The sequence below is a fragment of the Ricinus communis genome, chromosome 1 (genome assembly GCF_019578655.1).
Source record: "Ricinus communis isolate WT05 ecotype wild-type chromosome 1, ASM1957865v1, whole genome shotgun sequence".
NCBI lineage: Eukaryota > Viridiplantae > Streptophyta > Magnoliopsida > Malpighiales > Euphorbiaceae > Ricinus > Ricinus communis.
The window spans coordinates 17197384-17269472 of record NC_063256.1 but is presented as its reverse complement, the minus strand read 5'-3'; the positions used below and the strand labels follow the sequence as shown (position 1 = coordinate 17269472).

General features: G+C 35.2%; 1 non-coding gene and 2 pseudogenes across 1 annotated transcript; all 3 read left to right on the top strand.

Moving 5' to 3' along the window:
* The first annotated feature begins 38558 nt into the window (after positions 1-38558).
* LOC112536719 lies at positions 38559-38665 on the top strand. The gene has a single exon (XR_003080684.2). It is a non-coding gene; the product is annotated as a small nucleolar RNA R71 (small nucleolar RNA).
* Positions 38666-45668: 7003 nt separating this feature from the next.
* LOC112536180 lies at positions 45669-45768 on the top strand (annotated as a pseudogene).
* Positions 45769-45911: 143 nt separating this feature from the next.
* Positions 45912-46018, top strand: LOC112536179 (annotated as a pseudogene).
* The last annotated feature ends 26071 nt before the right edge of the window (positions 46019-72089 follow it).

Below are 72089 nucleotides of genomic sequence, written 5' to 3'. Positions count from 1 at the left end.
GTAAAAGTAGTGTAATTGAGAGTATGAGAAAACAACCTTGTAGAAGGAGTAAATTTTTTAATATGAGAAAATAACCATATAATACGAGAATATTTATCAATCGGAGAAAATCACCTGTAATTTTGGTATATTTGTGAGTATGAGAAAACAATCCTTGAAATGGGTTAATTTTATAATATAAGAAAACAGCCCCGTAAAAGGGGTATATTTGTCGATATAAAAAACCTCGTAACACGTGTATATTTATGAATTTGACAAAACAACCCCATAATAGTGCTAATAATTTAATATGAAAAAACAACCCTGTAAAAGTAGTATATTTATCAATATAAGAAAACAACTCCGTAAAACGTGTATATTTATGAATTTAAAAGAACAACCCGTAAAAGTAGTGTAATTGCGAGTTTGAGAAAATAGCCTTGTAGAAGGGGTAAATTTTTTAATATGAGAAAACAACCCCGTAATACGTTGATATTTATCGATTGGAGAAAATAACCCCATAATTTTGGTATATTTGTGAGTTTGAGAAAACAACCCCTTAAATGGGTTAATTTTAGAATTTGAGAAAACAACCCCGTAAAAGAGGTATATTTGTTGATATAAGAAAATAACCCCGTAAAACGTGTATATTTATGAATTTGACAAAACAACCCCATTATAGTGCTAATAATTTAATATGAGAAAACGACCCCGTAAATGTGGTATATTTATCAATATAAGAAAATAACCCCGTAAAACGTGTATATTTATGAATATGAGAAAATAACCCCGTAAAAGAAGTGTAATTGCGAGTTTGAAAAAACAGCCTCATAAAAGGGGTAAATTCTTTAATATGAGAAAACAACCCCGTAATACAGGTATATTTATCAATCAGAGAAAACAACCCCGTAATACAGGAATATTTATCGATCGGAGAAAATAACCCCATAATTTTGGTATATTTGTGAGTATGAGAAAACAACCCCCTTAAATGGGTTAATTTTATAATACAAGAAAACAACCCCGTAAAAGGGGTATATTTGTTAATAAAAGAAGATAACCCCGTAAAACATGTATATTTATGAATTTGACAAAACAACCCCATAATAGTGCTAATAATTTAATATGAGAAAGCGTCCCCGTAAAAGTGGTATATTTATCAATATCAGAAAGTAACTCCGTAAAACGTGTATATTTATGAATCTGAGAAAACAACCTCGTAAAAGTAGTGTAATTGCGAGTTTGGAAAAACAGCCTCATAGAAGGGGTGAATTTTTTAATATAAGAGAACATCTTCGTAATATCGGGATATTTATCAATCGGGAAAAATCACCCTGTAATACGGGAATATTTATCAATCAGAGAAAATAACCCCGTAATTTTTGTATATTAGTGAGTATGGGAGAACAACACCTTAAATGGGTTAATTTTAGAGTTTGAGAAAACAACCCTGTAAAAGGGTACATTTGTCGATATAAGAAAGTAGCTCCGTAAAACATGTAAATTTATGAATTTGACAAAACAACTCTATAATAGTGCTAATAATTTAATATGAGAAAATGACCCTGTAAAAATAGTATATTTATCAATATAAGAGAATAACCCCGTAAAACTTGTATATTTATAATCTGAGGAAACAACCCTGTAAAAGTAGTGTAATTACGAGTCTGAAAAGACAGCCTCGTAGAAGGGGTAAATTTTTTAATATGAGAAAATGACCTTGTAATACGGGAATATTTATTAATCGAAGAAAATAATCCCGTAATTTTTGTTTATTTTTAAGTTTGAGAAAACAACCCGTTAAATGGGTTAAGTTTAGAGTATGAGAAAACAACCTCGTAAAAGGGGTATATTTGTCCATATAAGAAAATAATCCCGTAAAACGTGTAAATTTATTTATTTGACAAAACAACCATAATAGTGCTAATAATTTAATATGAGAAAACGACCCCGTAAAAGTGGTATATTTATCAATATAAGAAAATAACTCTATAAAATGTATATATTTATGAATCTAAAAAAACAACCCCGTAAAAGTAGTATAATTGTGAGTTTCAGAAAATAGCCTCGTAGAAGGGGTAAATTTTTTAATATGAGAAAAGAATCTCGTAAGAGTGGTATATTTATAAATATTGGAAAACAATCCTGTAATACGGGAATATTTCTCAATCGAAGAAAACAAAACTGTAATTTTGGTATATTTTTGAGTATGGGAAAACAACCCTTTAAATGGGTTAATTTTAGAGTATGAGAAAACAACCCCGTAAAAAGGTATATTTGTCGATTTAAAAAAAATCCCGTAAGACGTGTATATTTATGTGACAAAATAATCCCATAATAGTGCTAATAATTTAATATGAAAAAATGACCCCGTAAAAGTGGTATATTTATCGACATAAGAAAATAACCTTGTAAAACATGAATATTTTTGAATATGAGAAAACAACCTTGTAAAAGTACTGTAATTGCGAGTCTGAGAAAACAGCCTCGTAGAAGGGGTGAATTTTTTAATATGAGAAAACAACCCCGTATTACGGGGATATTTATCAATCGGGGAAAATACTTATAATATGGGGATATTTATCAATTAGAAAAAATTACCCCGTAATTTTGGTATATTGGTGAGTATGGGAAAATAACCCCTTAAATGGGCTAATTTTAGAGTATGAGAAAACAACCCCGTAAAAGGGGTATATTTGTCGACATAAGAAAATAACCCCGTAGTACGTGTAAATTTATGAATTTGACAAAATACCCCATAATAGTACTAATAATTTAATATGAGAAAACGACCCCGTAAAAGTAGTATATTAAAGAACTTGCAATTTCTTTCCTTAACAGACAAAAAATCCTACCTAGGTATTATGGCTTGGTTTTATTTGGTGAGCCTAAATATGAGTGTTGAGTTAAAGCGCGTTGAAGTGGCAATCGTTGGCTGCATCTAATGCTTGGACAAATGCGAAGAAAGGAAATTAGTTGATCGAGTATTGATATCATTCTCCAAATAATCGCGGGCGAATTTTTTAGAGGAAAGAGGGAACGCCAAGAATCGAGGCACGCCCAAATATCTCAATCAAGGATTTGCACCATTGAGATCTTTATCATTTCTTGTTCCTCTAGGAATGATGACTCTTACTGACATAAGGATTAGCATAAGGAATTATGGGAATGCAATTGACAAGCTTGATCGGTGGCATTGAGGCTTAGCTTGATGATCAAGCAGAATGAGACGTAAATTGACATGCGTAAGGGGGAAATCATGTTGTCTTCAATTAAGCCAAGCACAATACAAGTGGGAATACGAGCATTTTGATGTTTGGGATGCATATAATGAAGTAATTTGGATTGAATTATTATTAAGTGGGCTCACATGAATTTCCCTTTATTTTCAATAAGATGGCTCATAAAATTTGGGACTACGAGAGTTGTTAACCAGTAGACTCCTCTCTAGTTCATGATTTTACTTTATTTATCACTCTTTATTTATTTATTCATATTTAGATTTTAGCTTCTTTTTCTTATGGAATGATGGCTTTCCCATTATAGAAACCGCATGGAACCGAAAACTTGAGGCTAGTGAGCATATTATTTTAGTTTTCTACATTGCAGGAAATCAAGTTATAGGTTCTTTCAAGAACTTTGTGGACTTATCTAGAGTTGCGCTACCAAACATAGACTTATGCTCACGTCCTTCCTTTCTTTTGGGTTCTTTTCTACCCTTGTGTTTAAAATAATTCAATTTGATCCTTACGGTTAGTCATATATAAGAGAATAAAGAACTTGTGATTTCTTTCCTTATCGGATATGAAATCCTACATATGTTCTCATTCTGTCTGTTTGTTTTGTGCCTCTCTTTTTAATCTTTGTCTATATGATGGTTAGTTTCATTTTGGGAGTATAAACACTAGTGTTGAGTTAAAGCGCATGGAAGTGGCAATTATAGGCACTGATCCAATGCTTGGAAAAATGCAAAGAAAGAAAATTAGTTGATCGAGTATTTATATCGTTCTCTAAATGATCACAGATGAATCTTCTAGAGGAACGAGGGAATAATGAGAATTGCGGCACGCCCTAATACTCCGATTCAGGATTTACACCATTAGAATCTCCATCATTCCTTGTTCCTTTAAGCATAAGGACTCCTGATGACATAAGTTTTAACATAAGGAATCATGGTAACACAATTCACAAGCTTGATCGGTGGTATTGGGGCTTAGCTTGATGATCAAGCAAGACAAGACATAAATCCATGCTGGAAGGGTGAAATCATGTTGCTTTCAATTAACACGAGGGGGAATGCATGCGTTTTGAAGTTTAGGAGTCATATAACAAAGTATATTGGGTCAGAGTGTTATTAGGTACACCTGTACGAATTTCCCCTTGTTTTCATTAAGGAACCATGGAAACATAATTGACAAAGTTCACTAGTGGCATTAGATCATGACTTGATGATCAAGCAAGACGAGACACAAATCCATGCGCATGATGGAGAAATCATGTAGCTCTCGATCAATCCAAGCAGGAATGTGCACATTTTTATGTTTGGGACGCATAAAATGAAGTAACTTGGGCCGGAATGTTATTAGGTAGGCCACATGAATTTCCCCTTATTGGATTCATTCAAGCCCAATAAACTTAATTAGATTAATGAAATTCTTCAAGCCTTGATGTGTCCTTAGCCCAAATATCTTGGATAAGCTTATTGACTTGTAATTTGAATCGGACTAGGACTCCTAGTTAAATTAGGATTCTTTTTGTTGCTTGAACTCCTAATATCATCAGGACTCCATGCTAGATTAGGATTCCTAGTTGAGTCAGGATTCCTTGTTGGATTAAGATTCCTTGAGCTAATAGGATTTGCATCATTAAGACTCCTTGTTGGAGTAGGATTCATTGTTCTAGTTTGGTTCGTATCATTCCCCCTTTGATTGAAAAGATTCATTCTTGAATCTTGCCCGAATATTGTGAAAGAAGCAAACATATAATCTCCAAGAACAATATTAACTCATTATCAACCTGGAAATCTTTCATAACAGTTGTTAGAGGAACTTTAGAACAAAGAATACTTTCAATGCCAATAAACTTAACATGTTCAACCCCCTAAATGGCATCAAGTAAAATATCTTCATTCTTCACTAGCTCAACTTTTGTTTCATCTTTAACAATGATCTTTTCACCTTGGGTTTCATCCAAAAGTTTCAAATCATTGTCTTTTTCACCATCTTCATTAATCATGTCTTCAGAATCTTCATTAACTTCGATACAGTGCTATAACTTCTCTACATCATCAATCTTCTTGTTTTTACTCTCCACAACATTCTTTTTATCTTCATTCTCTAAAGTACTTTTTTATTTTTCCATCTCTTTCTTTTTGGCCTCTACTCTCATTCTTTCCATTTTGCATTGGTCTTCATACACTTCTATTGCTGAAAGTGATGCAAGTATACTCTTTCTTCCGTCCTTAGTGAATGAATACCTATTGAGGTACCCATCATGCATCGCCCTCCTATCAAATTGCCATGGTCTCCCAAGCAAAATATCACTAGCATGCATAAGTACTACATTGCACAACATCACATCATGATATTTACCAATAGAGAAGGAATTAATTGCTTGCTAGTTTACCTTAACCTCACCACAATTATTAAGCTATTTAAGCTTATATGGACATTGGTGTGGTATGGTAGGCAGCCCCAATCTACTAATTAAGAGAGTACTTACAACATTAGTGCAACTCCCACTATCAATAATCACATTACACGCCTTACCTTGTACATGACATCTTATGTAAAACAATTTGTCTATTTGTTGCTCATAGCAGTCCTCCTTTTGATAATACTTCTCACACACACAACTCACATCTTTAACACTCAAAATAAATCAGAATTAAAACGACACGAAAAGCAGAAGACAAAACTAGACTTAATAAACAAGATTAAGCCTAAGCATAGTAAAACACGTAAGAATAATATGTAATGGAGAATATCTAATCTTAATGAATGAATAACAAAAAGTACAGAATTAGAATACCAAACCAATTTTTTTATTTAATTTTAGAAGTCTAACAATTGAATTAGACAAATAACCAATAACAAGAACCGAATTAAAAGAGAGAAAAAGGAAATAAGAAATTAGAATTTAATAATGAAAATATGAAAGGATAAAACCTAATCTAAAGCCAAAGCTCTGATACTGAATGATATAGAACCTCCATGAATAAGCTTGAGAACCCCTTTTGAATTGTGGACCCCTAACACATTAACATAAAAACTCCAATAACCAATTTGGTTCAACCCCTAAGAAAGGTTAGAGAACAGATTACTTAGAAAGATTATCAATAATTAGAATTTAGAGAATTTGTTCCTACATTCCAATTTCGGAACACTCCATAAGAAGATGATTAATCTACTTAAATGTTTCTTAAGCATGCATTCTACACAAGAACATAAAGACAAAGCAAACAGCTTTAAGGTAAAAATACCAATTATCATTCAACTTTTAACTTCAACTTTTTAATTTATTACATCAAAATCCGTACTAGCCTTATATAGGCCCTAGAAAACCCTAAATCTTAACTTATAAGGATTTACATATGATCTAGGACAAAGATAACCTTCATAACTAAAAGAGATAACTTAAACAAAGTCCTAATTAGGTTAAGCTACATGTGTGGCCGCCCAAAATAAGCTATAAAACCCTAATTTACATAAGTCATATAGATGGGCCTCACAACATAGGCCAAGTTAAGCTCAAATTCTTCATATGCTCTAGTTCAGTTTCTTTGATTTTTTCTAAGTCTAATTAGATTCATTAAAGCCTAATAAATTGAATTAGATTAATGAAATTCTCCAAGCCTTTATGTGTCTTTAGCCCAAATGTCTTGGATAAGCTTATTGACTTGTAATTTGAATCAGACTAGGACTCCTATTTAAATTAGGATTCCTTTCGTTGCTTGAACTCCTAATATCATCAAGACTCCTTGCTGAATTAGGATTCCTAATTGAGTCAGGACTCCTTATTGGATTAAGATTCCTTGATCTAGTAGGATTTGCATCATTAAGACTCTTTGTCGGAGTAGGATCCGTTGTGCTAGTTTGGTTCGTATAGGCCTACCTAATAACTCTCCAGTCAAAGTACCTCATTATATACATTCCAAACATCAAAACTCATGAATCCCTGCTTGGATTAATCAAATAGGATTTCAGAATGGTTACATAAATAGGATTTCAGATTTGATAAGGAATAAAATCAAATTGATTTAAATGCAACGGTAAATAAAGAATACAAAAGAAAGGAAGGACATGAGTGATAAGTTTGTGCTCGTTAGCACAAGTGCTTATTAGTTCGTAAAGTTCTTGAAAGAACCCATAATTTGATTTCCCGCAAGATAGAAAACTGAAATAATATACTCATTAGCCTTAAGTATTCGGTTGCATGCAGTTTTTATTATGCGAATCCCTCATTCCATAAGAAGAAGAAACTAGAAGCTAAATATTAATAGATAAATAAAGAAAGATGAATAAACTAAAGTCAAATCAAGAACTAGAAAGGAGTTGACTAGTCAACAACTATCGTAGTCCTAAATTTTAAGAACCAGCTCAACGAATCCAAAGGGAAATTCGCGTGGGCCTACCTAATAACACTCCAAACCAAATGACTTCATTATATGCATTCCAAACATCAAAATGCTCATATTCCCAATCGTAACTAAAGTGAAATCATAAATGAGAGAGGAGTTAACTGGTCAACAAGTCTCATAATCCCAAATTTTATGTGTCAGCTTAATGAAAATAAGGAGAATTTGTGTGAGCCTACCTAATAACATTCTGACCTAAATTACTTCATTATATGTGTCCCAAAAATCAAAATGCTCACGTTGCTGCTTGTATTATGCTTGGAGTAATTGAAAACAACATGATTTCTCCCTCACGCTCGTGGATTTATGTCTCATCCCACTTAATCATCAAGCTAAGCCCCAATGCCACTAGTCAGGCTTGTCAATTGCATTGCCATGATTCCTTATGCCATCAGGAGTCCTCGTGCCTAGAGGAACAAAGAATGATGGAGAACCCAACGGTGCAAATCCTGAATTGAAATATTTGGGCATGCCTCGATGCTCATTATTCCCTCTTTATTCCAAAAGATTCATCTGTGATCTTTCGGAGAATGATGTCAATACTCAATCAACTAATTTTCTTTCTTCACATTTTTCCAAGCATTGGATAAGTGCCTATCATTACCACTTCCACGGGCTTTATCTCAATGCCAAACAAAACTAAACTATCATACTAGACATAGATTAGAAAGAGAAAATTAAAAGAAATGAATGAATGAGAACATAGGTAGGATTTCATATCTGATAAGGAAAGAAACCGTTAGTTCTTTATTCTCTTCCATGGCTAAGTATAAGGATAAAATCGAATTGATTTAAATACAAGGGTAGACAAAGAACACAAATAAAAGGAAGGACGTGAGCAATAAGTCTAGGTTTGCTAGTGCGAGTCTTTATAAGTACGCAAAGTTCTTGAAAGAACCCCATAACTTAATTCTCCATAAGTTAGAAAACTGAAATAATATACTCACTAGGCTCAAATATTCGATTGCATGCGGTTTTCATAGTGCGAAAGCCCTCATTCCATAATAAGAAGAAACTAGAAGCTAAATATGAATAAATAAATAAAGAAAGAAAGATGAACAAACTAAAGTCAAATCAAGAACTAGAGAGGAGTTGACTGGCCAACAACTCTCACAGTCCTAACTTTTATGAGCCAGCTTAACGAAAAAAATGAGAAATTCACATGGGCCTACCTAATAATACTGCAAACAAATTACTTCATTATATGCATCCCAAACATAAAAAAATGTATGCATTCCCACTTGGATGAATCGAAAGCAACATGATTTCTCTATCACACTGGTGGATTTGCCCCTCACCTACTTGATTATCAAGTCATGCTTTAATGCCACGATTAAAACAAGGGACAATTTACAAGCCTTGATTCTCATCGTCCGTCTTTCCTCTAAAAGATTCATCCGCGATCATATGGAGAATGATATCAATACTCAATCAAATAACTTTGCTTTCTTGCATTTGTCTAAGCATTAGATTGGTGCCTATGATTGCCACTTCCATGAGCTTTCACTCAACACTCATGCTTATGCTCCCTAATTAAAACCAAACCATCATACTAGATAGAGATTAGAAAGAGAGGCACAAAAGAAATGAATAAAATGAGAACATAAATATGATTCCAGATCTGATAAGGAAAGAAATTACAAGTTCTTTGTTCTCTTGCATACGGCTAAGCATAAGGATCAAATCGAATTGATTTAAACACAAGGGTATACGGAGAACACTAATGAAAGGAAGGACGTGAGCGATAAGTCTTTGTACACTAGCACGAGTGTTGATAAGCCCGCAAAGTTCTTCAACGAACCCATAGCTTGATTTCCCGCAAGGTAGAAGACTGTAATAATTTTATACGAACGTGGCTAACTTATGCCAAACCCATATTCAATGTTGATTTCTTCACCAAGGATCGCTCACCTAATCAAGCAAAAAAATTCTAACTCCCAAAAAGGCCCTTAAATAACTTGCACTTAAGAACCTTAATTATATGAATTAAAGGCTGTTTAACATAAACAAAAGCTTAGATTTAAACTAAGTTTTAAAATGCCAAGCCTTCACTTGATAAATTCACTGAGTTCATAAAAAACAAAAGAACATAATTAACTCCAAAATAATCAATATTCAACAACCTTTACATAGACATTCGTACTAGCTTATATAGGAATTAAAATACCTAATTCTATAATGATAAGGAAACAAATAATAATTAGACTAGGAATAGAACTTCTAAACTAAAAGGATAACTTAAAACAAAACTCATAACTATTAAAAGACTTCTTTAAGAACAAATACTCCTAAAATTTGTCCAACCCAAGCCCATATAATAAACATGACAATTGGGCTTAAGTAACATGTAATAAGCGGCCCATTCTTAAGTGTTGTACTCAAAATAGCTTAACTTGTATATTTTGGCTTATCTTGACTTGTTCATGCCTCCATATGTTGGATTAAGTTGATAAGAGTATCTTGAGGCCTATTGTTTTGATTAAGCCCAATCTCATTTGGACTTTGAATCTGACTAGGACTCCTAGTTGGATTAGGATTCCTAGTGGAAATAGGATTCCTTTCATCGCTTGAACTCCTCATGTCATAAGGACTCTTTACTGGATTAGAATTCCTTGTTGAAGTAGGATTCCTTGAGCAAGTCGGATTTCCATCATTAGGATTCCTTGTGCTACATGGGTTCTCATTATAATTAATTGAAAGCAACATGATTTCTCCCTTATGCGCATGGATTTGCATCTCGTGCTGCTTGATCATCAAGTCATGCCCCAATGCTAGTCGTCAAGCTTATCAATTACATTCTCATGATTCCTTAATAGAAATAAGGGAAAATTCGCTTCAGCATACCTAATAATACTCCAACCTGATTTACTTCATTATACGCTTGGCAAACATCAAAACGCGGTCATTCCTGCTTGGATCAATCAAAAGCAACATGATTTCTCCCTTATGGGCATGGATTTACGTCTCGTCCTGCTTAATCATCAAGGAAAGCTGCAATGCAATCGGTCAAGGTTATCAATTGTGTTCCTATGATTCCTTAACCAATCCTTATGTCACCAAGAGTCCTCGTGCCTAGAGGAACAAGGAATAATGGAGAATCTAATGGTGCAAATTCTTAATCAAAATATTAGGGCGTGTCACAATTCTCATCGTTTCTTCTTTTGTCCAAAAGATTCATCTGTGATCATTCGGAGAATGATATCAATACTTGATTAACTAATTTTTTTTCTTTGCATTTGTCCAAGCATTGGATCGGTGCCTATTACTGATGCTTCCACGTGCTTTAACTTAACACTCGTGTTTATGATCTCCAAATAAAACCAAACCATAATACTAGACAGAGATTAGAAAAAGAGGCACAAAAGAAATGAACAAAATGAGAACATAGGTAGGATTTTAGATTCGATACAGAAAGAAATCACAAGTTCTTTATTCTCTTTCATACAACTAAGCGTAAGGATCAAATCAAGTTGATTTAAATATAAGGGTAGACAAAGAACACAAAAGAAAGGAAGGACGTGAGCGATAAGTTATTCACTTGCATGAGTCTAGATAAGTCCACAAAGTTCTTAAAAGAGCCAATAACTTGATTTTCCATAAGGTAGAAATGATGTGAATGCTATTGGTACTATGAGTCCTACTCCAACAAGGAATCCTACTTTAACTAGGATTCAGGATCCACTTCACATCCATGGAGGCCTGATTACAAGGTCTAAGACTAAGAAGATAAAAGAAGCTCTCAATAGGCTTATTCAAGATGTTTGAGCTAAGGACACATCAAGGCTTGAAGAGTTGGATTCAAATTCAAGGCTCATTAATTTAATTTAGTTTATTAGATTTGAATAAATATAATATGGGCTTAATGAGCATAAAGGAGCACATAAGGGAGTATGGGCCTAATTAGCTCCACCAAAGATAGCCCATACGTGTGGCTTAAAGAAACTAGGGTTTCTTACTCCTAATAGGCAGCTACATAGTATTTTAGGAGTATTAGGACTTTGTTTTTAGTTATCTCTTTAGTTAGGATATTTATCTATATCCTATTTGAGTTATAATTCCTTAATAGCTTAGAATTAGGATTTTCTAAAGGCTATAAACGCCTAGTACGAATTTTCAAGTTCATTGATTGATGATTAATATATTTTATGAGTTTATACCCTATTCTTAGTTCTTATTTAAAGCTAATTCAAACTTATCAAGCAATTCATTATTTGTGGCATTCAAATCCGACTTATCAATTTAGAATTCATACTAAATTATGACGTCTTCTACCTCTAATACCTTAGGTTTGATATTTAATATACTTGAGGGTCTAAGGTTTTCATTAATATGACTCTAGATAGATCTTCAGCAATCAAACCAAACTTGCATACAAATTTAATCCTTTGATATAGGTTAGGTTTGTATCATTTGGTATTAGAGCTTTGACTTCTAAATCAGGTTACATATCTTTAATTTTCGCATATTCTTTTTGTTATCTTCTTTTGTCATTCTTCTCTATCCAAATTTTGTTCAAATTAAAAAGAAATCAGTTTCGTTCTTGTGGTCTTATATAAATCATTTTTATGATTATTGGTGATGAATTGTTCTAATCATATCTTGACTTGTTCCAAATTCTTTAGTCAAGTGCCTTAAAAAAAAGAAGAAGAAAAGGAAAAGGAGCTAAGAAAAAATTGAAAAGAAAAAGAAAAAGAAAGTTGATGTTGTCAACCAGCTTTATGATCGATTCTCAAAAAAAAAATTTGTGCCTTTTGTTTTCTTCACTTGTTAAGCTTAGTTAGTTTTTTATTTCCTCTATTCTTGTTTCCTTATTGTGTATAGGCTTAATCTTGTTCATTAAGTCTAGTTTAGTCTTCTTATTTTAGTGTTCTTGTGTGTGTTTTAAATATAATTTATTGGTTATTGAATAGTTAAAATTTTGGTTGTTTGATAATTGATTGATGGTTAACATATTTTATGAGTTTATACTCTACTCTTAGTTCTTGTTTTGAGATAATTCAAACTTATCAAGCAATTCATTATTTGTGGCGTTCAAATATGACTTATCAATTTAGAGTCCATACTAAATTGTGGCATCTTTTACCTCTAATACCTTAGGTTTGATAGTTTAATATACTTGAAGGGTCTAAGATTTTCCATTGATCTGGTTCTAGATAGATCTCGAGCGATGAAATCAAACATGCGTACAGGTTTAATCCTTTGATATAGGTTAGGTTCATATCATTTGGTATCAGAGCATGAGTCACAAGCATTATTGATTGTTCTAGCCTTTGCAAGAACCAAAGAGTAGAGATTAAGTGGTAAAAGGTGAATGGTGAGTTCACTAGAGGGTAAAAGCCTATTTAAGTAAAACAGGAGCGTGAGTCATATCCTTTGAGTGTAACACGTGAGGGAGTGTTATTTATGAGATTTCTTTGTTCCTTTTTATGTTATTATAGTTTGACATGGCTGATCCGCCAGAGCCAACCATGGCATAAGTTATGGAGCATTTGGAGCGTATAGGGAGGCAACTTCGAGATTTTGGCGATCGAGTGTAGAGGGTGGAAATAAATCAAAATGGCCCCTACAATAACGCCAACTATAAACCAACACGCACTTAGACAAGTTCATAGATGGAGATGGCATGATGATGATGATGATGAGCCCGTTGATGTTAATGAATAAGGGCGTAGAAGGCAAGATAACACTTTAGAAATACAAAGATGAAGATTCCTAAGTTCCAAGGCAAAGCCGATCCTGAAGCATACTTGGAATGGGAAAAGAAAGTAGATTTCATCTTTGATTGTCACAACTACTCCGAAGAGAAAAAGGTAAAATTTGCAGTTTTTAAATTCACAGATTATGCTATAATTTAGTTGGATCAATTTTTATTGAGTATTAGGAGAAATAGAGAAGCGTGTATTACTAGTTGGCAAGAGATGAAAACTGTCATGAAGAAGAGATTTTTACCCCAACATTACTATAAAGACGTATGCAATCAACTATAGAGATTGGTACGAGGATCTAAAAGTGTGGAGGAGTACTATCAAGAGATGGAAATTGCAATGATAAGAGGCGACGTAGAGGAGCAGAGAGGCAACTATGGCATAGTTCTTGAGTGGATTGGACAAGAACATTGGTTATGTGTTAAAGTTGCAAGAATATGTTGAGATGGAGGACATGCTACATAAAGCCATCAAGATTGAAAAGTAATTGAAAAGTAAAATGACTAGGTACAATTCGAGAAATATAGCTTCCATATGGAAGCTGAATTGAAAAGATAGTGACAAAACCTTTTCCAAGTCCGAAGTAGATGTTAGCAAGAATGGGAAAGATTTAGGCAACACTAAAATGCAAGGTAAACTTAAATCTTCTAGCACTAGTTCTCGAGATATTAAGTGTTTTAAATGTTTGGGGCAGGGACATATTACATCACAATGTCTAAATAAGCATGTAATGGTGGCTACACAAAATGGTGATATTGAGAGTGATATTGATGATGATGAAGAACGCATGCCCGACCTTGAGGATGCAAGTAATATAGATGAGCAAATTGGGCCTAACAGTGAGTTGTTTGTCACAAGACGTGCTCTTAATATGCAAGAAAAGGAAGAGAATGAAGTCCAAAGAGATAACGTCTTTCATGCTAGATGCCAAGTCTAATACAAGGTATGTAGTTTGATTATAGATGGGGGGAGTTGTACCAATGTTGTTAGTGCTAGTTTAGTTGATAGGTTGCATTTACCCACCACTAAACATCCAAAACCCTATAGATTGTTATAGTTGAATGATTATAGGGAAATAAGGGTTAATAGGCAAGCATTAATATCATTCTCTATTAGATGTTATCATGATGAAATGTTATGTGATGTTATTCTTATGCATTCTAGTCATATATTATTAGGACATCCATGGCAATATGATAGGCGAGTCTTGCATAATGGATATTCAAATCGATATTCTTCTATGATGAACAACAAACCTACTACACTTGTAGCATTATCTCCTAACAAGTTTATGAGGACCAAAAAGTTCTAAAAGGGAGAGAGAAAGCGCTTGAGAGGGAAAAAGAGTTAAAAGCGCAACATAAGGAGAGTTGTGTGAAAAGCCATGAGAGATGTGAGCATAGAGAGGAAAAGGATAGAAAGAGAGTGATGCGCAAAGAAGAAAAGAGAGAGAGTCGCATGCAAAAGGAGAGGGTGTGATTGTGAGTTATGAAAGAAAAATGACAATTTCTATGCAAGAGAGGGTGAGGTGAAGAGAGCTTTTCTTTCAAGGTAACCCATGATTGTATTTTTGTACAAGGGCGCCTATTTAAGCACTAACCAAAAAAAACTAGTTTGCCTAGTGTATTTCAATCTCTTTTGCAGGAATTCAAAGACTTGTACCCTGAAGAGATGCCTAAAGGACTACCACCAACAAGGGGAATCGAGCATCAAATTGATTTTATACTCGACGCTTCAATTCTAAATAGACTAGCTTATCGAAGTAATCTTGAGGAAACGAAGGAGTCGCAATGACAAGTGGAAGATTTGATGGTCAAAGTGTTGATTAGAAAAAGTATGAGCCTATGTGGTGCCCGTCTTACTTGTACCAAAAAGGATGGAACATGGCATATGTGTGTTGATTGTCGTACTACCAACAAGATTACAGTAAAGTATCGCCATCCTATCCCTCGTTTGGATGATATGTTAGATGAACTCTATGGGTCGACTATCTTATCTATAATTTATTTGAAATCTCATTATCATCAAATTAGGATGAGGTGGGTGATGAATGAAAAACCACATTTAAAATAAAGTATAGTTTATATGAATGGTTAGTCATGCCTTTTGGCTTGACTAATGCACCTAGCACTTTTATGAGATTGATGAACCATTTTTTGCGTGCTTTTATTGGAAACTTTATGGTTGTCTATTTTGATGATATCTTGATTTATAGCAAGTCTTTAGATGATCATGTTGAACATGTGCGCATGGTACTTGATGTTTGGCGTAAAGAGAAGTCGTATATTAACTTTGCTAAATGTTCTTTTTGCACTAATGAACTTGTGGTTTTAGGATTTGCTATGAGTGTTAAGGGAATAGAAGTTGATAGTGAAAAGGTTAAGGCAATAGAGTCTTGGCCGAAACCTAAGAGTGTTGGGGATGTAAGGCCGTTCCATGGCTTAGCTAGTTTTTATAAGAGGTTTGTTAAGGATTTTTCTAGCATAGCCACACCTTTAATAGAAGTAATTAAAAAGAATGTGGGATTTAAATGAGGTGAGGAACAAGAAAAGGCTTTTATCTTGCTTAAATCTAAGTTAGTTAATGCATCTTACTTGCTTTACCTAATTTTGACATGACTTTTGAGATTGAATGTGATGCTTCCGAAATTGGTATTAGAGCTGTTCTTATGTAGGATGGACGGTCTATAGCTTGTTTTAGTGAAAAGCTCAATAGGATAGCCTTAAACTACCCAACTTATGATAAGGAGATGTACGCATTGGTGAGATCTTTAGAGACATGGCAACACTATTTTTGGCCCAAAGAGCTTGTGATTCACAAGGATCATGAGTCATTAAAGAATTTGAAGGGGCAAAATAAGCTTAACAAACGCCATGCTAAATGGAGTGAGTTCATTGAATCCTTTCCATATAAGATCAAATACAAGTAAGGTAAAGATAATGTTGTTGCGGATCCGTTATCTCGAAGGTATGCACTTCTTTCTACTTTGAATGCCAAATTCCTTAGTTTTGAGCATATTAAAGGAATTTATGAGCACGACTATGATTTTGGCAATGTGTTTAATGCTTGTGAAATAGGTGCTTTTGATAAGTTTTATAGACATGATGGTTTTCTGTTTAAAGAAAAATGTTTGTGTATTCCCATATGTTCTATACGTGAGGTATTAGTTAGGGAAGCTCATAAGGGTGGTTTAATAGGACACATTAGAATTGTTAAGATCTTAGATGTTTTGCATGATATTCCTTATTAGCCTAATATGAAGTGAGATGTCGCTAGATTTTGTGATAGATGAATTGTTTGTAAATAAGCAAACTCTAAATCTAAACCCCATGGCTTGTATACACCATTGCCCGTGCCTAGTTCACCTTGGATTGATATTTCTATGGATTTTGTGCTTGGTTTACCTAGGTCTAGGCGTGGTAATGATTCCATATATGTTATTGTTGATAGGTTCTCTAAGATGGCTCATTTTATTCTATGTAATAAAACTGATGATGCAACATATATTTCTAATTTGTTCTTCAAAGAAATTGTGCATTTGCGTAGTATGCCTAGAACTATTATTAGCGATAAGGATGCAAAGTTCTTAAGCTACTTTTGGAAGACTTTATGGGGAAAAGTTGGGAACTAAGTTATTGTTTTCTACTACATGTCATCCATAAACCAATGGTCAAACTGAAGTAGTTAATAGGACTTTAGGTATTTTGTTGCGTACTATGGTTAAAAAGAACCCAAAATCTTAGGAAGAATATTTGCCGCATATAGAGTTTGCATATAATCGTAGTGTGCATTCATCTACTCAATTCTGTCCTTCTGAAGTTGTTTATGTTTTTATTCCTTTATCTCCATTAGATATGATTCCTTTACCTTTGAGTGAACGTGTTAATCTAGATAGAAAGAGAAAGGCAGATTTTGTGAGGAGTTTGCATGAGAAGGTGCATGCAAATATAGAAAGAAAGAATAAAGTTTATGCTTAACAAGCCAACAAAGGGCGTGTGAAGGTTTTTTTGAACCTGATGATTGAGTTTGGGTGCACATGCGCAAGGAAAGGTTTCCTTTATAAGATGTTTGGGCTAAGGACACATCAAGGATTGAAAAGTTGGATTTTATTCAAGGCTCATTAATCTAATTCAATTTATTTGGGCTTGAATAAATCTAATTAGGCTTAAAATGACCAAAGAAGCCGAATTGGAGCATATCAAGACTTTGGGCCTAACTTGGCTTATGTTTTGAGTCCCATCTATATGACTTATGTAAATTAGGGTTTTATGGCTTATTTTGGGTGGCCACACATGAATTTTTATCTTCGCTAGGACTTTGTTTAAGTTATTTTTTTTAGTTAGGAAGGTTATCTTTATCCTAAATCATATGTAAATCCTTATTAGTTAAGATTTAGGGTTTTCTATGATCTATATAAGGCTAGTATGAATTTTGATGTAATTAATTAAGTTGAATTTGAGTAATAATTGGTTATTAAACTTAAAATTTCTTTTGCTTTTGTCTTTGTGTTCTTGTGTAGAATGCATGCTTAAGAAACATTCAAGTAGATTGATAATTTTCTTGTGGAGTGTTTCGAAATTGGGATTTAGGAAGAAATTTTCTAAATTCTAATTCTTGATCATCTTTCTAAGAAATTTGTTTTCTAACCTTTCTTAGGGGTTGAACTGAATTGGTTCTTAAAGTTTTCATGTTAATGTATTGGGGGTCAACAAATCAAAAGGGATTCTCAAGCTTATTCATGGAGGTTTGATGTGTGCTATTTGTGTTAGCTACAACCTAAGGCAGTGTACCTATCGATGCAGTCTAGCACTAATGGCGAGTATCAAGGTCGTATTCCTCGTGAAAGTGAAAGCCCAGAGTTACTTCTTTGTTCTTTGTTATATTAACCTAAGATGAATGATGAATAATTTCTAAACTAACTAATAGCTACAAGCTAAGTTCTAAGGGAAATGCAGGAATGAATGGATAAATGAAATAACCAAGACAAGAAAGCAAACCCAAAGGGAACCTAAACTATTTGGTGATCAAACAAAAGATAAAGGATTGATAAATCCAATTATGCTACCCGTGGACAGATTCTTAACTGAATTCGATTTCTCTCTCGAGATAACCGAATTCCTAAACCTAATAACCTAAAGTTGGAATCTCTTCCTAACGATTGATTCTTAAATTAGCATTAAGCTTTAATCCGCCTCTATTAAGCTTTGTTAATTCTTAATCCGGCTAGTTAATTATCCTTATCTCTAAGTGATTATTAACCAGTTCTTGCTATTCAAAATTCCAATTGCCAAATGGATTTCTCAATCACACAAAGCAATCTAAACACCACAATTCACAACGTCTCATGAATAATGCTATCTTATTAATACTGAAAGCAACAAGAATACAAAACCAACTCAAACAATCCAACAATATAATATTAAGCCAACATAGTAAAGAAATCCCAATGGATTTAATCAGTCTAGCTAAACATGTTCATATTTAAAACAATCTAGGAAATCAATTACAATGAAAGAATAATGAAAGTAAAACATGTACACCCTTTTCTCTCGAATTGGATGAACAGCTCCAAATCTGGATCTACACTTTGATTAATCTCCCAAATTGCCTCTTGAATTGCTCCACTACTGTTTTGCACTCGGAACCTTACGATTACGGGATTCTTCCTCCCTGCAACTCCCTCTCACACTCAATACTGTGCAGAAACCGAACCAGCGGCCAGGGCTCTATGTCACTCCTTCCCCCTCTTTTCTTTTCTTTTTTTTTTACCCTAAAAAAATACGTTTTCCTTATATATTTAATTCAGCACGGCCGTGGTCAAGGCCGTGCTGAAACTGTGAATCTCACACAACTAGGGTTTCACCAGGCCGTGTTGCCCCTCGTGCTAGCCACCACGGGCCGTGCTGGAGGCCGTGGTGGCTACGGAAACCGTGCTCAAACCATTGTTTTAAAGACCAAGTTTCGATGGTTGGTCATGGCCAAAGTCCAGGCCGTGATGGTCAGCACAGCCTTGACTCAGGCCGTGCTCAATGTGTGCAACGCGGGCTCTTGTCCGATCTTGATGAATTCTCATCCATTTCCACACGTATTGATCTATAATTGCTTAAACACCAATGACGGTCCTATAAATGCTCCTGAAATGTAAAAGAAGACAAAACACGGGTGATCTGGGAATAAAAACACAATATTTGCTAAGAACATACGCAATAATATGCAAGCAAATATGTGTAAAACTATGCACATCAAATTACCCCACACTTAAGCTATTGCTTGTCCTCAAGCAATTAACAACTCACCTCATAAAACTGCAGTTAGCAATTCCTTATAGTTTATGCCCCTAGTCCACAACAGATAGTATCCGACACATCTCAAAGGATACTTAATCATAAATCAAATTGCAAATCATTAACAGAGAATGGAAATAATATTAATGCATGAATAACTTAAATGACAACTCAATACAAACATCACGAACCAGTGCCTCACTGGGATCACTCAAGTCGCTCAAAGTGTATATTAGGTGAATAACAAATCCCTCAAAACAAATGCACAAGACCCGCTCACCATAAGCTTGCTCATAAATCATATCTTCGCTACTGTGAACAAGTAAATACCAAAATCAAAGGGTCTTTACCAAGGTTATAATATAATGGGGCTAAGGTAAAGGTACGGAGATTTTGGACAGAAGTGTGAAAATGTTGGAATTCGTGCGATAAACAATAGTATATGCTCAAAGGATTAAATGCCTAAGATCACAAAAAGAATCATTCACTAAAATCCCTACATCATAGAATAACGCTCGCAAATGCTCTAAATCCAATAAAGAGATAAATAATTAAAGAATTTTGTTTATTATATTTTTTTTCTTCTTCTTCTTTTTTTCTTTTTCTTTTTTTTTTCTTTTTTTTTAATAATGAACTGGCAGCTTATTAGCGACCGCTGCATACAACTCGAATAAACATAAAGAATAACAAATACAAATTGGATCAAATGGAGCATTTAAAATATCAAAAAGATTTAGTGAATTTACCAACATAGCAACTGGCATTTTAATCCTACATAAAGTTGAACAAATCACAGAAAGAAATTCCAGCATAAGGATAAAGGAAAGATAAAATGTAAAGAATGGTATAATTGAAGTATATAGGTATAGATTATGAAGAAAAGTTTAAGGCTCAAAACTGGCTAACTAATGGAAACATAAGTTGATAGGCTTTTGGTCAAATGTGGTGAATCCTATCGCCCAAATCATCTCATGGTATTCATAATATTCATATACTTTCAACACGCATTACAAAGCAAGTTCTAGAAGCAAAGCCAAGTCCAATGCACACTCAAATAAGAAATATAAAGAGCATAAGTATAATGAATGCTCAACAGGCTCAAAATCTCACTTTGAGGTGTGGTATTAGGTGCAAATGGTTTACAACATCATTAATTGAATCATTACTTAAGAAACACATGCATATGACATTATCAATGTTCTAAGTTAAAATTCGACAATTCGGAAAACAATTAAATAACACCAGTTTAACCCAGCAGGGTTGATGTGTAAAACACCATCAATTGTTTTCCAAGGACAATGAACAACAAAGAAAAGTAACTACAATTCTATAAATCAAGTCATCAATCAGCTCAAAAATAGCATACTCAAGTGCATAAAAACATAGTGTTCTAACATCCTAACAATACACAACACCTAGTCATAGCAATTTCAGATATATCTAAGAATCATATGAGAGAGTAGGATTATAAGGTTTACCCACAACCACCCCACACTTGAAAAACACACTGTCCTCAGTGTAAAATGTTGTAGATACCCCGCATGGGATGCTCAACTAAGAGAACAAAGGCAATACAATCCAAGTGCATGACATGTATGAAAAATAAGGTAAATAAATGCAGAAAAATAAAAAGATCTAGGGGACTGCCTTGATCATCCATCGAGGCTGATGTTGTGGAAATTCAGTACCTCCTCGGTAGAATCTGAAAATAATAAAATAAAGAAATAAAATCGAAACTGAAATGAAAATTAAATAAAATATGAAAACTAAAACTAATAAAATGTTTCAAAATAAAAGGTTAAAATATTAGAAATTAAAGATAAAAATTGGGGTGCCTCCCAAAAGCGCTTCTTTTTTATGTGATGAGTCTTCTTAGCTGGACTCATGGTGAAAGGCAAATGGGCGTGATCGACGACCATCCATCCTTCTTCCAAGCAAATGTCTTCAAGTATCCGCTTAGAGGGATAATCGTCAATTTCCTCTTCCCAACTGTCAAACAAGATGCCAGTATGATGGGCAAAGCTCGCTCCTCGTATAATTGAACGTAGTCATGATGCTCTAGGGGCTCTTCCAATTTGAAAGCTGAAGTTTCACCAATTGGAAGGATCGACGGTTGGGCAATTTCTTTAGGAACTTCAATGGTTTTCTCTAGTCCTTGTCTTAGTTCACTCGCTAAAAGAAACACGAGCTCCTCCAAGACTTCTTCATTGGATAACTCGTGCTCATCTTCCATCATCGAAGCGACTTATGGAAAATCCACCAAAAATTCCTCTAACTGCAACTCAGCATCATCGACTATACGTTCCTATTGGTAGTCTTTCAGAGGGATCATGTTTGCCTCTTCCTTTTCTGGTTCTATCTCCATGTTCAAAGATTCATCCTGCACAGAAGCATCATCGTCAAACATAATAGATAAACCAGAAAAATTCTCACCTGAACGCAAAGTGACGGTGCTCAAGTGTTCCTTAGATTCAGTACCGTTTGATGGAGTTCCCAATTGCTCTTGAGCTAGTAACTTGAAGATTAAGCCTACTTGATGCTATATGTTCTTAATGAAGGCTTGCTGACTTTCAAATACCCTCTCTGTTTGTTGGAATCTATCATCAAGACTTGTAATGAACCTCATCATCAGCTCCTCCGACACTAACTCTTCATCTTGAGTTGAAAGTGCAAGATTAGGTTGTTGATGTGGTTGCTGAGACTCTGGTTGTTCTGGCCATCTAAGCTCCATACAAAGGGTGAATGAGTGCTCCACTCTTGATTGTAGGTGCTTCCAGACGAGTCATTTGGCCAACTTCCCGTATAATTCACCTGTTCATAGTTATAAGAACAATGAGCAACATCACTATACAATGGACAATCATTACTCAAATGTAAACCACAACAAAATTCATAAAAAACTTGAGATGAAAGGATAGGAGTGGAGAGTTGATCGGTAGCCCTGCAAAACGATTCCACTCGAGCTTCTAAAAATGCATGGATATCCCAATTTTTAGCACTCTCTTGCTTCCTAATCCCATTTTCCAACGCATCATACAAAGAGTTTGAATTTAACATTGAACCTCCTTATCATTCACTACCTGAATCATAAACTTAACTAAATAAATATATACAAACAAAACAGAAATAAAATAAAAAAATGGCTAAATTAACAAATAGCAAATTTCACTATAGTTTTCAAACATTCCCCGGCAACGGCGCCAAAAACTTGATGTGTGCTATTTGTGTTAGCTACAATCTAAGGCAGTGTACCTATCGATGCAGTCTAGCACTAATGGCGAGTATCAAGGTCGTATTCCTCAGGAAAGTGAAAGCCCAGAGTTACTTCTTTGTTCTTTGTTATATTAACCTAAGATGAATGATGAATAATTTCTAAACTAACTAATAGCTACAAGCTAAGTTCTAAGGGAGATGCAGGAATGAATGGATAAATGAAATAACCAAGACAAGAAAGCAAACCCAAAGGGAACCTAAACTAGTTGCTAATCAAAGAAAAGATAAAGGATTGATGAATCCAATTATGCTACCCGTGGATGAATTCTTAACTGAGTTCGATTTCTCTCTCGAGATAACCGAATTCCTAAACCTAATAACCTAAAGTTGGAATCTCTTCCTAACGATTGATTCTTAAATTAGCATTAAGCTTTAATCCGCCTCTATTAAGCTTTGTTAATTCTTAATCCGGCTAGTTAATTATCCTTATCTCTAATTGCTATTCAAAATTCCAATTGCCAAATGGAATTCTCAATCACATAAAGCAATCTATACACCACAATTCACAATGTCTCATGAATAATGCTATCTTATTAATACTGAAAGTAAGAAGAATACAAAACCAACTCAAACAATCTAACAATATAATATTAAGCCAACATAGTAAAGAAATCCCAATGGATTTAATCAGTCTAGCTAAACATGTTCATGTTTAAAACAATCTAGGAAATCAATTACAATGAAAGAATAATGAAAATAAAACATGTACACCCTTTTCTCTCGAATTGGATGAACAGCTCCAAATCTGGATCTACACTTTGACTAATCTCCCAAATTGCTTCTTAAATTGCTCCACTACTGTTTTGCACTCGGAACCTTGCGATTCCGGGATTCTTCCTCCTTGACTCTCTACTTTTCAATCATGCGAAACCGAACCGACTGTGGCTCTATGTCACTCCTTCCCCCTCTTTTCTTTTCTTTTTTTTACCCTAAAAAAATACATTTTCCTTATATATTTAATTTAGCACGGCCGTGGTCCAGGCCGTGCTGAAACTGCTGAAATTGTGAATCTCACACAACTAGGGTTTCACCACGGCCGTGTTGCCCCCCGTGCTAGCCACCACGGGCCGTGCTGGAGGCCGTGGTGGCTACGAAAACCGTGCTCAAACCATTGTTTTGAAGACCAAGTTTCGATGGTTGGTCACGGCCAAAGTCCAGGCCGTGATGGTCAGCACGGCCTTGACTCAGGCCGTGCTCAATGTGTGCAACGCGGGCTCTTGTCCGATCTTGATGAATTCTATCCATTTCCATACGTATTGATCTATAATTGCTTAAACACCGATGACGATCCTATAAATGCTCCTGAAATGCAAAAGAGGACAAAACACGGGTGATTTGGGAATAAAAACACAATAATTGCTAACAACATACGCAATAATATGCAAGCAAATATGTGTAAAACTATGCACATCAAGGTTCCATATCATTTGGTATTAGAGCTTTGGCTCTAGATCAGGTCTTATCCTTTCATATTTTCATTAGTCAATTATAATTTCTTGTGTTTCTTTCTTCTTTCTTTTAATTCGGTTCTTGTTATTAGTTTTTTGTTTAAGGCAATTGTTAGAGTTCTAAAATTAGAAAAATATTTTAGTATTTTAATTTTGTCCTTTTTGTTGTTCATTCATTAAGATTAGTTATTCTCCATTACTGCTTGTTCTTATGTTTTTTATTGTGTTTTGGCTTAATCTTGTTTATTAATCTAGTTTTGTCTTCTTCTTTTTATGTCATTTTAATTCTGATTTATTTTGAGTGTTAAACATGTGAGTTATGTGTTGAGAGATGTTTCATCAAGAGATATGTAAGACAACATCAAGATCTTTGTTATCAATCTTATAATACATGGTGTGGACAAAGGAGTGATGATTATCATCAAGATTTTCCATGGAAGTTTTGGATTAGCGCATGGAATGTAAGAAAATTTGGAGTCTCAAGAATTATTCTTTCTAAAACAGTTATTAAACTGTTTAGAATAAAAAATTGATTTTCTATTTCTTTAAGATTCAAATAATCTTCTAGATTATTATAATAATCATTATATAAAAATCTTCCTTATTGAACTAATTCTCCTCTTAATTGAATTACGCTTTCTTTATCTCCATATTCTATTAATGCACATTTTTCAACAAATTTCTTTAGGACTGTAACCATGAAGAATGCGTAAGAGATGAGATAGAAAACTTACTATGTTGTTATTTAGCACAACCACTGGTCTGAGCATGAAAACACACAGCTACTTACAAGCTTGTACAAACAACGCACACTCACTGATCACTACTTAAGAACACTTACACTTACTATGCACTCTTTTATAAGCCTAATTTAGAAACTAACAAACACTAAGATTTTAAATACACTCACTACTTCAGAACACTCAAATTTTAGAGAGAACGTAGAAATTGTTTTTGAATCCTTTTCTTCACTTGTTCTCCCACTTCCTTCTCCTTCAGTTTTTATAGAGCCTTTGGAGAATCTTTTGATATCATTGCTGTCATAAGCAACCTCAATTATTTTCTGATAGAATATTTTAGATATCATAATTGTAAGGTTCTTGGGAATCTATTATTGGTAGTGCATCCACTGACATATTATCTTCATTATCATATTCCTCTGAGTTGTCTTTGTCTTTTAGGGTGTCATGTCTCCCGTGTGATCTTGTTTTTGAAGAAATGGATTACTCCTTATCTGCCATAGCTACCATGAATTATTGCTTTATTTTATTTTGGAATATTATTAAAAATATCTCTAAACATATTTTTTAAATCTGCAGTGTCTAGCTGTTTAGGGATAGGCTGGGATGAGGAGGACGCCTACGCAAAGTTCTTCTTTTCAAAAGTAATTATTCCTTTTGCAGAATAAACAAAAGATGGTGCGAAAAAATCAAATTTATCCCACCATTTAATTAATACCCTTCTAATTAAGCAAGGAACCTTTCCTATAGTTTCTTCAAATTTAGGTGTTTTCTTTTCAAATATTTGCCACTCCCACTTTATAATCCATGAGCTTTTATAAAAAATAGCAAAGGAGAGATGATGATTTCTATGGTTGTTCTCAGAAACGAACTGTTCATAAACAGTTCTAACTTTATTTGAGGATATAATAGGAAATAATCCCTAATTAAAAATCCATTCAGTAAACTAAGTGAGCAAGGCGTTATGTCCTTCTAATTGAAATTGGGCCCACCAACTAAATTTATGTTTCCTATTATCATATAACAAGGCTCCTGACCAAGGTTCATATAATCAAAATAATTGAAATTCCTAATATGAGATGAATATTTCAATTCTTTAGTTGTGAAAGGACTTTTTCCCCATTCGTCCAAGGTAATAATCTTTCTGATAATAAACTTACTATAAGCAAGATCTCCTCCAAATCGTTCTATAGCAGAAAAGACAACAGAACTAATTTCTTCCAAAATTTACTGATAATGATCATAAGCTTTATGAGTTACAGAGAAATACTTAGTATATATTTCTGTTGCTTCATAAGGCTGCAAAGCATCAATTACCAATAAAAATTCATTAGTAATAGGGATATATGGATATAAAGTTTCCATTTTTGTCACTATTTTAATGCTAATTTTGTACGTAGGAAATCATTGATAATAGTCTTATAAGACCTCTTAGACGGGGTTGCTGGAGCTTTATCCTTTGAACTCATATCCTGTAAGAAATTCTCTTTTTAAGAAAACAAGTAGAGTTAGCACTTCCATTAATAGATTCTGTCTGAAAATAAAAAAACAGATTAGATGGCCTGCCATCTAGCAAAAATTTATTTCGATGCTATGTTTTTAACATCTTCTAGTAGGATGTCTTAGGCAGATTTACAGTCTATCCTAATAAGGAATTTTTAGTTTATTAAGTCAGATTCAAATCTTTGGACAGTAGAGTAATTTACTCTAGGTCCTGTCCAAATACTAGAGGTAAATCTAACTAATTGCTCTTTATTTTGTATTGGTTGATTAACCTCCCTTCTTTGACGCGTCTGTTTCCACAATCTTAAAGGCTTCAAGGTTGGGAATTGCTAGGCATCGAAGTTCTCTATCTTTCAATTTAATTTTATGAATAGCTAAAGTGTATGCCTCCGACCATTCAAGAGGATTCTTCTTTAGCCTTTGGAATAAAGGTTTAGCATCCTTAGCCAAATCTTTATAAAAATCTGCAATATAATTAAGACTCCCTAAAAACCTTTGCAGTTGAGTTTTATCCCTTATCTCATTAGGGAATTTATCAACAAATTGTATTACCCTTTCTATAGAGATAGCAGTGCCATTTTCTATATGATGTCCTAGAAATCAAATCTTTGTTTGGCACAACTTTATCTTTTTTGCTGATACTGCTAAACCAACTCTCTTAATAATCTTAATAAAGATTTTAAGATGTTTAAAATGCTGGTCTAGATTATTAGACAAGACCAAGACATCATCAATGTATATGATAGTAAATGCTGAAAAAGCATTAAATATATCATTCATTATCCTCTGAAATTCTGATGGGGCATTTTAAAGCCTGGATGGCATTACATTGCACTCGTAGTGCCCGAAAAGGACTATAAATGTCGTTTTATATCGGTCCTTTTCATCAATTTGGATCTACCAGTATCCTGATTTCATATCAAATTTTGAAGAAATAGCAGCTTCATAAAGCCTTCCTAACAAATCCTTTTTGTTAGGTAGCGGATATCTTATCCATCTTAATGCTTTCTTTAATGGCTTATAATTGATAATTAATATAGGACACCCTCTTTCCAATTCAGCAGTATTTTCTATAGAGAATATGGTTTGGAGAAGGTTTTATTATTGATAGATTTAATTGAAGAGCAAGAAGCTTAATAGAGGTGAGTTTATCTTTAACTATCTATTTGAGTGATTAAATTAGATTTTTCGGTAATTTAGGAAAAACTTAATTTGAACATGTAGTACTGTAATTAGGACATAATATAGCATGAATTATGTGTAATTTTATGGAAAAATATATCATTTGACATTTGATTATATGAGTTGTGGATATTTGCATGTTGCTGATTTTTTACCAGTCTCGGAATTTTGACTATAACTTGCGTTATACAAGTCCAAATTTAGTGAATTTAGTGTCTATGGAAATTTTAAGATATTATCTATAAGCCTGCAAAATTTCATGAGAAAATTCATCCATTTAGTGGGTCGTTTAAGAGAAATTTTTTAATGCTCTACTGAAATGGGAATTGGAGCAGCTATACTAAAATTATCATAACTTTCTCTATATGAATGATTTTGAGGTGGTTCTTATTGATACAATTTGTAGATGGATGTAAGTATGATTCTGGAAAAGATGAGATTTTTATTATTTGTATATAATTTCAAGCATAATTTTAAATTTAGTACCTGTAAGTTGCCTACAAAAATAAACATGCTGTCATGTTTTCATTCATCTCATGCATCATACTAAATCAAGTATAGATGATCATTTGGTGAACTAGGATATTGTTAGGGAGATTGAGAACTTATATATATATATATATATATATATGCCAGATTATTAAATTATACTTTATATTGAATATGTGAATAGGTGTGTCCAAGGGCAAGAAAGTGGTAAGAAGAGAGGAATTTTGATTATTTGACATGTTCTTGGTTGATTGAGTTGGTGTTTGCTATGCTTTTAGCTTGTTGAGTGGTAATGAATAAATTGATATTTGTGAATTATGAATTGGATGAGATATTACTTGAGTTGAGACTTTGTGAATTGATTGTGATGTGTTGTCAAGTGAAGTGAATTAATTGTAATTTTGGGAAAGGATGACCTTCGGATTGATATGTGTGTGATCGGAAAAGCTGAGTCGGGCAGATAGCTACCCTAGTATGTGAGATGGCGAGACTGACCCGGGCGGATATTCTTGTCAAGTAGCCATCAGAACGTGAATTAAATCAGGAAATGTGAGATTCGACTCTACTTTTATAGGAATTAATGTAAAATGGAATTGTTTGTTTGGTTGAAATATTGAATTGGTTGAGTTTGAAATTGTTTATGAATTAATTGTATGATTTATGTGCTTAATATAACTTTTGTAATTTTTACCTAATATACTATTGTTTAGTAAATTAAATGCTCATTGAGTTGCCAGCTCATTCCTAAGCAATATTTTTTTTCTTTCTTTCTAGGTTAGTGCAGTTGTAGATAGTTTTAGCTGTGCATTGATCCCTTTTGCATCGGTTACCATTATCAGGTGGGCCAGAGGAGTTATCTCGAGCATAAGGGCATTTTGGATAACTGTGCGTATTTAACTTATGTATATTAAGCTTGTGATGCTATATAAGTTTATAAATATATGTTGGGGTTATGTAATAATATATGTTTATAAAGTTAAAGATATTGATGTCGTTAATACTAGTTTATTAAAATTTTCATTATATTTTCTTTATGAAATGTTTTTAGGCCATATTATATGTGTGTATCAACTTAGCTTGGATTTAAAACCCTTATAATACTATTTAAGCCACCGATCAAGCTTATCAACTACATTCCCATGATTCCTTACTCCAATCTTTGTGTTATCAAGAGTATTCATGCCTAGAAGAACAAAGAATAATGAAGACCACAATGGTGCAAATCTTGAATTACAATTTTTGGGTATGTCTTCATTCATGTCATTCGTGCTTTCCTCGAAAAGATTTGTCTGTGATCATTCGGAGAATGACAATAATACTCGACATCAAAAAATGCGCTCATTCCCGCTTGGATTAACTGAAAGCAACATGATTTCTCCCTTATGTGCACGAATTTATATCTCATTACGCTTGATCATTAAGCTAAGCTCTAGTGCCAACAGTCAAGCTTACCAAATGTGTTCCTATGATTCCTCATGCCAATCCTTGTGTTATCAAGAGTCCTTATGCTTAGAGAAACAAGGAATGATGGAGACCCCAATGGTGCATATCTTGAATTAGAATATTTGGTCGTGCCTCGATTCTTGTCGTTCCCTCTTTCCTCAAAAAGATTCATTTGCAATCATTCGGAGAAAGATATCAATACTTGATCAAGTAATTTTCTTTCTTTGCATTTGTCCAAGCATTGGATCGGTGCCTATGATTGCTGCTTCCATGCGCTTTCACTCAACGCTCGTGTTCATGCTCCTCAAATAACCAAACCATCATTACTATATAAACATTAGAAAGAGAGGCACAATAGAGACGAACAAAATGATTACATAGATAGGATTTCAGATTTGATTAGCAATAAAATCAAAAGTTCTCTATTCTCTTCCATACAACTAAGCATAAGAATCAAATCAAATTGATTTAAACGCAAGGGTAAATAAAGAATACAAAAGAAAGGAAGGACTTGAGTGATAAGTCTATGCTCGTCAGTGCAAGTGTTGATAAGTCCGCAATGTTCTTGAAAGAATCCATAACTTGATTTTCCGCAAGATAGAAAACTGAAATAATATGCTCATTAGCCTTAAGTATTCAGTTGCATGTGGTTTTTATTATGTAAAAGCCCTCATTCCATAAGAAGAAGAAACTAGAAGCTATATATTAATAAATAAATAAAGAAAGATGAATAAACTAAAGTCAAATCAAGAACTAGAATGGAGTTGACTGGTCAACAACTCTCGTAGTCCCAAATTTTATTTGCCAGCTTAATGAAAATAAGGAGAAATTCGTGTGGGCCTACCTAATAATATTCCGACCCAAATTACTTCATTATATGCGTCCCAAACATCAAACCGCTTGCATTGCTGCTTGTATTATGCTTGGATTAATTGAAAACAACACGATTTCTCCCTTACGCCCGTGGATTTATGTCTCATCCTACTTGATCATCAAGCTAAGCCCCAATGCCACTAGTCAAACTTGTCAATTGCATTGCCATGATTCCTTATGCCATTAGGTGTCCTCATGGCTAGAGGAACAAAGAATGATGGAGATTCCTATGGTGCAAAACTTAAATCGAAATATTTGGGCGTGCCTCGATTCTTAGTGTTCCCTCTTTCTTCCAAAAGATTCATCCGCAATCATTAAGAGAATGATGTCAATACTCAATCAACTAATTTTTTTTCTTTACATTTGTCCAAGCATTTGATAGGTGTCTATGATTGCCACTTCCATGTGCTTTAACTCAACACTCGTGTTTATGCTCACCAAATAAAACTAAACTATCATACTAGATATAGATTAGAAAGAGACAAATAAAAGGAACGAACGAATGAGAGCATAGGTAGGATTTTGTATCTGATAAGGAAAGAAATTGTCAGTTCTTTATTCTCTTCCATGGCTAAGCATAAGGATTAAATTGAATTGATTTAAACATAAGGGTAGATAAAGAATATAAAAGAAAGGAAGGACGTGAGCAATAAGTCTAGGTTCGCTAGTGTGAGTCTTTATAATTCTACAAAGTTCTTGAAAGAACTCATAACTTAATTCTCTACAAGGTAGAAAAACTGAAATAGTATACTCACTAAGCTTAAATATTCGGTTACATGCAGTTTTCATAGTGCAAAAGCCCTCATTCCATAATAAGGAGAAACTAGAAGCTAAATATGAATAAATAAATAAATAAATAAAGATGAATAAACTAAAGTCGAATCAAGAACCGAAGAGGAGTTGACTAGCCAACAACTCTCATGATACTAACTTTTATGAGCCAACTTAACCAAAAAATGAGAAATTCACGTGGGCCTACCTAATAATACTCTGGACAAATTACTTCATTTTTTACTTCCTAAACATTAAAAAAAATGTATGCATTCCTACTCTTGGATGAATTGAAAACAACATGATTTCTCCACCACACTGGTGGATTTGCCTCTCGTCCTGCTTGATTAACAAGTCATGCTCCAATGCCACCGATTAAAACAAGGGAAAATTTACAAGCCTCGATTCTCATCATCCCTCTTTCCTCTAAAAGATTCGTGCATGATCATATGGAGAATGATATCAATACTCAATCAACTAATTTTATTTTTTTACCTTTGTCCAAGCATTGGATCAGTGCTTATGATTGCCGCTTCCACGCGCTTTCACTCAACACTCATGCTTATAAAAAGAGGCACAAAAGAAACAAACAAAATGAATGAGAGGCACAAGAAAAATGAACAAAATGAGAACATAAGTAGGATTTCATATCTGATAAGGAAAGAAATCACAAGTTCTTTATTCTCTTCCATACGGCTAAACGTAAGGATCAAATTGAATTGATTTAAACACAAGGGTAGAGAGAGAACACAAAAGAAAGGAAGGACGTGAGCAATAAGTCTATGTACGCTAGTGTGAGTGTTGATAAGCCCGCAAAGTTCTTCAACGAATCCATAGCTTGATTTCCCGCAAGGTAGAAGACTGTAATAATTTGATACAAATGTAGCTAACTTGTGCCAAACTTGTATTCAGTTTTGATGTCTTCACCAAGGATCATTCACCTAATCAAGCAAAGAATCTCTAACTCCCAACAAGACCCTTAAATAACTTGTACTTAAGAACCTTAATTATAAAGAATTAAAGGTTGTTTAACAAAAATAGGTTTAAATTAAATTAAGTTTGTAAAATACTAAGCCTTCATTTGATAAATTCACCAAGTTTATAAAAAACAAAAGAAGATAATTAACTCTAAAATAATCAATATTCAACAACCTTTACATAGAAATTTGTACTAGCTTATATAGGCCTTAAAAAACCTAATTCTATAATGATAAGGAAATAAATAATAATAAGACTAGGAATAAAACTTCTAAACTAAAAGGTTAACTTCAAATAAGACTCCTAACTATTAAAAGACTTCTTTAAATAAACAAATACTCTTAACATTCATCGAACCCAAGCCTATATCATTTGGGCTTAAGTAACATGTAACAAGCGGCCCATTCTTAGATATTGGACTCCAAATAGCTTGACTTGACTATTTTGGGCTTATCTTGACTTGTTCATGTCTCCATATGTTGGATTAAGTTGATAAGAGCACCCAATGTTTTGATTAAGCCCAATCTCACTTGGTCTTTGAATCTGACTAGGACTCCTAATTGTATTAGGATTCCTAGTGGAAATAGGATTCCTTTTGTCGCCTGAACTCCTAATATTATTAGGACTCCTTACTGGATTATAATTCCTTGTTGACGTAGGATTCCTTGAGCAAGTACCATCATTAGGATTCCTTGTTGGTGTAGAATTCCTTGTGCTACATGGGTTCTTACCATAATTAATCGAAAGCATCATGATTTCTCCCTTATGCGCGTGGATTTGCATCTCGTGCTGCTTGATCATTTAGTATGCTCCAATGCCACTCGTCAAGCTTGTCAATTGCATTCTCATGATTCCTTAATAAAAACAAGGGGAAATGGCTTAAAGAAACTAGGGTTTCTTACTCCTAATGGGCGACTACATAGTATTTTGGGAGTATTAGGTCTTTGTTTTTAGTTTTCTCTTTTAGTTAGGATGTTTATATATATCCTATCTGAGTTGTAATTCCTTAATAGCTTAGAATTAGGGTTTTCTAAAGGCTATAAAAGCCTAGTATGAATTTTCTAGTTCATTGATTAATGATTAATATATTTATGAGTTTATACCCTATTCTTAGTTCTTATTTAGACCTAATTCGAACTTATCAAGCAATTCATTGTTTGTAGCGTTCAAATTCGACTTAACAATTTAGAATCCATACTAAATTGTGGCGTCTTCTACCTCTAATACCTTAGGTTTGATAGTTTAATATACTTGAAGGGTCTAAGGTTTCCATTGATATGGTTCTAAAAAGATCTTGGGCAATGAAATTAAAATTGCATATGGGTCTAATCCTTTGATATAGGTTAGGTTCGTATCATTTGGTATTAGAGCTTTGCCTTCTAAATCAGTATATTCTTTTTGTCATCTTCTTTTGTCATTATTCTGTATTCAAATTTTGTTCAAATTAAAAAAAGAAAATCAATTTCATTCTTGTGATCTTATTTAAATCTGTCTTATGATTATTTATGATTAGTTGTTTGAATCACATCTTTACTTGTTCCAAATTCTTTAGTCAAGTGCCTTCAAAAAAAAAAAAAAGGAAAAAGAGCCAAGAAAAAATCAAAGAAAAGCAAATAACGTTGTTGTTGTCAACCGGCTCTACGATCGATTCTCAAAAAGAAAAAGAAAACAATTTCTACCTTTTGTTTTCTTCACTTGTTAAGCTTAGTTAGTCGTTTATTACCTTTGTTCTTGTGTCCTTCATTGTGTATAGGGTTATTCTTATTCATTAAGTCTATTTTAGTCTTCTTATTTTAGTGTTCTTGTGTGTGTTTTAAATCTGATTTGTTGGTTATTGAATAGTTAGAATTTTAGGTTGTTTGATAATTGATTGTTTTAGCCTTTATAAGAACCAAAGAGTAGAGATTGAGTGGTAAAAGGTGAGTAGTGACTTCACTATAAGGTAAAAGCCTATTTAAGTGAAACATGAGCATGATGATTTGCCGAAGCCAACCATGGCACAAGTTATGGAGCATTTAGAGCGTATAGGGAGGCAATTTTGAGATTTTGGTGATCGAGTGGAGAGGGTGGAAACAAATCAAAATGGCCCCAATAACAACGCCAACCACATAAACCAAAATGCACTTAGACAAGTTTATAGAGGGCGATGGCATGATGATGATAATGAGCCCGTTGATGATAATGAACAAAGGCATGAAAGGCAAGATAACAACTTTGGAGATATAAAGATGAAGATTCCTAAGTTCCAAGGTAAAGCCGATCCTGAAGCATACTTGGAATGGGAAAAGAAAGTAGATTTCATCTTTGATTGTCATAGCTACTCCGAAGAGAAAAAGGTAAAACTCGCAGCTGTTGAATTCAGAGATTATGCTATAATTTGGTGGGATCAATTTTTATTGAGTAGGAGGACAAATAGAGAAGCGCCTATTACTAGTTGGCAAGAGATGAAAACTATCATGAAGAAGAGATTCGTACCCTAACATTACTATAGAGATATATGCAGTCGAGATTGGTACAAGAATCTAAAAGTGTAGAGGAGTACTATCAAGAGATGGGAATTGCAACGATAAGAGGCAATGTAGAGGAGGAAAGAGAGGCAACTATGGCACGGTTCTTGAGTGGATTAAACAAGAACATTTTTATCTGTTAGAGTTCCAAGAATGTGTTGAGATGGAAGACATACTACATAAAGCCATCATGATTGAAAAGTAATGAAATAGTAAAATGACTAGATACAATTTGAAAAATACAACTTCCACATGGAAACCGAATTGGAAAGACGGTGACAAGAGCTTTTCCAAGCCCAAAGTAGATGTTAGCAAGAATGAGAAAGATTTGGGCAATAACACTAAAATGCAAGGTAAACCTGAAACTTCTAACACTAGATCTCAAAATATTAAGTGTTTTAAATGTTTGGGGCAGGGACATATTGCATCACAATATCCAAATAAGCATGTAATGGTGGCTACACAAAATGGTGATATTAAAAGTGATAGTGATGATGATGAAGAATGCATGCCCGAGCTTAAGGATACAAGTAACATAGATGAGCAAATTGGGCCTAACGGTGAGTTGTTTGTCATAAGACGTGCTCTTAATATGCAAGCAAAGGAAGAGAATGTAGTCCAAAGAGAGAACATCTTTCATGCTAGATGCCAAGTCCAACACAAGGTATGTATGATTATAGATGGGGGGAGTTATACCAATGTTGTTAGTGCTAGTTTAGTTGATAGGTTGCGTTTACCTACTACTAAACATCCAAAACCTATAGATTGTTATGGTTGAATGATTGTGAGGAAATAAAGGTTAACAAGCAAGCATTGATATCATTCTCTATTAGACATTATCATGATGAAGTGTTATGTGATGTCATTCCTATGCATGCTAGTAATATATTATTAGGACGTCCATGGCAATATGATATGCGAGTTGTGCATAATGGATTTTCAAATTGATATTCTTCTATGATGAACAACAAACCTATTACACTTATACCATTATCTCCTAAGCAGTTTTGTAAAAATAAAATAAAATAAAAAGGAAATTACATAAAGGGAAGAATTGGAGCAGAATTGGATGTCAAAGTTGCTGAAACAAGTCAAGTTCACGCATGAGGAAGCTGAACATGGCCGTGTTCCCAACATGTTCTGAAGAGCAAGCCGTGTTCCCAACACGGGCACCAAAACGGGCCATGTTCACGGCAGCTGGACGAATTAATTAAAAAGAAACAAAAGAGGGAAATGCAAAAGAAAGAAAAAGAAAGGAGGATGTCCCAAACTCTATTCTTTCTCTCTCTAAGGGTTTTCTGAGCTGGAACTAAGGAAAAAGGAGACTTGGACCAAGGTTTCAATTGGATTCTCTTCGAACATTGAAGATTGGGTGAGGTTCGTTGATTGGTTTCAATTCGAGCAAGAGGAACAAGAATCGATTCAAGACTGGGCAAGAGGAATTTGAGCTGTTTATTCTCATCCAAGGGTGTATTTGGGTTTCTCTACCTTTACTCATTGTTGTAATTGAATTTTTGTGGGTTTTGATAATGAACATGATTAGCTAAACTTGTTAACCCATTGGGGGTTCTTTATCTAGGGATTTTTGTACTTAACTTTTGAATTGAATATATTGATTTTCATTATTGGTTTGCAATGGAGTGCTTATTGATTTGTTCTTCATATTTTGTTGAATGATTATTGGAATTTGAATGTTCTTACGAAAGATGTTTAGGTTTGGATTGTCCTTTGCAACCTAGAATTCAATTCGCCTAGAGATAGGGTGTTCGTTCTACTGGATTGAGAATTAACAACTCTCAATAGTGTTAAATGGTACATAATGCTAATTTGGAAAATTAGAGTTAGGAAGAGATTTCAACCTAATTAATCTAAGTTAAGATGTTAGTGTCCTTGAGAAAGGTGTTAACTGCGTAGAGATTTTCCTACGGAAATTGAATTCAATCAATCAATTCCATCTTTAGTTTCCATTACCTAGAGACAAGGATTCCTAAGGAGTTATTCCTTAACTTGAATTAATTCTTGCCTAGTAGCCGTAGTTAGATAACAATTAGAGTAGCTTTAGTTCATTTCGTATTTAGCATTCAACACCATTCTTAAGATTAGATAACAGAGAAGATTGAGTAGGTTTAGGTTCACACGTTCTTTGGGGAATACGACACTTGGTACTCGCCGTTAGCTATACTCCACTAACAGGTACACTGCCTTAGGTCATAGTCTTGCTTTAGGATTTACCACTATCATGCTCATCTAACCAAGGCCCCCAAGAGAATGAAGAAGTGGGCGGATGGAAAGAAGAGTCACTCAGAGTTTGAGGAGGGAGACTTAGTGATGGTAAAGCTCCTTCCCCATCAAAGCCGAAGATTAGCTAAGGAACTTCAAGGACATAATCGAGGCATACAACGGGGATGCGACGAGGGTGTCACTAGAATGAGTGGGGGAGAATGTCACAGCCCGCAGATTTCCCCTTCTCGCATGAAGGTTCAGAGGCCCAAGAAGCCTCCAAAGTTCGCTATAAAGCAAGGGAGGATTCTATAACATTCTAGAATCATCTAGAAGAATCTGGAAGCATCTGGGACATTCTAGAATAATCTAGAAGCATGTATAATGTGTAGATAAGTATGAAAGTCTGTAGAACATTCTAGATATTTAATCTTAGCTATTAGATCAAATGTAATGACCAAGTAGAAATCAAGCAATTTCTCTCTCTAAAAGCTCTCTAAGCTTTCTTAAGCTCTCTTTTGTTCTTCTTGCTATCCTAGCTAGCATTTTGCCTATCATTTGAAGAGTAAGGCTGACTAGCTTACTTGTCTGAGGGGAGAAAGTAGCTAGTGCCGCACGGTTCATTGGTAGAAAGACCAAGCCCGTGACATCTTGCATGGGGTTGCGCCCAAACAGCTTTGGTTGGATCTTTCATCCATGTCTCAACCTCGCCCTCTACGGCCATAACAGCCGCATAAAATTCCGTCAATTCTTATTTGGGCCCGCGTTAGTTACGACTGGGGCTATTATAGGCTACACAACACCTTGATGCCTCACCTACAATAAGAAAATAAGCCCCATGTATGCCTAAAGCAAGGGCGATGCCCATGCTCCATTTTTAAATTTTTTCAAAAATGGGCCTCGGTGGGCCCACCGTGTTCCGGGAGATTTTTCGACATCCGGGACGAGGCGGAGGAGGTTGGGGTGTTTGCGGCCCAATTCCGTGGATATCGATGCCTATCTTGTAGTCCAAACATACTCCCGTGCCCAGGCTCCCCAGCCCCCCTTGGGTTGAGGCATCTTGCACCCCTCTAAAGAGGCTAAGAAGCATGTTGAAGTCTGTCACGAGGGGACATCACTATGTTCCACCCATCACACTCCCGCTTAAAAAATTCATTTTAAGAAATTTTAATTTGATTTTTTACACATATGTTAAGAATAATATAATATACCACTAGAAAAATTTTAAAAAATTTTTGAGCACATTTAGTATGAACCGGCATCTAAAGCTGGTCTAAGTTCTTAGTCAAAAGTTCCACTTGAGCTGCTAAGGTTATTGTGGAGTCTAACTGGTTGACCGTTCCTTGTTTTACCGGCAGACTCCTAGAGGATTGCGACTGATAGTTGTTCATGGCCATCTCCTCTATCAGGTTTTACGCCTGCTCCGTTGTCTTGCTGTTTAAAGCTCCACCTGCTGCAGCGTCCACCATTTGCTTCATAGCAAGGTTCAAACCGCTGTAAAAGGTCTGAACCTGCATCCGTACTGGTAGACCGTGGTGTGGACAACATCTCAACAAGTCTTTATACCTCTCCCAGGCGTTGTACATGCTCTCATCGTCTATCTGCACAAAAGAAGAAATATCATTTCTCAATTTAGCAGTTTTAGCTGGAGGAAAGTACTTGTAAAGGAAGTTTTTTAGCCAAAGATTTCCAGGTTATGATAGTGTGCGGCAGAAAGGACTGCAGCCATCTCTTTGCTCTATCCCTTAAAGAAAATGGAAATAATCTCAGCCAGATGGCATCATCGGTGGTTCTATTTATCTTGAAAGTGTCGCATATCTCCAAAAAGTTGGCTATATGGGCATTGGGATCCTCGCTTGGCAACCCCCCAAACTGTACACTATGTTGTACCATCTGGATCACATTTGGCTTTATCTCGAAATTATTAGCTGCCACTGCCGGTCTAAGTTTACTCGTTTATGTCCCATCCAATGATGGTCTAGCAAACTCATAAATCGTTCTGTTTGCATCCGCTGCGGCATTTCCATTGTGATTCTCCATCTCTTCTAGTTTATCAACAGTTACCTCAACCTTAATCTCTTCCTCTTCTAATTGCAAACGCTTCCTTAAGAGTCTGAGGGATCATTCTGGATCAGACAAAGGCTCTATAAGATCAGAGTTTGAGCTCCTGGTCACAAACTACCTACAAGTGGAATGTAGTGACAAAAGAACAACAATGGTTAAAACAATGAAAGAATAAAATAAAGCAAAATAAAGACAGAAAAGTAAATATGGCTAAATTAACAAAAACACAAGTTCGTTCTAGTTCACACAAAAAGTAACTCCCCGGCAACGGCGCCAAAAACTTGATAAGTTATGTACGTAGCTACAATTTAAGCCAGTGAACCTATCGATGCAGACTAGCACAAATGGTGAGTATCAAGGTCGTATTCTCAGGAAAGGGTGAACCTAGACCTACTCTAGCGTCTTATGTTATTTAACCTAAAGAAATCAATGAAGTGTTGTTCTATGATCAATTATGGACAAACAAGTAATTAAATGTCAAATTATCTGAAAGGATTTAGGAAAATTCTTGAAGGAAAAGCAAACCCTAGGGGACCTAATTTAATTGGATTTTTGTAAAGATAAAGATTAAATTGATTATCAATTGTAATTACCCGTGGACGAAGTCTTAACTGAATTCGATCTCCCTCTCGAGATAACTGAATTCCTAAACCTAATAACCTAAAGTTGGAATCTTTTCCTAACGATCGATTATTCGATTAGCATTAAGGTCTAACCCGCCTCTATTAAGCTTTGATAATTCTTAATCCGGCTAGTCAATTACCCTTATCTCTAAGTGATTATTAACCAGTTCTTGCTATTCAGTTTTCCGATTACTAAATGAATCTCTCAATTACATAAAGCAATCTAAATTCCACCATTCACAACATCTCATGAATAAAGTGACTTCTCATTGATAATAAAAGCAAGAAGAATTACCCAATTGGGTTCAACAATTTAGCTACTCATATTAATAAGCATCACAAAATAAAAATTAAAATCAGAAAAGTAAATTAAAGGCATGTACACCCTTCTCTTTCAAGTAGGATGAGAAACCCTAATTTTCCAATTCAAAATATCAAACCCTAATTTGCCTCTTGAATGCTCCCAAATCTTGTCTTGATCTTCAAATCGATGTTGAAACAAGTGTAATCCTTCCTTCAATTAATGAAATTGATCTCCCAAAGTCGACAATTGAGGTCTAAAAACAAATGAATTGAGTGTGTATATTGGAAATCAAGTCAGAAAATTGAACCTTCATTCACCAATTCGCTTTTGCCTATATAGTCCCTTCAACACGGCCGTGGTCGAGCCTGTGCTGGTCAGCATGGGCGGAGTCCAGGCCGTGCTGAACCTGCGCATTTAGCTGTGTTGACCTCTTCCAAGCTGTGCCTAAGTCGGTGCTGAGCCACCATGGGCTGTGGTAGAGGCCATGGTGCCTACAAAAACCGTGCCAAAATGGCACTTCTGGGGGTAGCTTCTTGATAATTTAGCACGGCCGGAGTCCAGGCCGTGCTCAACCCTCAGAATGCTAGTCCTTGCTCAATTTGATGGATTCTAGTACGTAATTGCATGTATTTCCCTCGATTGCTGACAATGTCCTTCGATATTGACTTAAAACTTGAAAGGAATCAAAAGACAGGTGATTCTAGCATAAAACGAGATAATTATACACAAGAATGTAAACAATTGGGCATGTAAATATGTGTTATATGATGCCTATCAATGGGCCCCTGCTGCGTTGCCGAAAAATCTTTACGGGCCCAAAGGCGAGGATTCCTGCGTGCGGCGCCCGTCGGGCGGCATCGCATGCCCGCTAGCCTCCACTGGCGAGCCAACCCACATGCACTAGCCAGTTGGCATAAAATCCTCGTGTGCCAGCCAGCGCGCCCGTCGGGCCAGTTGGTGAGGAATCCTTGCATGCCAGCCCCCTATTGCCGAGGCAGCACGCCCATCAGGCCAGTTGGCAAGAATCCTCGCATGCTAGACAGCTAATGCTAGCAAGCCAGCTCGCCCGTCGGGCGGTCTGTTGGCGAGAATCCTCGCATGCCAGGTAGCCACTACTAGAGAGCCAGCGCGTCCGCCGGGCCAGTTGGCAAGGAATCCTCGCGTGCCAGCCCCCCATTGCCGAGGCAGCGCACCCATCGGGCCTGTTGGAGAGAATCCTCTCACGCTAGCCAATCACTGCTGGTGAGCCAGCGCACCCGTCGGGCAAGTTGTCAAGGAATCCTCACGTGCCAGCCCCCTATTGCCGAAAGATGTAAAATTTTGAAAAAAAGTTAAAAATAAAGAGAAATAAATCACCTAGATCGGACGACTGAGCTAATAGTTATGACCTGTCCAAGTTTTTTAATCACTAATTAAAATGCTACACGTGGTGGGCCTTGCAAAATGCACCCTACTTGGGCTTGGGGACTAAAAGTTGTGAAAAATCTTATTAGTATTAGCCTACTTACATATGTGCCCATCATTTTCTTCTTCACAAATTAGGTCTATATACAATAAAAGTGATGCCTTTCTGCTTCTATTATCTATTCTGTCTTCTTTCCTTTCCTAAGATTCTTGAATCTTCTCTGTGCCTTATATTTGGTAAGCACACGTCCAATCCTGTAGCTATTATTCCTTCCTTCTCCACAAAATCACAGGATGATAATTTTTATATCTATTTCTTGCCTTGGGAATTATACTTATGATGGCTATGTAAGTTAGAGGTGAAATTCTTATATTTATGAAAGACGAACAACTGCGAAAGCATTTGCCAAGGATGTTTTCATTAATCAAGAACGAAAGTTGGGGGCTCGAAGACGATCAGATACCGTCCTAGTCTCAACCATAAACGATGCCGACCAGGGATAGGCGGATGTTGCTTTTAGGACTCTGCCGGCACCTTATGAGAAATCAAAGTCTTTGGGTTTTGGGGGGAGTATGGTCGCAAGGTTGAAACTTAAAGGAATTGATGGAAGGGCACCGCTCGAAGTGGAGCCTGCGGCTCAATTTGACTCAACACAGGGAAACTTACCAGGTCCAGACATAGTAAGGATTGACAGACTGAGAGCTCTTCCTTGATTCTATGGGTGGTGGTGCACGACCGTTCTTAGTTGGTGGAGCAATTTTTCTGGTTAATTCTGTTAACAAATGAGACCTTAGCCTGCTAACTAGCTATACGGAGGTATCCCTCTGTGGCTACCTTCTTAGAGGGACTATGGCCTTCTAAGCCAAGGAAGTTTGAGGGAATAACAGGTCTGTGATGCCCTTAGATGCTCTAGGCTGCACGCGCGCTACACTAATGTATTCAACGAGTCTATAGCCTTGGCCGACAAGCCCGGATAATCTTTGAAATTTCATCTTGGTGGGGATAGATCATTGCAATTGTTAGTCTTCAATGAGGAATTCCTAGTAAGCTTGAGTCATCAGCTCGCGTTGACTACCTCCCTGCCCTTTGTACACACCGCCCGTTGCTCCTACTGATTGAATGGTCCGGTGAAGTGTTCAGATCATGGCGACGTAGGTAGTTCACCGTCGGCAACATCGCGAGAAATCCATTGAACCTTATCATTTATAGGAAGGAAAAGTCGTAATAAGGTCTCTGTAGGTGAACCTGCGAAAGGATCATTATCGAAACCTGCCTTGCAGGTGAACATGTCTACTAATTGCAAGGGGTAGTGGGGGTCGCCATGCCCCCAGTCCCCCGATGTTGGCGAGAGGGGTGTGTTGGGGCTTTGCCCTCGCTTCTCTGTCATCGGCTGTACAACCAACCTCGGCGCAGGACGCGCCAAGGAAAATTAAATGAAAAGAGCATGCTGCTATAGGCCTCGGAAACGATGTGCCTTAGGCACGCGTCCCCCTCTTTCGAGAACCATAATGACTCTCGGCAACGGATATCTCAGCTCTCGCATCGATGAAGAATGCAACAAAATGCGATACTTTGTGTGAATTGCAGAATCCCGTGAATCATCAAGTTTTTGAACGCAAGTTACGCCTGAAGTCTTTCGGCCGAGGGCACGCCAGCCTGGGTGTCACGGAATCGAGAGCTCCAAGTGGGCCATTTTTGGTAAGAAGAACTGGTGATGTGGGATGAACTGGAAGCCGGGTTATTGTGCCCAACTGCATGCTAACCTAGAACCCACAAAGGGTGTTGGTCGATTAAGACAGTAGGACGGTGGTCATGGAAGTCGAAATCCGCTAAGGAATGTGCAACAACTCACCTTCTGAATCAACTAGCCCAAAAATGGATGGCACTTAAGCGCGTGACCTATACCCGGCGGTCGGGGCAAGAGCCAGGCCCCAATGAGTAGGAGGGCGTGGCGATCGCTACAAAACCTAAGGCGTGAGCTCGAGTAGAGTGACTGTCGATGCAAATCTTAGTGGAAGTAGCAAATATTCAAATGAGAACTTTGAAGGGCAAAGAGGGGAAAGGTTCCATGTGAACGGCACTTAGACATGGGTTAGTCGATCCTAAGAGGCAGGGAAGCCTGGTCAAGTCATGCGAACTTTGAAAGGGAATCGGTTAAAATTCCGGCAAGGGATGTATGCGACGGGCAACGCAGCGTCGTGGAGAGTCTGAGGCGTTGGCGGAGGCCTCGGGAAGAGTTATCTTTTCTATTTAAAAGCTCACCCACCCTGGAAACGACTCAGTCTGAGGTAGAGTCCAGTGGTGGAAAAACCGCACATAGCGGTATCCGGTCGCGCCTCCGTGACCCGTGAAAATCTGAAGGACCGAGTGCCATCCACACCCGGTCGTACTCATAACTACATCAGGTGTCCAAGGTGAACAGCCTTTGGTCAATGGAACAATGTAGGCACAGGAAGTCGGTAAAATGGATCCGGGGGTCCCAGTCACGAACCCGTCAGCTGTCGGCGGACTGCTCGAGCTGCTCCAGTGGCGAGTGCGAGTGGCTGCGTGTTAGCCGGGGGACAGACTAGGAACAGCCTCTTCGGGGGCCTTCCCCGAGTGTCAAATAGTCGACTCAGAACTGGTACGGACAAGGGGAATCTGACTGTTTAATTAAAACAAAGCATTACGATGGTCCCTACGGATGCTCACGTAATGTGATTTCTGCCTAGTGCTCTAAATGTCAAAGTGAAGAAATTCAACCAAACGTGGGTAAACGGCGGGAGTAACTATGACTATCTTAAGGTAGCCAAATGCCTCGTCATCTAATTAGTGACGCACATGAATGGATTAACGAGATTCCCAGTGTCCTTGTCTACTATCCAGCAAAACCAAAGCCAAGGGAACAGGCTTGGCGGAATCAACAGGGAAAGTAGACCCTATTGAGCTTGACTCTAGTCCTACTTTGTGAAATGACTTGAGAGGTGTAGGATAAGTGGGAGCCTTAACCGGCAACAGTGAAATACCACTACTTTTAACGTTATTTTACTTATTCCGTGAATCAGAAGCGGGGTTATGCCCCTCCTTTTGGACCTAAGGTCGCTTCGGCAGCCGATCCAAGCAGAAGACATTGTCAAGTGAGGTGTTTGGCTGGGGCAGCACATCTGTTAAAAGATAACGCAGGTGTCCTAAGATGCGCTCAATGAGAACAGAGATCTCGTATGGAACAAAAGGGTAAAAGCTCATTTGATTTTGATTTCCAATACGAATACGAACCATGAAAGCGTGGCCTATCGATCCTTTAGACCTTCGGAATTTAAAGCTGGAGGTGTTAGAAAAGTTACCACAGGGATAACTGGCTTGTGGCAGCCAATCGTTCATAGCGACGTTGCTTTTTGATCCTTCGATGTCGGCTCTTCCTATCATTGTGAAGCAGAATTCACCAAGTGTTGGATTATTCACCCACCAATAGGGAACGTGAGCTGGGTTTCGACCGTCGTGAGATAGGTTAGTTTTACCCTACTGATGATTGTGTCGCAATGGTAACTCAACGTAGTACGAGAGGAACCATTGATTCGCACAATTGGTCATCGTGCTTGGTTGGAAAGCCGATTGCGTGGCTGCCGATTATTTGGATTATGATTTGAGCCTCTGAGTCGGTCCGGGCCGGGCGACACGTTGTCCGTCGCTTACCGAGGCCGATGGTAGGGCCCTATTTTCTCGAAGGCACGTGTTGTTGGCTAAGCCCTCGCGGTGGGGCGAGCAGCGGGCGCGAATACAATTTCCGCCGGCGGTTTGAATCCTTCTGGGCGACTTAAATCACGCTGACGGGGTATTATAAGTGGCAGAGTGGCCTTGCTGCCACGATCCACTGAGATTCAGCCCTTCGTCGCTCCGATTCGTCCCTCCCCTCCTCCCTACACGCAAAATCAAAACCAATTTATTCTTAAAAAAAGGGCCTTGAGGTTCCACTCTCTAAGGTCCGAAAATCCTCCAAGTCCTAAAATCCTAAGTAATTCCACAAACTCAGTGGACTTGAGAACACATTTAAATTCTAGCCAGTACTACATGCAAGTCCCCCACACTATACCGCACGGGGGCCAAGTCCCAAAATCCTAAGTAATTCTACAAACTCAGTGAACTTGAGCACACATCCAAGTTCTATTCTAGCCAGTGCTGTATGCAAGTCCCCCACACTATGGATGCTTAAAAAATCAATTAATTATTTCAAAGTGGTTGAGTAAATTAGATAGAAAAAGAGATGGGAGGTGATGATTATTTCCCCAAATGATCGAAGCTGAATATATTGAGCGATTTTTCTCTCAATATATTTTAGGAGTCCAAGCCAGATTTCTGATCCTTCTCTATTTCTGTTTTGTCATACTAAAATTATTTATTTAAAGTTTTTCTTTATTGAGTTAAAGAGAAAATGGGTTTTTAAATTGAAATTCTATCATATGATAGAGAAATAATTAATTAGTTAGTATCACTTAGAATGGGATGGGATGGAAGTGATGATTATTTCCCCATATGATCGACGCTGAACAAACTGAGCATTTTTATTTCTCTTTCTCTTTATTAAAAGAGAATTCAAGCCAGGAAACTGATCCATCTCTCATTCTAATTAAATTGTGTTTAATTCAGTAGTATTTGCTATCAGTGGATTTATCATTGGTTTATGATAAATTATTGGATTAGCCAGTTCCTCTTGAGCTTAAATCTGTTTTGGGTCTTTGGTTCTAAAGAAATTTGAACTCTAAGGAACCTGTTCCTTTGAAAATTTCTCGAGGAACCGCATTATAGGATTGGAGAATACTTTGAAAATTTCTCGAGGAACCACATCACAGCCCAAAAAATCATTCGAACTAAGAATCACGTGCAATGTCATAGGGGTGTGCTCCCAGCCAAAAAGTGCATAATTTTGACTATATTCGGCATAAACGTCCCTAAGCGAGCAACTTTGCTTCGAAACTTTCCTTCGCCCATACTGCATCGCCGAAAAATCCTGACGGACCCGTTCTACGTCGTTGATAAATCCTGACGGGCCCGCTGCCGAGAGCATCGCACGCCCGCCAGCCACCACTAGCGAGCTAGCTCGCATGCATAGGCTCGTTGGCATAAATCCTACTTTGCCCGGTCCACCATTGCCGGCGGTCGCCCATCGAACTGTTGGTGAGAATCCTCGCCTCGAGCGACCCGCAAAATCGGTATAGTTGGCGAGGAATCCTAGCATGCCAGTCCCCCATTGCCGAGGCAGCGCACCCATCGGGCCTATTGGCGAGAATCCTCGCACGCCAGCCAGCGTGCCCGTCTGGCCAGTTGGTGAGGAATCCTTGCGTGCCAGCCCCCTATTGCAGAGGCAGCACGCCCATCGGGCTCGTTAGCGAGAATATTTACAAGCGCAGGCCCGTTGGTAGCGCATCCTCGTAGCCTAGCACTCGCGTTGGCCAGCATCCTCGCAGCCTAGCGCTCGCGTTGGCCAGCATCCTCATATTGACAAATATACCACTCTTACAGGGTTGTTTTCTCATATTGATAAATATACCACTTTTTTGGGGTTGTTTTCTTATGTTAAAAGATATACCTCTCTTACGGGGTTGTTTTCTAATATTGACAAATATACCCCTCTTACGGGGTTATTTTCTAATATTGACAAATATTCCACTTTTTTAGGATTGCTTTCTCATGTTGAAAGAAATACCCCTCTTACGGTGTTGTTTTCTAATATTGATAAATATAACACTCTTATGGGGTTGTTTTCTCATATTGACAAATATACCACTTTTTTGTGGCTGTTTTCTAATGTCGAAAGATATACCCCTCTTACGGGGTTGTTTTCTAATATTGATAAATTTAACACTCTTACGGGGCTGTTTTCTCATATTGACAAATATACCACTTTATTGGGGTTGTTTTCTCATGTCGAAAGATATACCCCTCTTACGGGGTTATTTTCTAATATTGATAAATATAACACTCTTACAGGGTTGTTTTCACATATTGACAAATGTACCACATTTTTTAGGTTGTTTTCTCATGTTGAAAGATATGCACCTCTTACGGGTTATTTTCTAATATTGATAAATATAACACTCTTATGGGGTTGTTTTCTCATATTGACAAATATACCACTTTTTTGGGTTGTTTTCTCAAGTGGAAAGATATACCCCTCTTACGGGGTGGTTTTCTAATATTGGCAAATATACCCCTCTTACGGGGTTATTTTCTAATATTGACAAATATTTCACTTTTCTAGGATTGATTTCTCATGTGGAAAGATATACCCCTCTTACGGGGTTATTTTCTAATATTGATAAATAAAACACTCTTACGGGGTTGTTTTCTAATATTGACAAATATTCTACTTTTCCTGGATTGATTTCTCATGTTGAAAGATATACCCCTCTTATGGGGTTGTTTTCTAATATTGATAAATATAACACTCTTATGGGATTGTTTTCTCATATTGACAAATATACCACTTTTTTGGGGTTGTTTTCTCATGTCGAAAGATATACCCCTCTTACGAGATTGTTTTCTAATATTGATAAATATAACACTCTTACGGGGTTGTTTTCTCATATTGACAAATGTACCACTTTTTGTTGTTGTTTTCGCATGTCGAAAGATATACCCCACTTACGGTGTTATTTTCTAATATTGACAAATGTACCCCTCTTACGGGGCTGTCTTCTAATATTGATAAATATAACACTCTTACGGGGTTGTTTTCTCATATTGACAAATGTACCACTTTTTTGTTGTTGTTTTCGCATGTCGAAAGATATACCCCATTTACGGGGTTGTTTTCTAATATTGACAAATGTACCCCTCTTACGGGGTTGTTTTCTAATATTGATAAATGTAACACTCTTATGGGGTTTTTTTCTCATATTGACAAATATACCACTTTTTTGGGGTTGTTTTCTCATGTGGGAAGATATACCCCTCTTACGGGGTTGTTTTCTAATATTGATAAATATAACACTCTTATGGGGCTGTTTTCTCATATTGACAACTATACCACTTTTTTGGGGTTGTTTTCTCATGTCCAAAGATATACCTCACATACGAGGTTGTTTTCTAATATTAACAAGTATACCCCTCTTACAGGGTTACTTTCTAATATTGACAAATATACCCCTCTTTCGGGGTTATTTTCTAATATTGACAAATATACCCCTCTTACGGCGTTGTTTTCTAATATTGATAAATATACTCCTCTTACGGGGTTGTTTTGTCGTATTAAAAAATAAACCACTTTTTTGGGGTTGTAATCTCATGTTGAAAGATATACCCCTCTTACGAGGTTGTTTTCTAATATTGACAAATATAACACTCTTACGGGTTTATTTTCTCATATTGACAAACATAACAGTTTTCTGTGGTTTTTTTCTCATGTTAAAAGATATACCCCTCTTACGGGGTTGTTTTCTGATATTGACAAATATACCCCTCTTACACGGTTGTTTTCTAATATAGACAAATATAACCATCTTACGGGGTTGTTTTCTAATATTAACAAATATACCCCACTTTTTTGTTGTTGTTTTCTCATGTTGAAAGATATACTCCTCTTACAGGGTTGTTTTCTAATATTGATAAATATACCCCTCTTACGGGGTTGTTTCTCATATTGACAAATATACCACTTTTTGGGGGTTGTTTTCTCATGTCGAAAGACATACCCGACTTACGAGGTTGTTTTCTAATATTGAAAAATATACCCCTTGTACGGGGTTGTTTTCTAATATTGATAAATATACCACATTTCTCGGGTTGTTTTCTCATGTTGAACGATATACCCCTCTTACGGAGTTGTTTTCTAATATGGATAAATATAACAATGTTACGGGGTTGTTTTCTGATATTTATAAATATACCACTTTTTTGGAGTTGTTTTCTCGTGTTGAAAGATACACCCCACTTATGGGGTTGTTTTCTAATATTGACAAATATACCCCTCTTATGAGGTTGTTTTCTAATATTGACAAATATACCACTTTTTTATTATTTTTTTCTCATGTTGAAAGATATACCCCACATACGGGGTTGTTTTCTAATATTAACAAGTATACCCCTCTTACAGGGTTATTTTCTAATATTGAAAAATATACCCCTCTTACGGGGTTATTTTCTAATATTGACAAATATACTCCTCTTACGGCGTTGTTTTCTAATATTGATAAATATACTCCTCTTACGAGGTTGTTTTGTCGTATTAAAAAATAAACCACTTTTTTGGGGTTGTAATCTCATGTTGAAAGATATACCCCTCTTACGAGGTTGTTTTCTAATATTGACAAATATAACACTCTTACGGGTTTATTTTCTCATATTAACAAACATAACAGTTTTCTGTGGTTGTTTTCTAATGTTAAAAGATATACCCCTCTTACGGGGTTGTTTTTTGATATTGACAAATATACCACTCTTACAGGGTTGTTTTCTAATGTTGACAAATATACCCCTCTCACAGTGTTGTTTTCTAGTATTGACAAATATAACCATCTTTCGGGGTTGTTTTCTAATATTAACAAATATACCCCACTTTTTTGTTGTTGTTTTCTCATGTTGAAAGATATACTCCTCTTACAGGGTTATTTTCTAATATTGATAAATATACCCCTCTTACGGGGTTGTTTCTCATATTGACAAACATACCACTTTTTTGGGGTTGTTTTCTCATGTCGAAAGACATACCCGACTTACGAGGTTGTTTTCTAATATTGAAAAATATACCCCTCTTACGGGATTATTTTCTAATATTACCAAATATACCCCTCTTACAAGGTTGTTTTCTCGTAGTAAAAAATATACCACTTTTTTTGTGTTTTTTTTCTCATGTTGAAAGATATACCCCTCGTACGGGGTTGTTTACTAATATTGACAAACATACCTCTCTTACGGGGTTCTTTTCTCATATTGATAAATATACCATATTTCTCGAGTTGTTTTCTCATGTTGAACGATATACCCCTCTTACGGGGTTGTTTTCTAATATGGATAAATAAAACAATGTTACGGGGTTGTTTTCTCATATTTACAAGTATACCACTTTTTTGGAGTTGTTTTCTCATGTTGAAAGATACACCCCACTTATGGGGTTATTTTCTAATATTGACAAATATACCCCTCTTACGAGGTTGTTTTCTAATATTGAGAAATATACCACTTTTTTATTATTGTTTTCTCATGTTGAAAGATATACCCCTCTTGCGGGGTTGTTTTCTAATATTGATAAATATAACACTCGTACGGGTTTGTTTTCTCATATTGACAAATGTACCAGTTTTTTGGGGTTGTTTTCGCATGTCAAAAGATATACTCCGCTTACTGGGTTGTTTTCTAATAATGACAAATATACCTCTCTTACGGGGTTGTTTTCAAATATACCACTTTTTTAGGATTGTTTTTCTCATGTTGAAAGATATACCCCTCTTATGGGGTTGTTTTGTAATATTGATAAAAATAACACTCTTATGGGGTTGTTTTCTCATATTGACAAATATACCACTTTTCTGTGGTTGTTTTCTCACGTGGAAAGATATACTACTCTTTAGGGGTTGTTTTCTAATATTGATAAATATAACACTCTTGCGGGGTTGTTTTCTCAAATTGACAAATATACCACTTTTTTGGGGTTGTATTCTCATGTCGAAAGATAAACACCAATTATGAGGTTGTTTTCTAATATTGAAAAATATACCCCTCTTACGGGGTTGTTTTCTAATATTGCCAAATATACCCCTCCGACGAGGTTGTTTTCGCGTATTAAAAAATATAGCACTTTCTTGGCATTATTTTCTGATGTTGAAAGATATACCCCTCTTAGAGGGTTGTTTTCTAATATTGACAAATATACCTCTCTGACGGGGTTGTTTTCTCTTATTGACAAATATACCACATTTCTGGGGTTGTTTTCTTATGTTGAAAGATATACCCCTCTTACGGGGTTGTTTTCTAATATGGATAAATATAACAATGCTGTAGGGTTGTTTTCTCATATTTACTAATATACCACTTTTTTGGAGTTGTTTTCTAATGTTGAAAGATACAACCCTCTTATGGGGTTGTTTTCTAATATTGAAAAATATACCCCTCTTACGGGGTTGTTTTCTAATATTGACAAATATTCCACTTTTTTAGGATTGTTTTCTCATGTTGAAAGATATACCCCTCTTACGGGGTTGTTTTCTAATATTGATAAATATACCCCTCATATGGGGTTGTTTTCTCATATTGACAAATATACAACTTTTTTGTGGTCGTTTTCTCATGTGGAAAAATATACCCCTCTTACGGAGTTGTTTTCTAATATTGATAAATATAACACTCTTACGGGGATGTTTTCTCATATTAACAAATATACCACTTTTTTGGGGTTGTTCTCTCATGTCGAAAGATATACCCCTCTTACGGGGTTGTTTTCTAATATTGATAAATTTAACACTCTTACTAGGTTGTTTTCTCATATTGATAAATGTACCACTTTTTTGGGGTTGTTTTCTCATATTGAAAGATATACCCCTCTTACAAGGTTGTTTTCTAATATTGATAAATATAACACTCTTATGGGGTTGTTTTCTCATAGTGACAAATATACCACTTTTCTGTGGTTGTTTTCTCATGTGGAAAGATATACCCCTCTTACGGGGTAGTTTTCTAATATTGACAAATATTTCACTTTTCTAGGATTGATTTCTCATGTTGAAATATATACCCCTCTTACGGGGTTGTTTTATAATATTGATAAATATAGCACTCTTATGGGATTGTTTTCTCATCTTGACAAATATACCACTTTTCTGTGGTTGTTTTCTCTTGTGGAAAGATATACCCCTCTTACGGGGTTGTTTTCTAATATTGATAAATATAACACTCTTACGGGGCTGTTTTCTCATATTGACAAATATACTACTGTTTTAGGGTTATTTTCTCATGTCGAAAGATATACCCCTCTTACGGGGTTATTTTCTAATATTGATAAATATAACACTCTTACGGGTTTGTTTTCTCATATTGACAAATGTACCACTTTTTTGTTGTTGTTTTCGCATGTCGAAAGATATACCCAACGTATAGGGTTGTTTTCTAATATTGACAAATGTACCCCTCTTACGGGGCTGTTTTCTAATATTGATAAATATAACACTCTTATGGGGTTGTTTTCTCATATTGACAAATATACCACTTTTCTGTGCTTGTTTTCTCATGTGGAAAGATATACCCCTCTTAGGGGGTTGTTTTCTAATATTGATAAATATAACACTCTTACGGGGTTGTTTTCTCATATTGACAATATACCACTTTTTTGAGGTTGTTTACTCATGTCGAAAGATATAGCCCACTTACGGGGTTGTTTTCAAATATTAACAAGTATACCCTTCTTACAGGGTTGTTTTCTAATATTGATAAATATACCCCTCTTCCTGGGTTATTTTCTTAAATTAACAAATATACCCCTCTTACGGGGTTGATTTCTAATATTGACAAATATACCCCTCTTACGGGGTTGTTTTGTCGTATTAAAAAATAAACCACTTTTTTGGGGTTGTAATCTCATGTTGAAAGATATACCCCTATAACAGGGTTATTTTCTAATATTGACAAATATAACACTCTTACGGGTTTATTTTCTCATATTGACAAATATAACACTTTTTTGGGGTTGTTTTCTAATGTTGAAAGATATACCCCTCTTACGGGGTTGTTTTGTAATATTGACAAATATACCGCTCTTACAGGGTTGTTTTCTAATGTTGACAAATATACCCCTCTTACAGGGTTGTTTTCTAATATTGACAAATATAACCGTCTTACAGGGTTGTTTTCTAATATTGACAAATATAACCCTCTTACGGGCTTGTTTTCTAATATTGACAAATGTACCCCACTATTTTGTTGTTGTTTTCTCATGTTGAAAGATACACTCCTCTTATGGGGTTATTTTCTAATATTGACAAATGTACCCCTCTTACGGGGTTGTTTTCTCATATTCACAAATATACCACTTTTTTGGGGTTGTTTTCTCATGTCGAAAGACATACTCCACTTATGAGGTTGTTTTCTAATATTGAAAAATATACCCCTCTTACGGGATTATTTTCTAATATTGCCAAATATACCCCTCTTACGAGGTTGTTTTCTCGTATTAAAAAATATACCACTTTTTTTGGGTTGTTTTCTCATGTTGAAAGATATATCCCTCTTACGGGGTCGTTTTCTAATATTGACAAATATACCTCCCTTACGAGGTCATTTTCTCATATTGACAAATATACCACATTTCTCGAGTTGTATTCTCATGTTGAACGATATACCCCTCTTACGCGGTTGTTTTCTAATATGGATAAATATAACAATGTTACGCGGTTGTTTTCTCATATTTACAAAAATAACACTTCTTTGGAGTTGTTTTCTCATGTTGAAAGATACACCCCACTTATGGTGTTGTTTCCTAATATTGACAAATCTACCCCTCTTACAAGGTTGTTTTCTAATATTGACAAATATACCACTTTTTAAGGATTATTTTCTCATGTTGAAAGATATACCCCTCTTACGGGGGTGTTTTCTAATATTGATAAATATAACACTCTTATGGGGTTGTTTTCTCATATTGACAAATATACCACTTTTCCGTGGTAGTTTTCTCATGTGGAAAGATATACCCCTCTTACGGGGTTGTTTTCTAATATTGACAAATATAACACTCGTACGGGGTTGTTTTCCTATATTGACAAATGTACCACGTTTTGGGGTTGTTTTCGCATGTCGAAAGATATACCCCACTTACTGGATTGTTTTCTAATATTGACAAATATACCCCTCTTACGGGGTTATTTACTAATATTGACAAATATACCCCTCTTATGGGGTTGTTTTCTAATGTTGACAAATATAACCCTCTTACGGGGTTGTTTTGTCGTATTAAAAAATAAACCACTTTTTTTGGGTTGTAATCTCATGTTGAAAGATATACCCCTCTAACGGGGTTGTTTTCTAATATTGACAAATATAACACTCTTACGGGTTTATTTTCTCATATTGACAAATATAACACTTTTCTGGGGTTGTTATCTAATGTGGAAAGATATTCCCCTCTTACGAGGTTATTTTGTAATATTGACAAATATACCACTCTTATAGGGTCATTTTCTAATGTTGACAAATATACCCCTCTTACAGGGTTGTTTTCTAATGTTGACAAATATACCCCTCTTACAGGGTTGTTTTCTAATATTGACAAATATAACTATCTTACGGGGTTGTTTTCTAATATTCACAAATATACCCCACATTTTTGTTGTTGTTTTCTCATGTTGAGAGATATACTCCTCTTACGAGGATATTTTCTAATATTGACAAATATACCCCTCTTACGGGGTTGTTTTCTCATATTCACAAATATACCACTTTTTTATGGTTGTTTTCTCATGTCGAAAGACATACTCCACTTACGAGGTTGTTTTCTAATATTGAAAAATATACCCCTCTGACGGGATTGTTTTCTCGTATTAAAATATATACCACTTTTTTTAGGTTGTTTTCTCATGTTGAAAGATATATCCCTCTTACGGGGTTGTTTTCTAATATTGACAAATATACCTCTCTTACGGGGTTGTTTTCTCATATAGACAGATATACCACATTTCTCGGGTTGTTTTCTCATGTTGAACGATATACCCCTCTTACGGGGTTGTTTTCTAATATGGATAAATATAATAATGTTACGCGGTTGTTTTCTCATATTTACAAATATACCACTTCTTTGGAGTTGTTTTCTCATATTGAAAGATACACCCCACTTATGCGGTTGTTTACTAATATTGACAAATATACCCCTCTTACGGGGTTGTTTTCTAATATGGATAAATATAACAATGTTACGCGGTTGTTTTCTCATATTTACAAATATACCACTTCTTTAGAGTTGTTTTCTCATGTTGAAAGATACACCCCACTTACGGGGTTGTTTTCTAATATTAACAAGTATACCCCTCTTACGGGGTTCTTTTCTAATATTGACAAATATACCCCTCTTACAGGGTTATTTTCTAATATTGACAAATATACCCCTATTACGGGGTTGTTTTCTAATATTGACCAATATACCCCGCTTACGGGGTTGTTTTGTCGTATTAAAAAATAAACCACTTTTTTGGGGTTGTAATCTCATGTTGAAAGATATACCCCTCTAACGGGGTTGTTTTCTAATATTGACAAATATAACACTCTTACGGGTTTATTTTCTCATATTGACAAATATAACACTTTTTTGGGGTCGTTTTCTAATGTGGAAAGATAGACCCCTCTTTCGGGGTTATTTTGTAATATTGACAAATATACCACTCTTACAGGGTCGTTTTCTAATGTTGACAAATATACCCCTCTTACAGGGTTGTTTTCTAGTGTTGACAAATATACCCCTCTTACAGGGTTGTTTTCTTATATTGACAAATATAACTATCTTACGGGGTTGTTTTCTAATATTCACAAATATACCCCACTTTTTTGTTGTTGTTTTCTCATGTTGAAGGATATACTCCTCTTACGGGGTTGTTTTCTAATATTGACAAATATACCCCTCTTACGGGGTTGTTTTCTCATGTTGACAAATATACCACTTTTTTGTGGTTGTTTTCTCATGTCGAAAGACATACTCCACTTACGAGGTTGTTTTCTAATATTGAAAAATATACCCTTCTTACGGGATTGTTTTCTCGTATTAAAAAATATACCACTTTTTTTGGGTTGTTATCTCATGTTGAAAGATATATCCCTCTTACGGGGTTGTTTTCTAATATTGACAAATATACCTCTCTTACGGGGTTGTTTTCTCATATTGACAAATATACCACATTTCTCGGGTTGTTTTATCATGTTGAACGATATACCCCTCTTACGGGGTTATTTTCAAATATGGATAAATATAATAATGTTACGCGGTTATTTTCTCATATTTACAAATATACCACTTCTTTGGAGTTGTTTTCTCATATTGAAAGATACACCCCACTTATGCGGTTGTTTACTAATATTGACAAATATACCCCTGTTACAGGGTTGTTTTCTAATATGGATAAATATAACAATGTTACGCGGTTGTTTTCTCATATTTACAAATATACCACTTCTTTGGAGTTGTTTTCTAATATTAACAAGTATACCCCTCTTACGTGGTTGTTTTCTAATATTGACAAATATACCTCTCTTACGGGGTTATTTTATAATATTGACAAATATACCACTCTTACGGGGTTGTTTTCTAATATTGACAAATATACCCCTCTTACGGGGTTGTTTTGTCGTATTAAAAAATAAACCACTTTTTTGGGGTTGTAATCTCATGTTGAAAGATATACCCCTCTAACGGGGTTGTTTTCTAATATTGACAAATATAACAGTCTTACGGGTTTATTTTCTCATATTGACAAATATAACCCTTTTTTGGGGTCGTTTTCTAATGTGGAAAGATATACCCCTCTTACGGGGTTATTTTATAATATTGACAAATATACCACTCTTGCAGGGTCGTTTTCTAATGTTGACAAATATACCCCTCTTACAGGGTTGTTTTCTAATGTTGACAAATATACCTCTTACGGGGGTTGTTTTCTAATTTTGACAAATATAACTATCTTACGGGGTTGTTTTCTAATATTCACAAATATACCCCACTTTTTTGTTGTTGTTTTCTCATAATGAAAGATATAGTCCTCTTACGGGGTTGTTTTCTAATATTGACAAATATACCCCTCTTACGGGGTTGTTTTCTCATATTGACAAATGTACCACTTTTTTGGGGTTGTTTTCTCATGTCGAAAGACATACTCCACTTACGAGGTTATTTTCTAATATTAAAAAATATACCCCTCTTACGGTATTGTTTTCTCGTATTAAAAAATATACCACTTTTTTTGGGTTGTTTTCTCATGTTGAAAGATATATCCCTCTTACGGGGTTGTTTTCTAATATTGACAAATAAACCTCTCTTACGGGGTTGTTTTCTCATATTGACAAAAATATCACATTTCTCGGGTTGTTTTCTCATGTTGAACGATGTACCCCTCTTACGGGGTTGTTTTCTAATATGGATAAATATAATAATGTTACGCGGTTGTTTTCTCATATTTACAAATATACCACTTCTTTGGAGTTGTTTTCTCATATTGAAAGATACACCCCACTTATGCGGTTGTTTACTAATATTGACAAATATACCCCTCTTACGGGGTTGTTTTCTAATATGGATAAATATAACAATGTTACGCGGTTGTTTTCTCATATTTACAAATATACCACTTCTTTAGAGTTGTTTTCTCATGTTGAAAGATACACCCCACTTACGGGGTTGTTTTCTAATATTAACAAGTATACCCCTCTTACGGGGTTCTTTTCTAATATTGACAAATATACCCCTCTTACAGGGTTATTTTCTAATATTGACAAATATACCCCTATTACGGGGTTGTTTTCTAATATTGACAAATATACCCTTACGGGGTTGTTTTGTCGTATTAAAAAATAAACCACTTTTTTGGGGTTGTAATCTCATGTTGAAAGATATACCCCTCTAACGGGGTTGTTTTCTAATATTGACAAATATAACACTCTTACGGGTTTATTTTCTCATATTGACAAATATAACACTTTTTTGGGGTCGTTTTCTAATGTGGAAAGATATACCCCTCTTTCGGGGTTATTTTGTAATATTGACAAATATACCACTCTTACAGGGTCGTTTTCTAATGTTGACAAATATACCCCTCTTACAGGGTTGTTTTCTAGTGTTGACAAATATACCCCTCTTACAGGGTTGTTTTCTTATATTGACAAATATAACTATCTTACGGGGTTGTTTTCTAATATTCACAAATATACCCCACTTTTTTGTTGTTGTTTTCTCATGTTGAAGGATATACTCCTCTTACGGGGTTGTTTTCTAATATTGACAAATATACCCCTCTTACGGGGTTGTTTTGTCATGTTGACAAATATACCACTTTTTTGTGGTTGTTTTCTCATGTCGAAAGACATACTCCACTTACGAGGTTGTTTTCTAATATTGAAAAATATACCCCTCTTACGGGATTGTTTTCTCGTATTAAAAAATATACCACTTTTTTGGGTTGTTTTCTCATGTTGAAAGATATATCCCTCTTACGGGGTTGTTTTCTAATATTGACAAATATACCTCTCTTACGGGGTTGTTTTCTCATATTGACAAATATACCACATTTCTCGGGTTGTTTTATCATGTTGAACGATATACCCCTCTTACGGGGTTGTTTTCTAATATGGATAAATATAATAATGTTACGCGGTTATTTTCTCATATTTACAAATATACCACTTCTTTGGAGTTGTTTTCTCATATTGAAAGATACACCCCACTTATGCGGTTGTTTACTAATATTGACAAATATACCCCTGTTACAGGGTTGTTTTCTAATATGGATAAATATAACAATGTTACGCGGTTGTTTTCTCATATTTACAAATATACCACTTCTTTAGAGTTGTTTTCTCATGTTGAAAGATACACCCAACTTACGGGGTTGTTTTCTAATATTGACAAATATACCCCTCTTACGGGGTTGTTTTCTAATATTGACAAATATACCCCTCTTACGGGGTTATTTTATAATATTGACAAATATACCCCTCTTACGGGGTTGTTTTCTAATATTGACAAATATACCCCTCTTACGGGGTTGTTTTCTCGTATTAAAAAATAAACCACTTTTTTGGGGTTGTAATCTCATGTTGAAAGATATACCCCTCTAACGGGGTTGTTTTCTAATATTGACAAATATAACAGTCTTACGGGTTTATTTTCTCATATTGACAAATATAACCCTTTTTTGGGGTCGTTTTCTAATGTGGAAAGATATACCCCTCTTACGGGGTTATTTTATAATATTGACAAATATATCACTCTTGCAGGGTCGTTTTCTAATGTTGACAAATATACCCCTCTTACAGGGTTGTTTTCTAATGTTGACAAATATACCCCTCTTACAGGGTTGTTTTCTAATATTGACAAATATAACTATCTTACGGGGTTGTTTTCTAATATTCACAAATATACCCCACTTTTTTGTTGTTGTTTTCTCATAATGAAAGATATAGTCCTCTTACGGGGTTGTTTTCTAATATTGACAAATATACCCCTCTTACGGGGTTGTTTTCTCATATTGACAAATGTACCACTTTTTTGGGGTTGTTTTCTCATGTCGAAAGACATACTCCACTTACGAGGTTGTTTTCTAATATTAAAAAATATACCCTCTTACGGTATTGTTTTCTCGTATTAAAAAATATACCACTTTTTTTGGGTTTGTTTTCTCATGTTGAAAGATATATCCCTCTTACGGGGTTGTTTTCTAATATTGACAAATAAACCTCTCTTACGGGGTTGTTTTCTCATATTGACAAAAATATCACATTTCTCGGGTTGTTTTCTCATGTTGAACGATGTACCCCTCTTACGGGGTTGTTTTCTAATATGGATAAATATAATAATGTTACGCGGTTGTTTTCTCATATTTACAAATATACCACTTCTTTGGAGTTGTTTTCTCATATTGAAAGATACACCCCACTTATGCGGTTGTTTACTAATATTGACAAATATACCCCTCTTACGGGGTTGTTTTCTAATATCGATAAATATAACAATGTTACGCGGTTGTTTTCTCATATTTACAAATATACCACTTCTTTAGAGTTGTTTTCTCATGTTGAAAGATACTCCCCACTTACGGGGTTGTTCTCTAATATTAATAAGTATACCCCTCTTACGGGGTTGTTTTCTAATATTGACAAATATTCCCCTCTTACAGGGTTATTTTCTAATATTGACAAATATACCCCTCTTACGGGGTTGTTTTCTAATATTGACAAATATACCCCGCTTACGGGGTTGTTTTGTCGTATTAAAAAATAAACCACTTTTTTGGGGTTGTAATCTCATGTTGAAAGATATACCCCTCTAACGGGGTTGTTTTCTAATATTGACAAATATAACAGTCTTACGGGTTTGTTTTCTCATATTGACAAATATAACACTTTTTTGGGGTCGTTTTCTAATGTGGAAAGATATACCCCTCTTTCGGGGTTATTTTGTAATATTGACAAATATACCACTCTTACAGGGTCGTTTTCTAATGTTGACAAATATACCCCTCTTACAGGGTTGTTTTCTAGTGTTGACAAATATACCCCTCTTACAGCGTTGTTTTCTTATATTGACAAATATAACTATCTTACGGGGTTGTTTTCTAATATTCACAAATATACCCCACTTTTTTGTTGTTGTTTTCTCATGTGGAAGGATATACTCCTCTTACGGGGTTGTTTTCTAATATTGACAAATATACCCCTCTTACGGGGTTGTTTTCTCATCTTGACAAATATACCACTTTTTTGTGGTTGTTTTTTCATGTCGAAAGACATACTCCACTTACGAGGTTGTTTTCTAATATTCAAAAATATAACCCTCTTACGGGATTATTTTCTCGTATTAAAAAATATACCACTTTTTTTGGGTTGTTATCTCATGTTGAAAGATATATCCCTCTTACGGGGTTGTTTTCTAATATTGACAAATATACCTCTCTTACGGGGTTGTTTTCTCATATTGACAAATATACCACATTTCTCGGGTTGTTTTATCATGTTGAACGATATACCCCTCTTACGGGGTTGTTTTCTAATATGGATAAATATAATAATGTTACACGGTTATTTTCTCATATTTACAAATATACCACTTCTTTGGAGTTGTTTTCTCATATTGAAAGATACACCCCACTTATGCGGTTGTTTACTAATATTGACAAATATACCCCTCTTACGGGGTTGTTTTCTAATATGGATAAATATAACAATGTTACGCGGTTGTTTTCTCATATTTACAAATATTCCACTTCTTTAGAGTTGTTTTCTCATGTTGAAAGATACACCCCACTTACGGGGTTGTTTTCTAATATTAACAAGTATACCCCTCTTACGGGGTTGTTTTCTAATATTGACAAATATACCCCTCTTACAGGGTTGTTTTCTAATATTGACAAATATACCCCGCTTACGGGGTTGTTTTGTCGTATTAAAAAATAAACCACTTTTTTGGGGTTGTAATCTCATGTTGAAAGATATACCCCTCTAACGGGGTTGTTTTCTAATATTGACAAATATAACAGTCTTACGGGTTTATTTTCTCATATTGACAAATATAACACTTTTTTGGGGTCGTTTTCTAATGTGGAAAGATATACACCTCTTTCGGGGTTATTTTGTAATATTGACAAATATACCACTCTTACAGGGTCGTTTTCTAATGTTGACAAATATACCCCTCTTACAGGGTTGTTTTCTAGTGTTGACAAATATACCCCTCTTACAGGGTTGTTTTCTTATATTGACAAATATAACTATCTTACGGGGTTGTTTTCTAATATTCACAAATATACCCCAATTTTTTGTTGTTGTTTTCTCATGTTGAAGGATATACTCCTGTTACGGGGTTGTTTTCTAATATTGACAAATATACCCCTCTTACGGGGTTGTTTTCTCATATTGACAAATATACCACTTTTTTGTGGTTGTTTTCTCATGTCGAAAGACATACTCCACTTACGAGGTTGTTTTCTAATATTGAAAAATATACCCCTCTTACGGGATTGTTTTCTCGTATTAAAAAATATACCACTTTTTTTGGGTTGTTATCTCATGTTGAAAGATATATCCCTCTTACGAGGTTGTTTTCTAATATTGAAAAAGATAACCCTCTTACGGGATTATTTTCTCGTATTAAAAAATATACCACTTTTTTTGGGTTGTTATCTCATGTTGAAAGATATATCTCTCTTACGGGGTTGTTTTCTAATATTGACAAATATACCTCTCTTACGGGGTTGTTTTCTCATATTGACAAATATACCACATTTCTCGGGTTGTTTTATCATGTTGAAAGATATACCCCTCTTACGGGGTTGTTTTCTAATATGGATAAATATAATAATGTTACGCGGTTATTTTCTCATATTTACAAATATACCACTTCTTTGGAGTTGTTTTCTCATATTGAAAGATACACCCCACTTATGCGATTGTTTACTAATATTGACAAATATACCCTGTTACAGGTTGTTTTCTAATATGGATAAATATAACAATGTTACGGGTTGTTTTCTCATATTTACAAATATACCACTTCTTTAGGTTGTTTTCTCATGTTGTTTTTTAAAGACAAATATACCCTCTTACGGGGTTGTTTCTAATATTAACAAGTATACCTCTTCGTACGGGTTGTTTTCTAATATTGACAAATATACCCCTCTTATGGGGTTATTTTATAATATTGACAAATATACCCCTCTTACGGGGTTGTTTTCTAATATTGACAAATATACCCCTCTTACGGGGTTGTTTTGTCGTATTAAAAAATAAACCACTTTTTTGGGGTTGTAATCTCATGTTGAAAGATATACCCCTTTAACGGGGTTGTTTTCTAATATTGATAAATATAATACTCTTACGGGTTTATTTTCTCATATTGACAAATATAACACTTTGCTAGGGTTGTTTTCTAATATGGAAAGATATACCCCTCTTACGGGGTTATTTTATAATATTGACAAATATACCACTCTTGCAGGGTCGTTTTCTAATGTTGACAAATATACCCCTCTTACAGGGTTGTTTTCTAGTGTTGACAAATATACCCCTCTTACAGGGTTGTTTTCTAATATTGACAAATATAACTATCTTACGGGGTTGTTTTCTAGTATTCACAAATATACCCCACTTTTTTGTTGTTGTTTTCTCATAATGAAAGATATAGTCCTCTTACGGGGTTGTTTTCTAATATTGACAAATATAACCCTCTTACAGGGTTGTTTTCTCATATTGACAAATGTACGACTTTTTTGGGGTTGTTTTCTCATGTCGAAAGACATACTCCACTTACGAGGTTGTTTTCTAATATTGAAAAATATACCCCTCTTATAGGATTGTTTTCTCGTATTAAAAAATATACCACTTTTTTTGGGTTGTTTTCTCATGTTGAAAGATATATCCCTCTTACGGGGTTGTTTTCTAATATTGACAAATAAACCTCTCTTACCGGGTTGTTTTCTCATATTGACAAAAATATCACATTTCTCGGGTTGTTTTCTCATGTTGAACGATCTATACCCTCTTACAGGTTGTTTCTAATAGATAAATATAATAGTATTCACGGTTGTTTCTCATATTTACAAATATACCACTTCTTTGGAGTTATTTTCTCATATTGAAAGATACACCCCACTTATGCGGTTGTTTTCTAATATTGACAAATATACCCCTCTTACGGGGTTGTTTTCTAATATTGACAAATATACCACTTTTTAACGATTGTTTTCTCATGTTGAAAGATATACCCCTCTTACAGGGTTGTTTTCTAATATTGATAAACATAACACTCTTACAGGGTTGGTTTCTAATATAGACAAATATACCCCACTTTTCTAAGGTTGTTTTCTCATGTTGAAAGATATACACCTCTTACGGTGTTGTTTTCTAATATTTATAAATATAACACTCTTACGGTGTTATTTTCTTATATTGACAAATATACCACTTTTTTAGGGTTGTTTTCTCATGTTGAAAGGTATACCCCTCTTATCGGGTTCTTTTCTAAAATTGACAAATATAACAATCTTACGGGGATGTTTTCTCATATCGACAAATATACCACTTTTCTGTGGTTGTTTTCTCATGTTGAAAGATATACCCCTCTTATGGGGTTGTTTTCTAATATTGATAAATATAACTCTCGTACGGGATTGTTTTCCCATATTGACAAATGTACCACTTTTTTGGGGTTGTTTTCGCATGTCGAAAGATATACCCCACCTACTGGGTTGTTTTCGAATAATGACAAATCTACCCCTCTTACGGGGTTGTTCTCTAATATTGACAAATATACCACTTTTTTAGGATTGTATTTCTCATGTTGAAAGATATACCCCTCTTACGAGGTTGTTTTGTAATATTGATAAATATAACACTCTTATGGGGTTGTTTTCTCATATTGACAAATATACCACTTTTCTGTGGTTGTTTTCTCACATGGAAAGATATACCCCTCTTAGCGGGTTGTTTTCTAATATTGATAAATATAACAATCTTACGGGTTGTTTTCTTAAATTGACAAATATACCACTTTTTTGGGGTTGTATTCTCATGTCGAAAGATATACCCTAATTACGAGGTTGTTTTCTAATATTGAAAAATATACCCCTCTTACAGGGTTGTTTTCTAATATTGCCAAATATACCCCTCCGACGAGGTTGTTTTCTCGTATTATAAAATATAGCACTTTTTTGGCATTGTTTTCTGATGTTGAAAGATATACCCCTTTTACAGGGTTATTTTCTAATATTGACAAATATAACTCTATTACGGGGTTGTTTTCTCATATTGAATAATATACCACATTTCTCGGGTTGTTCTCTCATGTTACGGGGTTGTTTTCTAATATGGATAAAAATAAAATTGTTATGGGGTTGTTTTCTCATATTTACTAATATACCACTTTTTTGGAGTTGTTTTCTCATGTTGAAAGATACAACCCTCTTATGGGATTGTTTTCTAATATTGACAAATATACCCCTATTACGGTGTTGTTTTCTAATATTGACAAATATACCATTTTTTTAGGGTTGTTTTCTCATTTCGAAAGATATACCCCTCTAACGGGGTTGTTTTCTAATATTGATAAATATAACACTCTTATGGGGTTGTTTTCTTATATTGACAAATATTCCACTTTTTTGTGGTTGTGTTCTCATGTTGAAAGATATACCCCTCTTACGGGGTTGTTTTCTAATATTGATAAATACAACACTCTTACGGGGTTGTTTTCGCATGTCGAAAGATGTACCCCCCTTACGGGGTTATTTTCTAATATTGACAAATATACACCTATTACGGGGTTGTTTTCTAATATTGACAAATATACCACTTTTTTAGGATTGTTTTTCTCATGTTGAAATATATACAACTCTTACGGGGTTGTTTTGTAATATGGATAAATATAACACTCTTATGGGGTTGTTTTCTCATATTGACAAATATACCACTTTTTTGTGATTTTTTTCTCATGTCGAAAGATATACCCCTCTTACAGGGTTGTTTTCTAATATTGATAAATATAACACTCTTGCGGGGTTGTTTTCTCAAATTGAAAAATATACCACTTTTTTGGGGTTGTATTCTCATGTCGAAAGATATACCCCACTTACGAGGTTATTTTCTAATATTGACAAATATACCCCTCTTACAAGGTTGTTTTCTAATATTGACAAATATACCCCTTTTACGGGGTTGTTTTGTCGTATTAAAAAATATACCACTTTTTTGGGGTTGTAATCTCATGTTGAAAGATATACCCCTCTTACAGGGTTGTTTTCTAATATTGACAAATATAGCACTCTTACGCGGTTATTTTCTCATATTGAGAAATATACCACTTTTCTAGGGTTGTATTCTCATGTTGAAAGAAATACCACTCTTACGGGGTTGTTTTCTAATATTGACAAATATACCACTCTTACAGAGTTATTTTCTAATATTGTCAAATATAACCCTTCTACGGGGTTGGTTTCTAATATAGACAAATATACCCCACTTTTCTGAGGTTGTTTTCTCATGTTGAAAGATATACACCTCTTACGGTGTTGTTTTCTAATATTTATAAATATAACACTCTTACAGGGTTATTTTCTTATATTGACAAATATACCACTTTTTTAGGGTTGTTTTCTCATGTTGAAAGGTATACACTTCTTATCGGGTTGTTTTCTAATTTTGACAAATATAACAATCTTATGGGGTAGTTTTCTCATATTGACAAATATACCACTTTTCTCGGGTTGTTTTCTCATATTGTAAGATATACCCCTCTTACGGAGTTATTTTCTAATATTTACAAATATACCACTCTTACAGGGTTGTTTTCTAATATTGACAAATATAACCCTTCTACGGGGTTGCTTTCTAATATAGACAAATATACCCCACTTTTTTGGGGTTGTTTTCTCATGTTGAAAGATATACCCCTCTTACGAGATTGTTTTCTAATATTGACAAATATACCCCTCTTATAGGGTTGTTTTCTCGTCTTAAAATATAATATACTTTTTTTAAGTTGTTGAAAGATATACCGCACTTACAGGGTTGTTTTCTACTATTAATAAATATACCCCTCTTATGCGGTTGCGTTCTAATATTGACAAATATACCACTATTTGAGGATTGTTTTCTCTTGTTGAAGGATAAACCTCACTTACGGGGTTGATTTCTAAAATTAACAAATATACCTATCTTATGGGGTTGTTTTCTAATATTAACAAACATACCAGTTTTTTAGGATTGTATTCTCATGTTGAAAGATATACCCCTCTTACGGGATTGTTCTCTAATGTTGACAAATATACCCCTCTTACAGGGCTGTTTTCAAATATTGACAAATACAACCCTCTTACGGGGTTGTTTTCTTGTATTAAAACATATACCACTTTTTTGAAATTTTTTTGTCATGTTGAAAGATATACCTCTCTCACGGGGTTGTTTCCTAATATTGACAAATATACCCCTCTTACGGGGTTGTTTTGTCATATTGACAAATATACCACTTTTTTGGGGCTGTGCTCTCATGTTCAAAGATATACCCCTCTTGCGGGGTTGTTTTCTAATATTGATAAATATACCACTCTTACGGGGTTGTTTTATAATATTAACAAATATACCCCTCTAACAGGGTTGTTTTCTAATATTGACAAACATAACCCTCTTACGTGGTTGTTTTCTGGTATTAAGAAATATACCACTTTTTTGGGGTTGTTTTCTCATGTTGAAAGATACACCCCTCTTATGGGGTTGTCTTCTAATATTGACAAATATACCCCTTTTACGGGGTTATTTTCTCATATTGACAAATATACCACTTTTTTGGAGTTGTTTTCTCATGTTGAACGATATAGCCCTCCTACGGGGCTGTTTTCTAATATTGACAAAGATACCGCTGTTACAGGGTAGTTTTCTCATATTGACAAATATACCACTTTTTTGGGGTTGTTTTCTCATATTAAAAAATATACTCCTCTTACAAGGTTGTTTTCTAATATTGACAAATATACCCCTCTTACGGAGTTGTTTTCTGATATTGATAAATGTACCACTTTTTTGGGGCTATTTTCTCATGTTGAAAGATATACACCTATTACGCGGTTGTTTTCTAATATTGACAAATATCCAACTCATATGGGGTTGTTTTTTAATATTGACAAATATACCTCTTTTACAAGGTTGCTTTCTAATATTGACAAATATAACCCTCTTAGGGGTTGTTTTCTAATATTCACAAATATACCCCACTTTTTTGGGGTTGTTTCCTCATGTTGAAAGATGTACCCCTCTTACGGGGTTGTTTACTAATATTGACAAATATACTTCTCTGACGGGGTTGTTTTCTCATATTGACAAATATACCACTCTTTTGGGGTGGTTTTCTCATGTTGAAAGATATACCCCTCTTACGGGTTTGTTTTCTATATTGACAAATATACCACTCTTACGGGGTTATTTTTTAATATTGACAAATAAAACCCTTTTACAGGGTTGTTTTCTAATATTGACAAATATAACCCTCTTACGGGGTTGTTTTCTATTATTGACAAATATACCCCACTTCTTTTGGGTTGTTTTCTCATGTTGAAAGATGTACCCCTCTTACGAGGTTGTTTTCTAATATTGACAAATATACTGCTCTTACGGGGTTGTTTTCCCATATTGACAAATATACCACTCTTTTGGGGTGGTTTTCTCATGTTGAAAGATATACCTCTCTTACGGGGTTGTTTTCTAATATTAACAAATATACCCCTCTTATGGAGTTGTTTCCTCACATTGACAGATATACCCCTCTTACGGGGTTGTTTTATTATATTGATAAATATACCCCTCTTACGGGGCTGTTTTCTAATATTGACAAAGATACCGCTGTTACGGGGTTGTTTTCTACAATTGACAAATGTACCCCTCTTATGCGGTTATTTTGTCATATTGACAAATATACCACTGTTTTGGGGTTGTTTTCTCATGTTCAAGGATATACCGCTATCACGGGGTTGTTTTCTGATAATAACAAATATACCCCTCTTACGGGGTTATTTTCTCATATTGACAAATATACCACTTTTTTGGCGTTGTTTTCGCATGTTGAAAGATATACCGCTCTTACGGAGTTGTTTTCTAATATTGACAAATATACTCGTCTTACGGGGTTGTTTTCTAATATTGACAAATGTACCACATTTTTAGAATTATTTTCTCATGTTGAAAGATATACACCTCTTACGGGGTTATTTTCTAATATTGACAAATATACCCTTCTTACGGGGTTGTTTTCTCATATTGACAAATATCACACTTTTCTAGGGTAGTTTTCTAATGTTTAAATATATACACCTGTTACGAGGTTTATTTCTAATATTGATAAACATAACACCCTTACGAGGTAGTTTTCTCATACTGACAAATATACCACTTTTTTGGGGTTGTTTTCTCATATTAAAAAATATACTCCTCTTACAAGGTTGTTTTCTAATATTGACAAATATACCCCTCATACGGGGTTGTTTTCTAATATTGACAAATAAACCCCTTTTACGGGGTTGTTTTCTCATATTGATAAATGTACCATTTTTTGGGCTGTTTTCTCATGTTGAAAGATATACACCTATTACGGGGTTATTTTCTAATATTGACAAGTATACCCCTTTTACAGGGTTGCTTTCTAATATTGACAAATATAACCCTCTTACGGTGTTGTTTTCTAATATTGACAAATATACTCTTCTTACGGGGTTGTTTTCTCATATTGACAAATATACCACTCTTTTGGGGTGGTTTTCTCATGTTGAAAGATATACCCCTCTTACGGGGTTGTTTTCTAATATTGACAAATATACACCTTTTACAGGGTTGTTTTCTAATATTAACAAATATAACCCTCTTACGGGGTTGTTTTCTATTATTGACAAATATACACCTTTTACAGGGTTATTTTCTAATATTAACAAATATAACCCTCTTACGGGGTTGTTTTCTATTATTGACAAATATACCCCACTTTTTTGGGGTTGTTTTCTCATGTTGAAAGATGTGCCCCTCTTACGAGGTTGTTTTCTAATATTGACAAATATACTCCTCTTATGGGGTTGTTTTCTCATATTGACAAATATACCACTCTTTTGGGGTGGTTTTCTCATGTTGAAAGATATACCCCTCTTACGGGGTTGTTTTCTAATATTGACAAATATACACCTTTTACAGGGTTGTTTTCTAATATTAACAAATATAACCCTCTTACGGGGTTGTTTTCTATTATTGACAAATATACCCCACTTTTTTGGGGTTGTTTTCTCATGTTGAAAGATGTGCCCCTCTTACGAGGTTGTTTTCTAATATTGACAAATATACTTCTCTTACGGGGTTGTTTTCTCATATTGACAAATATACCACTCTTTTAGGGTGGTTTTCTCATGTTGAAAGATATACCCCTCTTACGAGGTTGTTTTCTAATATTGACAAATATACCCCTCTTATGGGGTTGCTTCCTCATATTGACAAATATACCCCTCTTATGGGGTTGTTTTCTAATTTTGACAAATATACCACTTTTTTAGGATTGTTTTCTCATGTTGAAAGATATACCCCTCTTACGCGGTCGTTCTCTAATATTGATAAATATAACACTCTTATGGGGTTGTTTTCTCATATTGACAAATATACCACTTTTTGGGGTTGTTTTCTCATATTGACAAAAATACCACTTTTTGGGGTTGTTTTCTCATGTTGAAAGATATACCCCTCTTACGGGGTTGTTTTCTAATATTGACAAATACACCCCTCTTACGGGGTTGTTTTCAAATATTGACAAATATACTCCTCTTACGGGGTTGTTTTGTCATATTGACAAATATACCACTTTTTTGGGGTTGTTTTCTCATGTTGAAAGATATACCCCTCTTACGGGGTTGTTTTCTAATATCGACAAATACACCCCTCTTGCGGGGTTCTTTACTCGTCTTAAAAAATATTCCACTTTTTTAGGGTTGTTTTCTCATGTTGAAAGATATACCCCTCTTACGAGGTTGTTTTCTGATATTGACAACTGTACTCCACTTACAGGGTTGTTTTCTCGTATTGACGAATATGCCACTCTTTTGGGGTGGTTTTCTCATGTTGAAAGATATACCCCCTCCTACGGGGTTGTTTTCTGATATTGACAAATATACCCCTCTTATAGGGTTGTTTTCTCATATTGACAAATGTACAATTTTTTTGGGGTTGTTTTCTCATGTTGATAGATATACCTCTCTTACGAGGTTTTTTTCTAATATTGATAAATATACCACTCTTACGGGGTTATTTTCTAATATTGATAAATATACGCCTCTTATGGGGTTGTTTTTTCTTATTGACAAATATACCACCTTTTTAGGGTAGTTTTCTCATGTTGAAAGATATACCCCTCTTACAGGGTTGTACTCTAGTATTGACAAATACACCCCTCTTACGAGGTTGTTTTCTCGTCTTAAAAAATATTCCACTTTTTTGGGGTTGTTTTCTCATGTTGAAAGACGTACCCCTCTTACGGGGTTGTTTTCTACTATTGACAAATATAACTCTCTTATGGGGCTGCTCTCTAATAATGACAAATATACCACATTTTTAGGATTGTTTTCTCATGTTGAAAGATAAACCTCACTTACGGGGTTATTTTCTAATATTAGCAAATATACCCCTCTTATGGGGTTGTTTTCTAATTTTGACAAATATACCACTTTTTTAGGATTGTTTTCTCATGTTGAAAGATATACCCCTCTTACGCGGTCGTTCTCTAATATTGATAAATATAACACTCTTATGGGGTTGTTTTCTCATATTGACAAATATACCACTTTTTTATGGTTATTTTGTCATGTGGAAAGATATACCCCTCTTACAGGGTTGTTCTCTAATATTGGGAAATATACCACTCTTACAGGGATGGTTTCTAATAATGACAAATATACCCCTCTTACTAGGTTGTTTTCTCAAATTGACAAATATACCACTTTTTTAGGATTGTTTTCTCATGTTGAAAGATATACCCCTCTTACGGGTTTGTTTTCTAATATTGACAAATATATCCCTCTTATGGGGTTGTTTTCTCATATTGACAAATATAACACTTTTCTGTGGTAGTTTTCTGAAGTTTAAATATATACCCCTCTTACGGGGTTGTTTTGTAATATTGAGAAATATACCCCTCTTACGGGGTTGTTTTCTCATATTGACAAATATACCCCTTTTATAGGGTTGTTTTCTAATGTTGAAAGATATACCCCTCTTACGGGGTTGTTTTCTAATATTAATAAATATTACAGTCTTACTGGGTTGTTTTCTCATATTGACAAATATACCACTTTTTTGGGGTTGTTTTCTCATATTGACCAAAACATACCACTTGTTAGCTACAATCTAATGCAGTGTAGCTATCAATGTAGTTTAGCACTAATGGCGAGTATCAAGGTCGTATTCCTCGGGAAAGTGAAAGCCCAAGATTACTCCTTTGTTCT